Below are 72089 nucleotides of genomic sequence, written 5' to 3'. Positions count from 1 at the left end.
AACCAGGGAGGAAGGTTATAGATACATAGAGTAACAGGCCAAGTGCTGTGACTACTGCTCTGCTCCTCGAAAGGATTCATACCATCCGTACTTAAAGCAAACCTTAAGTTTCTTGCATCACTTGCAAACTCGAGGAATTCTCTATCGATTGCTCTCCACTGGGACCCATCAGCAGGGTGTCTCAACATATTGTCTACCTTACAGTCTTCTTTGTGCCATCGCAACAACTTTGCATGGTCTCTGTTTCTAAAAAGACGTTTCAAGCGTGGTATTATAGGAGCATACCACATAACCTTGGCAGGGATTTTCTTCTTGGGACGTTTGCCCTCAACATCACCAGGGTCATCTCGCCTGATCTTATACCGCGACGCGTGACATACGGGGCATGCATCCAACTTCTCGTACTCAGTGCCACGGTAGAGGATGCAGTCATTAGGACATGCATGTATCTTCTAGATTTCTAATCCTAAAGGGCAGATTGCCTGTTTTGCTTCGTACGTAGTGCTGGGCAATTCGTTATCCTTCGGAAGCATCTTCTTTTGGATTTTTAGTAACTCTGCGAATCCCTTGTCAGATACACCATTCTTTGCCTTCCATTGCAGCAGTTCCAATGTGGTACCTAACTTTTTTTTGCCCCGCATCACAAGTTGGGTATAGCAATTTCTTGTGATCCTCTAGCATGCGATCGAACTTGATCTTCTCCTTTTCACTTTCGTATTCTCTTTGTGCGTCACGAATGGCCTGACCAAGATCGTCAGTGGGCTCCTCCTCTGCCCGTACCTCTTCTTCAGCGGGCTTCTCCTCTGCCCCACCTCTTCTTCAGCGGGCTTCTCCTTTGCCCCCACCTCTTCTTCAGCTTCCCCTATTGCAGTATCATTGAAGGCACCATATTCAGCAAAAATGTCATCATCGCCCCATTGTTCTTCACCTTCTTCCATTACAACTCGGTTTCTCCGTGCTTCGTCTAACAAATATAGTTTGGCATGACACCCGACTTGAACAAGTGTGAATGAAGAGTCTTTGAGTTAGCATATTCCATCGTATTCTTACATACGGCACATGGGCAGCACATGAAACCATCGCGTTTGTTTGCCTCGGCCGCACGTAACAAAGAATGCACGCCGTCCATGAACTCTTGGGAGCGACGATCAGCATTGTACATCCAATGCCGACTCATCTGCATTACATGACATAAATACCGTATTAAAACCTAGAACATAATTAGTTAATTATACAACATGCATACCACCACAAAAGCTATAAATTTAAGAAAGCCTCGCTACAATGTAGACAATCCCAACTTCCACTAAAAACACTAAAGCTAAAATGCACTTCAGCAGCACAAGGATTTCGCGACCAATCCCAACTAAAACAGACAGATCCCCCGTTTGTTCAACATCTTTGGGCTTCTTCGGCTGGATCACTGCCTCATTAGCCGCCATATCTGCCTGTTGTGCAAGATATTTTTGCACGAGTTCAACATACTCTTCCTCCCAGTAGAAGCCTGAACATCCAGTGCCATCCCACTGAAATTAAAACAGAAAATTAGAACTTTAATCATAACCATTATGAAAATAGGTATAAACTAACCATAGTCATTAAATACGATAAAATAACTCACATTTCGATCCGGACACTTGTAGAAAATGCGACCCTTGTTGGGACCCTCCTTCTTCACTCGATACTCCATCACAATCTTCGTCTCATCACAACACTTGCCGCATGCAATGAGTGGGAGGCCTGACCTAAGTCGCTTTGGAAACCCATGAGCGGCCGAGGACCCGGAAGCAGTTGCCATCTACTCTCTATACTCATTTTTTAATATACTATAAATTTCTCATTTTATAAACAAATAAAATTAAAAAAACTCTAAAATTCTCTATATCTCTAAACAATGAAGTGTGCTATGCATGCTACAAATGAACGGTGAATACTAGTTTTTAATAGCTACTTTAACCTTCCTTCATGTAAATATGCAAGCTTGAAGTGATTTTGAGCTCAAATTGCTTACAAATGAAAAAAAACCACAATAAAGAACCATATATATATAGTGAACAAAATGAGATAAGACAATGGTAAAACATGAGAGTATGAAGTTGGTAACCTTTAGAACCGAAGAATCGACGGAGGAATCGAAGACATCGATGGAGGAATCGAAGAATGGACGGAGAAAGAGCAAGAACACTGCTTAAATTTGAACTGAAGCTCTCGGGAGGGCTCGGGGAGGAAGAAGACGACCAGCAGGATTTATAGGGGGGACCTTTAGTCCCGGTTGGTGGATCCAACCAGGACTAAAGGTCACTTTCCAGTCCCGGACCACACCACTAGCCGGGACAAGAGCTTTACTCCCGGTTGGCGCCACCAACCGGGAGTAAAGGTCGACCTTTAGTCCCAGTTGGTGGCTCCAACCGGGACTAAAGGTCCCCTGCCACAACGGCCTGGCACAGGAGCCGTTGGACAGGGACTTTTAGTCCCGGTTGGAGCCACCAACCGGGACTAAAGGTCTCTCTAGTCCCGGGCGCAATATTTTCCGGGACTAGAGCCTAGTTTAGCCCTTGGATCAAATGTCTGTTCTCTACCAGTGATAGTTATTGTTTGAATATTCAGCTAACAATTACCTAGATTATTAGCTGGATCCTTTTGAACCAAAGAAGCTAATTATTAGCAACTAACTATTAGCTCTATAAATCAAACAGATCCATAATATAATACTAACAACAACAGCTACAAAGCACACATGGTTTAGTGAGGGACAAAGCCATCTAATTCAACAATATTGTTAAATGGCATCCAATTATATATGCGAAATGCAGCCATCCGACAACGGCACATCAGGACATAGCATCACTGCATTAGTCAATGGCTCTATCAGTCACCGCGTGACACTTGTTGCTTGCCATCATCACCTTCCTGCCACTTTTTTAATCCTCGGCATGGTAGCAGCCGAGAACTTGCAATTCTTCTTTTGTTTATTTCAATTATCCTCCTTCTTTAGAAAGAAAATCAGAGTATCAATTAAGCCGCAAGCTACTGACCAATTAAGATATATATAAGCATATATACAAGGTGATTAGCGTGACAGCGAGTCATTAATCATGTGTGTTGTTTGTGAGCGAGAAAGGCGTATGGCTAATCCGTGTTCACACACATCATGTGCTTATCAACTAATGCCATCTTAATAAGATTGTAACATATTTTTCTGCGTAGAAATAATTAAGATTGCAATATCTAGGGTAGTCAATTTGTCAAACGTGACTAAATTATATATGGAATAGATAACTGCACCTTGCAGGTTAGGACTATTAGCGAGGAATATAATTAATGAGAAGTGGATTTCATGTCCTCTTTTAGTTGTGCTTTGATCTCACATCTAGTGCATACATGATATATATATTTACATAAAGTGAATACACATTTACGGTGCATTTGTTGCTATATAGCTTGTGATGATATTTACCAAAGTGTTATAGCAAATCACTTGATTGCTTTTGTAAACTATAGAGCTTGGTTGTTTGGTTGCTCGAGTGTGCAAGCCTACTGTATTGAGAGTCTGGTCTGATCCCTCTATTTTGGGGATGAAGCCAGATTTTTCTGTTATCTAAAAAAATCACTTACCAAGAGTTTAGTAATCTTGTAAATTACTATACTCATTATATGGCAACTCAAATAGGGCTGGTCATGGAGTGTATATAGGGCTGAATTGCATTACAATTTCCCTAGCTAACTTTGTTATGAACGACGTATAGGAATATGAAGTAAAGAATCAAGCCACAGAGGAGACACACGATTTAACGTGGAAAACCCCTCCGATGTGAAGGGGAAAAACCACGGGCACCAGCCAGCAACAATCTCACTATCTCAAGAGTTTTGGGTTACACGCCTATGGCGGCTTACAAGAGAATCAAGTCTCCACAAAACCCTAGCAAGGGTGTTATATACCGTACCGTACCGCGGGGGGCTCCACCCCCCGCACCCCCCGAGCACAGGGGCGAGACCTGATGGGCCGGCTTCAGACTCCGCTACGCTCCGGCCCAAACCTCCGGCGACGGGCCTCTGCTTCGCTCCGTCAGAAGCCCGGCCTATATCCTGGAGTGAATTTGGAACAACTCCAACAAACTCCACCTTGAGACAAATTCATCTTGTATCATAAATCAACCCTTCATCCTGAACATAACAAAGATAGAAAACCACTGGTGCCAACAATAGTCTCTTGGACTATCCAATTAAACCAACTAAGCTTGAGCACAGCTCAAACTTAGCAACAGGAACATGCTTTGTCATCATATCAGCAGGATTATCATGAGTACTAATCTTGCATACCTTCAGCTTACCTTCTTCAATCACATCACGCACAATATGATACTTGATATCTATGTGCTTAGTTCTCTCATGGAACATCTGATCTTTAGTGAGGTAAATTGCACTTTGACTGTCACAGTGCAAACTTATGCAAGATTCAACTCCACAAAGCTCAGCGTACAAACCTTTCAGCCAAATTAATTCTTTGCACGCTTCACAAATAGCCATATATTCTGCTTCAGTAGTAGACAAAGCAACAACTGACTGTAAAGTAGCCCTCCAACTCATAGCACAACTGCCAACAGTAAACACATAACCTGTAAGTGATCTTCGCCTGTCCAGATCAGCAGCATAATCAGAATCCACATAGCCAATAAGACCCTTATCAGTTCTTCCAAACTTTAAACAGGAATCTGCTGTGCCTCTAAGGTACCTGAAAATCCACTGAACTGTCCTCCAATGTTCTTTGCCAGGATTAGACATATATCTACTAACAAGACTCATAGCATATGACAAATTTGGACGAGAGCAAACCATGGCATACATCAAAGACCCCACAGCACTAGAATAAGGAACCCTTGACATGTATTCAATCTCTGCATCTGTACTAGGACACTGAGCAGCTGACAACTTAAAGTGAGGTGCAATAGGGGTACTAACAGCCTTAGCATTTTGCATGTTGAAACGCTGAAGAACTTTCTTGATATAATTTTGTTGACTAAGAAATAGCAAACCAGATTTTCTGTCTCTACTAATTTCCATACCAAGAATTTTCTTAGCACTACCAAGATCTTTCATATCAAAACCACTACTGAATAGCTTCTTTAACTTAGTGATTTCAATCTTACTCTTGGCAGCAATCAGCATATCATCAACATATAACAGCAAATATATAGGTGATCCATTAACATGCTTGATGTAAACACAGCTATCATACTTAGATCTTTTAAAACTGTGTGCTAACATAAATGAATCAAACCTCTTGTTCCACTGACGAGGGGACTGTTTCAAACCATACAAGGATCTCTTCAACTTGCACACATATTTTTCCTTGCCAGGCACTATGAACCCTTCTGGTTGGTCCATGTATATGTCCTCCTCAAGCTCTCCATGCAAAAACGCAGTCTTCACATCTAACTGCTCAAGATCATGTGAAGCAACAATACTAAGGAAAGTACGAATTGAACTGTGTTTTACCACTGGAGAGAACACATCATTGTAGTCAACACCCGGAATTTGACTGTAGCCTCTAGCAACTAACCTTGCCTTATACTTTGGAGGCTCGCTTGGAGATAAACCCTCCTTTCTCTTGAAGATCCATTTGCAGCTGATGGTCTTCTTATTCTTAGGCAAAGGTACAATCTCCCATGTACTGTTCTTCTCAAGAGACTGCATCTCCTCATGCATAGCAGAAATCCAATTCTCAGTATCACCACAACGAATAGCTTCTTTATAGGTTGCTGGCTCATGAATATTCTCCACCTGTTCAGCACAACTCAAAGCATAGTAAGACAAATTACACTCTTCAATAAGACGCTGAGGAGGTGCAATTGTCCTTTTTGACTTGCGTTGAGCAATAGGTAAATCCTCCTCTAACTGCAAAATAGGAGGAGTTTGCTGAACATCATCATGTGCATCATCCTCAGCAACATCATTATCATGGTCACCATGCTCATCAACAGGCTCCACCTGCACACCTGTATCATCATCAACATGCTCCACCTGCATGCGCATACGCTACAGCTCTTTTTCTGGAACATGATCTGAGGGCAAACTGTTAGTAAACATCACAGATTCATTGAAAACAACACTCCTGCTCATAAAAGTCTTTCCTGTTTTAGGATTCCACAATTTATAGCCTTTGACTCCCGAACTATAACCAAGGAAAAGACACTTAACAGCTCTAGGCTCTAATTTTCCGTTATCAACATGAGCATAAGCAGTGCATCCAAACACTTTCAACTGTGAATAATCAGCAGGCGTACCAGACCATACCTCAATAAGAGTTCTTTTATTTAGTGGAATAGAAGGCGACCTGTTTATCAAGTAACAGGCAGTATTAGCAGCTTCAGTCCAAAAATGCTTGCTCATCCTGGCATTAGACAGCATGCAACGGGCCTTGGATATGATGGTTCTGTTCATGCGTTCGGCCACACCATTCTGTTGTGGAGTATGGGGTATGGTGTGATGCCTAACAATGCCTTCCGATCTGCAATAATCATTAAATTCATGCGAACAAAATTCTCCACCATTATCAGTACGAAGCAATTTTACTTTCCTTTTAGTTTGCCTTTCTATCATTACTTTCTAGTCCTTAAAAGCAGCAAAAGTATCATCTTTCTGTTTCAGAAAATAAGGCCAAACCCTTCTAGAGTAATCATCAATAATTATAAGCATGTAACGAGCACCACCAAGTGAGGACTTACGGGAAGGACCCCATAAATCAGCATGAACATAATCAAGAGTACCTTTAGTGGTGTGAACAGAAGTGTTGAAATGTACCCTTTTATGCTTCCTGAAAATACAATGCTCACAAAACTTTATTTTACTCGAAGTGCAGCCATCCAGCAGGTTTCTCTTCATCAATTCTGCCATACCATGGTGACTCATATGTCCTAAACGCATATGCCAAAGGTTAGTTTTACTAGGTTCATCATTAGTAACAGCAGCAACAGCTGAATCAGAACCAGGTAAAGTACACCCTCTAAGGACATATAACTTTGCAGAATTAAGATCACCTTTCAAGCAAACAAGAGAACCTTTTGATACCTTCAGAACGCCATCTGAACCGGAATATTTGTAACCTTCTGCATCAAGCGTGCTCAATGAGATAAGATTTCTAGACATCCCTGGTATATACCTGACGTTTTTCAGCGTGCGTGTCATGCCATCATCAGTCTTGATCTGAACTGATCCAATCCCCACAATGTCACACGGGTTATCATCTCCCATCCACACAACATCCCCTTTCTGCACAGGCTTATACGAGCTAAACCAATTTCTGTTAGTGCAAATATGAAATGAACATGTGGAATCGAGAATCCATTCATCATGACCAGCAACACAACCAGCAAATACTACCAGACAATCTCCAGAATCATCATCAGACGCAGCAGCAGCAACAGAGACCTTACCAGCCGACTTTTGTTTCCTCTTCTCCTTATTCTGTACTTTTCTACAATCCTCAACATTATGATTTGTCAGCTTGCAATAAACACAGAACTTTTTATTACCATGCGGCTTGGACTTTGAACGGCCTCTCCTTTCGTAGTTCTTTCTACCATCATTGCCATCATTGGAGGATCTGTTTTCAGTTCTTGCTCTCACATGCAAAGCATCGCCCTTGGAGGATGACGTCCCATCATTCTGCACCATGCCTCTCATCTTCTCCCTAGACTGGAGAGCCTCATAAACTTCCTTTAGGGTTAGTTCATCACGGCTCAAAAGTATGGTGTCACGAAAATTTGCATACGAATTTGGCAAAGAACATAGCAGTAAAAGACCTAAGTCCTCATCATCATACTTCATCTCCATCGACACTAGGTCGGCGACGATCTTCTTGAATTCAGCGATGTGGCTCATCACTGAATCCTCCTCCTTCATCTTCAGGGTGAACAGCTTCATCTTCATCTGCATCTTACTGGTTAGATCCTTGGACATACAGATCGATTCCAGTTTCAGCCATAGTTCTGCAGCAGTTTTCTCTTTCAGACACTCCTGCAAAATATCATTATGAAGATGCAACTGAATTAGGGCGAGCGCCTTCTGATCCTTGCGGATCTCTTCTAGAGTCCACTCGGCCTTCCTCTTTCCGAAACTATCCAGCGCCTCATCATAGTCATGAGTCTGCGCCAGAATCCCCCGCATCTTGACTTGCCATAGCGAGAACCGCATGTCGTAGTTCAGCAGCGGAAGATCGAACTTCATCGACGTCGTCATGAACCCTAACAGCAACCAAAGCTCTGGTACCACTTGTTATGAACGACGTATAGGAATATGAAGTAAAGAATCAAGCCACAGAGGAGACACACGATTTAACGTGGAAAACCCCTCCGATGTGAAGGGGAAAAACCATGGGCACCAGCCAACAACAATCTCACTATCTCAAGAGTTTTGGGTTACATGCCTATGGCGGCTTACAAGAGAATCAAGTCTCCACAAAACCCTAGCAAGGGTGTTATATACCGTACCGTACCGCGGGGGGCTCCACCCCCCGTACCCCCCGAGCATAGGGGTGAGACTTGATGGGCCGGCTTCAGACTCCGCTATGCTCCGGCCCAAGCCTCCGGCGACGGGCCTCCGCTTCGCTCTGTCAGAAGCCCGGCCTATATCCTGGAGTGAATTTGGAACAACTCCAACAAACTCCACCTTGAGACAAATTCATCTTGTATCATAAATCAACCCTTCATCCTGAACATAACAAAGATAGAAAACCACTGGTGCCAACAATAGTCTCTTGGACTATCCAATTAAACCAACTAAGCTTGAGCACAGCTCAAACTTAGCAATAGGAACATACTTTGTCATCATATCAGTAGGATTATCATGAGTACTAATCTTGCATACCTTCAGCTTACCTTCTTCAATCACATCACGCACAAAATGATACTTGATATCTATGTGCTTAGTTCTCTCATGGAACATCTGATCTTTAGTGAGGTAAATTGCACTTTGACTATCACAGTGCAAACTTATGCAAGATTCAACTCCACAAAGCTCAGCGTACAAACCTTTCAGCCAAATTAATTCTTTGCACGCTTCACAAATAGCCATATATTCTGCTTTAGTAGTAGACAAAGCAACAACTGACTGTAAAGTAGCCCTCCAACTCACAGCACAACTGCCAACAGTAAACACATAACCTATAAGTGATCTTCGCATGTCCAGATCAGCAGCATAATCAGAATCCACATAGCCAATAAGACCCTTATCAGTTCTTCCAAACTTTAAACAGGAATCTGCTGTGCCTCTAAGGTACCTGAAAATCTACTGAACTGCCCTCCAATGTTCTTTGCCAGGATTAGACATATATCTACTAACAAGACTCATAGCATATGACAAATTTGGACAAGAGCAAACCATGACATACATCAAAGACCCCACAGCACTAGAATAAGGAACCCTTGACATGTATTCAATCTCTGCATCTGTACTAGGACACTGAGCAGCTGACAACTTAAAGTGAGGTGCAATAGGGGTACTAACAGCCTTAGCATTTTGCATGTTGAAACGCTGAAGAACTTTCTTGATATAATTTTGTTGACTAAGAAATAGCAAACCAGATTTTCTGTCTCTACTAATTTCCATACCAAGAATTTTCTTAGCACTACCAAGATCTTTCATATCAAAACCACTACTGAATAGCTTCTTTAACTTAGTGATTTCAATCTTACTCTTGGCAGCAATCAGCATATCATCAACATATAACAGCAAATATATAGGTGATCCATTAACATGCTTGATGTAAACACAGCTATCATACTTAGATCTTTTAAAACTGTGTGCTAACATAAATGAATCAAACCTCTTGTTCCACTGACGAGGGGACTGTTTCAAACCATACAAGGATCTCTTCAACTTGCACACATATTTTTCCTTGCCAGGCACTATGAACCCTTCTGGTTGGTCCATGTATATGTCCTCCTCAAGCTCTCCATGCAAAAACACAGTCTTCACATCTAACTGCTCAAGCTCAAGATCATGTGAAGCAACAATACTAAGGAAAGTACGAATTGAACTGTGTTTTACCACTGGAGAGAACACATCATTGTAGTCAACACCCGGAATTTGACTGTAGCCTCTAGCAACTAACCTTGCCTTATACTTTGGAGGCTCGCTTGGAGATAAACCCTCCTTTCTCCACAAAACCCTAGCAAGGGTGTTATATACCGTACCGTACCGTGGGGGGTGGAGCCCCCCGCACCCCCGAGCACAGGGGCGAGACCTGATGGGCCGGCTTCAGACTCCGCTATGCTCCAGCCCAAGCCTCCGGCGACGGGCCTCCGCTTCGCTCCGTCAGAAGCCCGGCCTATATCCTGGAGTGAATTTGGAACAACTCCAACAAACTTTGCTCTCTCAGTGGGCTGCAAATTAAAAGTTCTCTTTGCATTGATGCTAGTGTGCAAGCACTGCACATACTGTACGTGATTCTTTATCCCAATAGGTTAATCTATCTAATAATATGTTTGATCTAGCCTGCCTTTATTTTCATGTACGATACGATACTAGAAGAAATAGCCTGCTGATTAATATATACAGATCCTGTTTCAGATTTTCTGAACATCTAGGGGCGCCGGCCGGACTGAGTTTCTCAAGATAGGAGGTAGGAGTAGTACATTGTACATATACTAGTTAGCAGCCTCCCTTCCTTAGTTCACATGGAACAGCGGAAGCACTACCTCATCCTGCATTCTTTCTTTCTTTCGTCGCAAGATCATCTTGCATTCAGGCACGCACGACCGTTGAGTGTTGCTCTCTCTCTCTCCCTCTGCTTCGAAGTGAAAGCAACAGTATTGTATTTAACAAAATTAGCCGCAATTAGTCTTGAAAAGCTGTTAGCCCCTGGGATCTTTCACACGGGTGAGCCGACCGCTCATCGGCATTGTCGACCTCACACTATGGCTAGAGGTAGAAGAAAAGAGGAAGAACAGAGCGCGCACACACTGCACCAGCACCATTGTTGGCCGGAGCTCTATAGAAGAGATGACAAAACTGAACTCGCTCACTTTACTGAGTTGCAGTGGAAAACTATATATACAACTCTACCCATCTAATCCTAGTGCATAGACATGTCAGGCTGCCATGCTGCTACAGTGACTAGATGTGATAGCAGGTCTGACTTTAACGTCTGCCCCTGCTGTGGCTACAGTGCGGCATGTGAGCCTTTCGGCATCTGCCCCTGCCGCGCCATACAAAGGAGAGCAACAGATTACTTAACAATTCTTTCCCTAATTCTGCTGCTAACTCTAGAACCTCCACCATGTCGATCATCATCTTCAGCTCCATGAACCGAAGATGGTCGAGCAGCTTGGTGAGGACGTCCACGAGTTACCGACCAGTTTCGACAAACTCGATGACAATCTGCCCTCCATCGACACAGTCCATGAGGAAGTGGAACTTGACGTTGATGTGCTTGTTCCGGTCGTAGAGAACCAAATTCTTTGCGAGGGCGATGGCGGGCTAGTTGTCCACCATCAGTGCTGGTGGGTGAGCTTCCACACCGGTCAGCTCGCCCAGCAGCCGACGCAGCCACATAGCTTGGCATGCCGCTGTGGCCGCCGCCACGTACTCTGCCTCGTACGTGGACAACGCCACCACCTTCTATTTCAGCAACAACCATGAGATTGGAGCCAACCCGAGGAAGACGAGCACACCAGAGGTGCTCCGTCGTCCGTCGATGTCCCACGCTAGGTCTGCATCGTTGAACATAGTGAGTTGTAGCCCACTTCCACCGATCTTAGGAAAGACGATCCCCTGATCCACCGTCCCCTTGACGTAGCGCAGCAGCCGCTTCACCGTAGCTCAGTGATCCTCTTGGGGATCCTCCATGAAGCGGCTGACGTAGCCCACGGCGAACGTAATGTCTGGCCTCGTGTGGACTAGATAGCGTAGACCACCGACGATGCTCTGGTAGAGTGTTGCATCTATCTTCACCACGGTACTGGCCTTCGTCAGCTTCAGCCGCTCCTCCATCAGAGTCACGCACGGCTTGCACTCAGCCAAGCCGCTCCTCTCCAACAACTTCGAGGCGTACGCGCTCTGACCAAGCATGAGCGCCTCCTTCCCCTGTCTCACCTCGATGCCGAGGTAGTAGGAGAGCACGCTGAGATCACTCATTCGAAAACGAGCCGCCATCTCACGCTTGAAGCTGTCGATGTCCTCTACACGCGCGCCGGTGACGATCAAGTCATCCACATACACGCCGACGCGGAGCTCCTCCTTCCCCCATCGCAGCGTGTAGAGCACGTGCTGTGTTGCGCACTACGTGAACCCAAGCTCACCCAGCATGGCGTCAAGCTTGGCATTCCACGCTCGCGGGGCCTGCCGTAGCCTGTAGAGCGCCTTGCGCAGTCAGAGCACCCTGTGCTCCACTCCCTTGATGGAGAAACCTAGAGGTTGCCTAACGAAGACCGTCTCCACCAGCTCGCCATTGAGGAAGGCTGATTTTACATGTAGGTGATGGACGTGACAGTCCTTTGCTGCTGCCAAAGCCAGCAACAGTCGGATAGACTCCATGCGCGCTACCGACGCAAAGACTTCCTCGAAGTCAGTGCCCTCGCGCTGGACAAAGCCTCAGGCGACAAGGTGCGCCTTGTGCTCGACAATGGCGCCGCGCTCGTCCCGCTTGACCTTGTACACCTAGTTCAGACCGATCGGACGACATCCTGGAGGTGGATCGATGAGCTTCCAAGTCTTGTTTTCCTCGATCGCCTTCATCTACTCTAGCATCGACCATCGCCAATTTGCATCGCGCTCGCCCAGTGCAAACGTGGGTGGTTCCTCTACACTGACGAGAAGCAGCTCTGGGTCATTGAGCAGCAGACTCGCTAGGCCTGAGGACCCTATGCCACCAATGATGTTGTCTAGCCTACGGAACTGTACCTCCTCACCGTTGTGAAAGGCATCCACGAACTCAGTGATATCGCTAGGAGGTGAGGCGAACTCGATCGGTGTCGATGGAGTCCCCTGTTCCACCGGAGTGGTCGACACAACACCTAGAGTGCTCGGCACCCCATCTGTAGTGCTCGTCACTACTTCTAGACCGCTCATCACCACTCCTAGAGTGGTCGGCACCATTGCAAGACCTCTTGGCTCCGCTACGGAAGCATTCGGTACCCGTCCTAGAGTGGTCAGCACCACTGCAGGACCAGTCGGCACCACTCCTAGAGTGCTCGGCACTCCTCCCGGAGTGCTCGGCACCGCCCCAAGAGTGCTCGGCTCTATTGCTGGAGTGGTCGGCACCTCCTCTCCAGCATCTCCACCACCGTGAATGACCAAGTGCTCGACGACGAAGGTGTTGGTGAAGCCGCTAGCTTCCCCCATGCCCGGACTGTCCTAGTCCTAGGCTGCCTTCTCGTTGAACACGATATCGCGCAAGACAACCACCTTGCCTCCGCGTGGGTCATAGAGATGGTACACCTTGGTACCTTCCTCATAGCCCAGGAGCACCATCGGTGTGCTCCTGTCCTCCAGCTTGGTGAGGACTGGCTTCGTCTTCTTGACGTGGCTGATGCAGCTGAATGTCCAGAGGAAGGACACACTCGGCTTGTGCCCATACCAAGCTTCGAATGACATCTTGCCCTTCAGGGCCTTGGTGGACGCACGGTTGAGGATGAACACTGCTGTGGTCACCGCCTCATCCCAGAACCTTGCCGGCATGCTCTTGGCCTTCATCATGGATCGAGCCATGCCGACCACTGTTTGGTTTTGCCGCTCCACCATGCCATTCTGCTGTGGCAAGTACGGCACGGTGTGGTGTTGCACCATACCCTGATCCACGCAGTACGCAGCGAACTCCACCGAAGTGAATTCGTCGCCCCGATCAGTCCATAGCACGTGTAGCTTCTTGCCGCTCTTCGGCTCTGCGCGTGCCTTAAACTTCTTGATCACCTCTGTCGCCTCATCCTTGCTCACTAGGAGTTGTAGCCACATAGAGCAACTGCAATCATCCATGAACAGAAGAAAAGTACCGCCAACCACCGTTTGTGGCTGGCGTGATTGGCCCGAAGAGATCGTCGTGGACGAGCTCGAGAGCATCCACCACGCGATACTTGGCCACCTTTGAGAACGACAGCCTCCTCTACTTTCCGATGAGGCAGTTGTCACACAGCTCGCCTATGTGCGTGATGTGGGGTAGCCCTCGGACCATCTTTTTTAGCCGACCGACCGCGTCGAAGCTGAGATGGTCGAACTAGGCATGCCACAATCATAGCTCCTCTGTGTGCCGTGCTGCCAGGCACAACGGCTGCTCCACCTTCAAGTCGAGTAGGTATAGCCAGTTCTGGGACCTCTTCACCTTGGCAAGAAGGCACTGCTCTCGGTCCCTGATCCTGAGGACGCCGTCCTTGATTAGTACCTCACTGCCGCGCTCATCCAGCTGGCCAATGCTGATGATGCTTGAACATAGCTACAGGATGTAATATACATCCGTCAGCGTGTGGTGCTCGCCGTTCTGGCACCTGAAGATGATAGTGCCATGCCCTTGGGTCGCCACCCTTGAGCCATCACTAAACTTCACTGTGCCGGTCACATTACCATCGAGCTCAGAGAAGGATTCCTTAGAGCCCGTCATGTGGTTGCTGGCGTCGGAGTCTAGGTACCACCGCTGCTCCTGCTCGCCGCCCACATGTCTGAAGTGGACTTGGGCACATGGTTCGTCGAGGTGGATAGCCTTCAGAGTCTTGCCGTGCCCTTCCACCACCATCACCTCTCCCTTCTCCTTGGTCTCAATGTCGTGCAGTGCATAGAAGAAGAGGCGGTCTCCAAGTACCTCCACTCCATACCGATGAAGTACATCCAGATTACTCTCTCCATAGAGACAATGCTGAACTTGTCCACCCTCACCATTGAGGATGTGATAGGCCATCTGCGGGCGATGGACAAGCGCATGGAGCAGGCCACAACAACAACGGACAGCGGCAAGCTGCTGCTGACAGAGGAGGAGTGGGCTACCTGGAAGAAGAAGTCTAGGGAAGCCTCCTCCAGTCGCGGTGGCGATGGCAAGCGCCGCGGCAAGGCTTCTTCAGACAAGAAGAAGAAGGTCGTCCCCAATGCCTGTCGGCGCTGCGAAAAGACGTGCCATTGGACAAAGGAGTGCCCAAATCGCCATTAGGAGGGTGGCCTCATCATCGTCATCAACTTGCGCTAAATGAGCTTCAACCTTCTTCTCCTGCTTGTGATTTGGGCCCTTCTTTGCCCAATGGCCCGTCTTCCCACAGCGTCGATAGGCGTTGGTGCCGACCTTCTTCTTCTTCTCCAAAGAAGCCTTGCCGCGGCTCTTGCCATCGCCACCGCGGCTGGAGGAGGCTTCCCCGGACTTCTTGTTCTGGGCAGCCCACTCCTCCTCTGTCAGCAGCAGCTTGCCGCTGTCCGTCGTTGCTGTGGCCTGCTCCATGCGCTCGTCCACCGCCCGCAGACGGCCTGTCACATCCTCAATGGTGAGGGTGGACAAGGCCAGCATCGTCTCTATGGAGAGAGCAATCTAGATGTACTTCGCCGGCACGGAGTGGAGGTACTTGGAGACTGCCTCTTCTTCATCGATGGTGACACCGTGGCTCCTCAGCTTGCTGATGAGCGTTTATAGGCGGAGAGAGAACTCTTCCACCGACTCACCATCCTTGAACTTGAGGTTGGCGTACTCCTGCTTTAGCAGCTGGGCCATCGCATTCTTTGCACGGTCGAAACAGACGCGCATCGCCGCAATAGCCTCCCACGCCTCCTTAGCAGAGCTCTTCGCCCCCAACGGCTCCCTGTAGTCCGCTGGTATAACAACGAGGATGGCTTTCAACGCTGACATGTCGTCTTCTTTATTGTCGGTGTCCTTGTCAATGGCATTCCAGAGCCGTCGTGCTCTGAGCTTGACCTTCATGGTCACCGTCCACTCGCCATAGTTGGTGCGAGTCAGCGTCGGCCAACTGGTGCCGCTGACCTCCCACACCATGCGCACGACGACCTTCTGTCGTGCCTAGGCAGCCACATCAGCGCCGCTGCTGTCGCCTATCTCCAAATCGTCTGTCATCGCCAGTGGTTAGTCCGACGACAACGCTTGTACGGCTCTGATACCACTTGTTAGCCCCTGGATCTTCCACATGGGTGAGCCGACCGCACACCGGCATTGCCAACCACACACTATAGCTAAAGGTAGAAGAAGGGAGGAAGAACAGAGCGCACACACACAACACAAGCACCAGCGTTGGTCGGAGCTCTGCAGAAGAGATGGCAAAACTGAACTCGCTTACTTTACTCAGTTGTAGTGGGAAGCTATATATACAACTCTACCCATCTAATCATAGTGCACAGACATGTCAGGCTGCCATGCTGCTACAGTTACTAGATGTGACAGCAGGGCTGACTTTGGCGCATGCCCCTGCTGTGGCTACAGTGCGGCAGATGAGTCATTCGACGCCTGCCCTTGCAGCGGCTATAGTGCAGCAGCAGGAGAGCTCTTTTGGCGTCAGCCCCTGCCGCGCCGTACAGAGAAAAGCAGATTACTTAACAAAAGCTGGTACACACGTGCAGCTAAACAATGGAGGAGGAGCATCAAGCATGCACAGCGTGCTGCTGTTTTTCTAACCCACATTATTGCTCAGAAAACGGCCCAATCAATTAACTATGGAGATCAGCCTGATGATCTTGCCTTCTCAGGAGTTAGGTGCTGTTCGCTTTAAGGAGTTCTGCGAGCATCGGATGCTGCAGATCTCTAAAAATCCTTTAAAAATGTCAAAAAGGAAAATCAAACCGATTTCTTATTCATTCGGCTAATACATATAATGCCGTGATGATGTGTGTTTATGCAACCTCTTTGTACATTGTTCTTCCAGTAATCCAGTTTGCTACACTGCATGCATTATATATTATAATGAGTTTTATTCCCCAGCCCTAGGTAGAGACTGTCAATTATCGACTGATATGCGTGTTATCATTGTCACCACACGAATGTAGTGCAGTGCAGTGCAGTGCAATGCAATGCAAGCAGGATCCAGGCCGCACGTGAAACCCAAATCTACGACGACCGGAACTGTAGCAACTAGCAAGTGGTTGCATTGGAGCATATAATAGCACAGGAGATGCAGGTGTGTGTACATGTTTGTGGATTGGGCCCTGCATGCTGCTGAGTGCTGATAACATATAAATGCCATTAGTGTGTGGTTTGTGACTTTGTGTTGTATCAAGGACGATCCTTTCCACCTAATCTGTGATATCCCACCCACAGCACACACACACCATGCATGTCCTGTCCGATCGAGAGATCAGCAGCCAGCAGCTGATGAGTCTGATCCATGCAGGCAACCAGCGAAGCTTCTGATTCCCGAGATCGCCCAGAAGATTGAGTCTGATCCATGCAGGCAACCAGCGAAGCTTCTGATTCCCGAGATCGCCCAGAAGATTTGCTCCCCATCTCCCTCCCCTACACACATTACTAAATGAGAATCTCTTTTAGATAATCGTACATGTTGCCATAGTACTATATATCCCCCCAAACTAATCCACCATGCGCGTATCCACTTTTTTTTTTGAGGGAACATGCGCGTATCCACTTTGCTACTTTAATCGCGTCTTTTGATTTGATTTGGCAGGCATTACAATTCTGTCCCCTGTCTCTCAGTCTCGGTCCAGTTGTGTTTTTTATTTTATTTTTGAGAATATATATAAATGTCTCTCCACTTGTCTGATCATTCATTTATTCCATATCATCGTTGTTACCTTTTGTTATTATTAGTTCAGTTATTATATATTGTATCTCATCAAATTTTCACTCAGCTGCATAATATATATATATATATATATATATATATATATATATATATATATATATATATATAAAGGGGCGTACCCAGTGCAGAGAGCTCCCGCTCTGTGCGGGGTCTGGGGAAGGATGTCAGTGGCAAGCCTTATCCTCGCCTGTGCAATGCGAGGAGACCATGACTCGAACCCGGGATCTTCCGGTCACAGGCGGTAAGACTCTACCGCTTGCACCAGGCCCGCCCTTCATATATATATATATATAAAGTTGTTTTGTTGGTGAGAATGAACAAATAAAAAAGAAAGCGTCACCAGTCACCTGATGTTATGGTGAAATAAAGCCCAAAGCCCCAAACTATCATTTCAACCACGAATCGAATCCACTGGGCTACTTTCTTGACACATCAAGAATCCAAGATCACAGACCCTTTCAGTTCACTCACCGGCCAACAGAAGCATTCATTATTGAAAGGCAGCTAGCTAGGAATCGTTATTGAAAGGTGGATGCAACTACATTAACAGACAACTTATCTTTAAATTTAATGCATGCAATTGCACCTTCTTCCGATTCTGTTCTATACTCCAGCAGTTCAATAACGTAAATTTGAGGAGGATGTGAATTACAGTATCAGTGTTTCATTTCATTTAAATTTGCTGACAAAGATGCCCCAAGATCGTCTGCGAACCTATCAAAATCAAGGAGCCAATGCAAATTAAGTTGGTTTATTTCTCCTTTTTATTTTATTAGTCGTGCTGCACATGGCTGACTCTCTCTCTATCTAGGCTAGCTAGCAGTGTGAGCCCACATTGCCACTACACGGATTAAACTAACAAATCCGAAAAAAAATGGAGGAAATCGGCTGTCTCCATTTAATTAATGGGTGGTATTGCGCGTGTAGGGGGATCTCTCCCTTTCACTTTTAAGAGGCTTCTTTACACCATCCATCGTCTCTCCTCCTCTCTTTTGTAGCTAGCTTGCATTGCTCCTATTTCTTGGTCGTCTTCTTCTAGTTCTAGGTCTAGAGAGACGTGTGTGTGTGGCTACCAAGGGGCCGGCCAGCCGGGATCCATGAGTGCAAGCAATTCCGGGTCCGGGGACAGCATGGAATGGGGAAGGGGGAGGTCCAGGAAGGGCAAGAGAGGCGGCGGCGGCGGCAGCGGCTCCGACAAGCCGAGGCAGCCGCAGAGAGGGCTCGGCGTGGCGCAGCTGGAGAAGATCAGGATACAGAGCGAGATGGCCGAGTACTTGCACCGCCCTCTTGGTCACCCGCCTCCGATCCACAGAACTGGTAGCTTCAACTTGGTAATTACCGTTCGTTTGGCCATAATTTGGTTCTTCGATCTGCAATAGCCATGGCTATTAGCTAGGTCTGGAGTTCCTGATTTGCTGTGATGATTCTATTTGTAATTGATTGATTGATGGATCGATCGAGCAGGAAGACTCGCGGCTGTCTCACTCGCTACCTTCGTCTCCATCCTCCTCCGCCTTCTATGCTGCCAACATCGGTGTTTCATCGTCCTCCAACCCGATTCACCGTCCGACTCATCATCTTGCGGTACGCATCGCAAATGCCATTGCTTCACAAATAGTATATAGTTCAGCAGGTGTATACTGCTATTTACTATCAGAGATCACGCAAATTAGTTGTCTATAAAAACTCTAAAAAAAGTTAGCTCTCTATATGTAGTTGCTATTTTCTTTTTTCCCGAGAAAGTTGTTGCTATTTTCGAGCTATATCTTCTAGATTTTTTTCTCGAATACGGAAAAGATTTATGCATCATTGTAATTAAGGTAGAAGTGTAATTAAGTTATGTCTTCTAGATATTAATTTAGACATCCTATTCAGTGATTAGTAGAGGCAAATAAACATGCGTTTTTGTGTTCCTAATTCACTTGTTAATTAATATATATAGTGCACCAGCAGACTGAAATAAAATCAGAAAAGCTAGCCAAACAATTTGGTATTGCTGCACTTTTTTTAGTACATTTAATTTGCGGTGCTTTTGCAATTACTGGTGTACTACTAAATCAAGAATGCACCATATATATATTACTTTTAGGCCATGGAATGATAGATCAAAGATGAGCAAAGAATGCATAATAATTGAGCCTAACGCTAAAAGATGAACAAGAGAGTATCAGTGCAGATCAGAAGATTTTATTCTCCCATGCACGTGATGGCTTAGCCAGCTGCATGCCTGCATATCTTACAGCTGCTGCTGCTGGTGCGACCTAACCTCAATTATGTGTCTGCTGTACGTAGATGGCATATGTAGAGAGATCTGGAGACATGAGATATGGTGAATTTCAAACCAATCCCATCATCAGGTACGGTGCGTACACATGTACAAGGCGCTATATATAGTCAAGGATTCATGCATGCATGTTCACTTGCACTTGTGATCATGTATCAAATAAAGGACCTTGCCAAACACACAGATGATATATATACTGCAGTAACATGTGAGCATGCATCTCCCTTATTACCTTCAGGTCACCAAATTACCATGGCGCTATCTATGGTTCAGAAGCACATTATTCTCATCCGAGCAATGCCACCTTGCCTCTCTTCAATCCTCAGGTACTTATTTACCCCTATGTTCTAAATTATAAGGTGTTCTGATTTGTTTAGATATATACATAGCTTCTGCTATGCATCTAAATATATACTATGTCTAAATACATAGCTTTTAAAGTCAGGGCTCTAAAATGGATGCAATATGTCTGAAATAATAAAAAATATATGTGTATGTGGTTTCAGTCTCGTCGATAACTTATTGAAGCTCATGTTGCAATGTTGCCACACTTCATTTCTGCAGGAATCAATTTGCTTGAACAGACCGTACGATCTAAATCAAACGGCAGACTCGTCGAACTTAGATGATCAAGAGGTAGATCTTGAGCTCAAGCTATGATGATAAGCTGGCCCTCTACCGTACCTCTCAGTTAAGCTATATATATACCTGATTGTTGGTGCCACAAGAACTAAAGGGCTTGCAGTCTTGTGTGTAAAATGCATGCATATCATGGATCATATATATAAGAAAAAGAGGGTACACACATGTGCAAATTCTTTGAGTCACAGTGTGATGATGTGTAATTGACTTACTGAACAATCAAGTACCAGCTGGATTTATTTGGTGTGATGCTGGCTACCTAGTTATTTTGTACAATATTATTGTGTAACTTTTGGTATATAGCATAGAATTACTGGTTCTTCTCACCGTGATGCTGCAAGCATGCATGCATATGAGATACAGCATTCAATCAGCATTGCTCAATTCAGAAAAGAATATATATATATATATATATATAGAGAACTACTACTCTGTAACTGGCTATAAAATAATTTATTCTGTAGCCACTTTGAGTTACGATAATTACTATGTTAATTTATGAGATTATACTAACTCCTTACTAAGTGATTTACTATAAAGTAAATATCCTTATGTGTTATAGTAACCCAACTATCGTAAATATGTATTGACATTATCGTAAATTAGTATATAAAATTATCGTAAATAGAGATGGCTACAAAATAACTTATTTTGTAGCTGGCTACTAAATATACTCTCCATATATATATATATATATATATATATATATATATATATATATATATATATATATTATATATATATATATATATATATATATATATATATATATATATATATATATATATATATATATATGTGTGTGTGTGTGTGTGTGTGTGTGTGTATGTATATCTGGGCATGCGCTATATACTATATTTCAGAATGTTCAGGATATATAAGAGAATTAGATGAAGACAGTTGCTAGCGAGAACGATAGATGATGTTGATGAATGTTCCATGGTGTCGTCTCACTGTACCACATATTTGTTCGGCACAATGAAAATTTTGCATGCATATGCACATTTTCAGCAAACACAGTCTGCATCCATGTCAGTTACGGCTGTGTACAAGGTTTGCATGCATTCAAATTTATGTGTGTGCAACTGTGTATACCACTAGAGAAACGATTTTTCATCCACCTCGAAATTTAGCTTTAGTCCCGGTATTTTTCGCGCCTGGGACTAGAGAAACATTTAGTTCCGGTTGGTAACTTCAACCATGACTAAAGGTCCCTGTCCAACGGCTACTGCGGCAGGTTTTTGCTGCAGGGGACCTTTAGTCCCGGTTGGAGCTACCAACCGGGACTAAAGGTTAACTTTTACTCCCGGTTGGTCCCTCCAACCGGGAGTAAAAGTCTACTCCCGGATGGAGGCTCTGTCCAGGACTAGAAATAGACCTTTAGTCCCGGTTGCTGTCTCCAACCGGGACTAAAGATCCCCTTCTATATACCCCTTCTTTCTCTCCGAGCCCGAGCCACTTCGAGGTCAGTGTTCTTGTTTCATCACCGGCCTCTCTTCTTCCTCATCGCCGGTAATCACAAGATTTCTTCGATTCCTCCATCGATTCTTCGGTTCTAAAGGTTACCAACTTTATACTCTCATGTTTCATCAGTAGCATATCTCATTTTGTGGACTAGATATATGTGATTTTTTATGGTGGAATTTTTTTATTTGCAAGCCATTTAAGCTCAAAATCACTTTAAAGTTTGCATATTTGGATGAAGGAAGGTTAAAGTAGTTATTCAAAACTAGTATTCAGCTTTCATTTCTAGCATGCATAGCACACTTCATGGTTTAGAGATATAGAGAATTTTAGAGTTTTTTTTAATTTTATTTGTTTATAAAATGAGAAATTTATATTATATTAAAAATGAGTATAGAGAGTAGATGACAACTGCTTCCGGGTCCTCGGTCTCTCATCGGGTTCCAAAGTGACTGAGGCTGGACCTCCCTCTCATTGCATGCGGTAAGTGTGAGGAGAAGATTGTGATGGAGTACCAGATGAGGAAGGAGTGTCCCAACAAGGGCCGTATCTTCTACAAGTGTTCGGATCGCAATGTGAGTTATTTTATTGCATTTGATGATTATGGTTAATTTATACTTATTTTCATGATGATTGTGATTAAAGTTCTAATTTTTCGTTTTAATTTTAGTGGGATGGCACTTGATGTTCAGGCTGGTACTAGGAGGAAGAGTATGTTGAACACGTGCAAAACTCTCTTGCACAGGCGACTACGGCGGATGATGAGGCAGTGATCCTGCGGAAGAAGCCCATAGATGTTGAACAAACGCATGATCTGTCTGTTTTAGTTGGGATTGGTCGCGAAATCCTTATGCTGCTGAAGTGCATTTTAGCTTTAGTTTTTTAGTGGTAGTTGGGATTGTCTACATTATAGCGAGACTTTCATAAATTAATACCTTGTACGGTGGCATGCATGTCGTATAATTAACTAATTATGTTCTAGGTTTTAATATGGTATGTATGTCATGTAATGCAGATGAGCCGGCATTGGATGTACAATGCTGATCGCCGCTCCCAAGAGTTCATTGAGGGCATGTATTCTTTCTTACGTGTGGCCGAGGCAAACAAACGCGATGGTTTCATGTGCTGTCCATGTGCCATATGTAAGAATTTGAAGGAATATGCTAGCTCAAGGAGTCTTCATTCACACTTGTTGAAGTAGGGTTTCATGCCAAACTATATTTGCTGTACGAAGCATGGAGAAACCGGGGTTGTAATGGAAGAAGGTGAAGAAGAACAATGGGACGATGATGACATTATTGCTAAATATGGTGCCTTCAATGATATTGCAATGGGGAAAGCTAAAGAAGAGGTAGGGGCAGAAGATGAGCCCGCTGATGATCTTGGTCAGGCCATTCGTGACGCACAAAGAGAATGCAAAAGTGAAAAGGAGAAGATCAAGTTCGAGCGCATGCTAGAGGATCACAAGAAATTGCTATACCCAACTTGTGATGCGGGGTAGAAAAAGTTGGGTACCACACTAGAATTGTTGCAATGGAAGGCAAAGAATGATGTATCTGACAAGAGATTTGGGGAGTTACTGAAAATCCAAAAGAAGATGCTTCCGAAGGATAACGAATTGCCCGCCACTACGTACGAAGCAAAATAGGTAGTCTGCCCTTTGGGATTAGAAATCCAGAAGATACATGCATGTCCTAATGACTGCATCCTCTACCATGGCGAGGAGTATGAGAAGTTAGATGCATGCCCGGTATATCATGCATCGCGGTATAAGATCAGGCGAGATGACCCTGGTGATGTTGAGGGTGAACGTACCACGAAGAAAATCCCTGCCAAGATTATATGGTATGCTCCTATAATACCACGCTTGAAACGTCTGTTCAGAAACAAAGACCATGCAAAGTTGTTGCGATGGCACAAAGAAGACCATAAGGTAGACAATATGTTGAGACACCCTGCTGATGGGTCCCAGTGGAGAGCAATCGATAGAGAATTCCCAGAGTTTGCAAATGACGCAAGAAACTTAAGGTTTTCTTTAAGTACTGATGGTATGAATCCTTTCGGGGAGCAGAGCAGTAGTCATAGCACTTGGCCTATTACTCTATGTATCTACAACCTTCCTCCCTGGTTATGCATGAAGTGTAAGTTTATTATAATGCCAGTGCTCATCCAAGGCCCAAGGCAACTTGGCAACGACATCAATGTGTACCTGAGGCCACTAGTTGAAGAACTTCTACTTTTGTGAAACAGACCAGGTGTACGTGTGTGGGATGAGCATAAATAGGAGCACTTTGACCTGCGAGCATTGTTGTTCGTAACAATCAATGATTGGCCTGCTCTAAGTAATCTTTCAGGACAATCAAACAAGGGATATAATGCATGCACGCACTGTTTCAATGACATTAAAGGTATATTCTTGAAAAAATGTCGAAAGGTCATGTACCTTGGCCATCGTTGATTTCTTCCTGTGAATCACCCCCTAAGAAAGAAAGGCAAGCATTTTAAAGGTAAGGCAGATCACCAGACCAAGTCGGGCAACCGAAATGGTGAGGATGTACTCAATATGGTCAAGGATGTGAAAGTAGTATTTGGAAAGGCACATGGCAGTGAACCTGTTCCGAACGACGCCGACGGTCACGCACCCATGTGGAAGAAGAAGTCCATATTTTGGGAGCTACCCTATTAGCAAGTCCTAGAGGTCCGTAGCGCAATCGACGTGATGCACCTGATGAAGAATCTTTGTGTGAACCTGCTAGGCTTCATGGGTGTGTATGGGAAGCCTAAGGACACACTTGAAGCACGATAGGACCTACGATGTTTGAAAGAATGAGACAACCTGCATCCAGAGAAGACAGATGATGGACGCTATTACTTAAGTCCTACCAGCTACACTCTTAGCAAAGAAGAGAAGGAAAGCATGTTTAAATGCCTAGCAAGCATCAAGGTACCATCTGGATTCTCCTCGAATATAAAGGGTATAATAAATGTGCCAGAGAAGAAATTCCTAAACTTAAAGTCCCATGACTGCCACGTGCTCATGACGCAATTGCTTCCAGTTGCATTAAGAGGAATTCTACCTCCAAATGTACGTCTAGCCACCGTGAAGCTATGTGCATTCCTTAATGCAATTTCTCAGAAGACAATTGATCCAATGGATCTAGCTAAACTACAGAATGATGTGGTTCAATGTCTTGTCAGCTTTGAGTTAGTGTTCCCTCCTTCCTTCTTTAATATCATGACACACCTCCTAGTTCACCTGGTCAAGGAGATTAGCATTCTCGGTCCTATGTTCCTGCACAACATGTTCCCCTTTGAGAGGTTCATGGGAGTCCTAAAGAAATATGTTCACAACCGTGCTCGCCTAGAAGGAAGCATCGCCATGGGCTATGGAACAGAGGAGGTCCTTGAGTTTTGTGTTGACTTTATTCCCGACCTTGACCCGATTGGTGTTCCTGAATCGTGACACGAGGGGAGACTAAGTGGAAAGGGGACATGTGGGGGGTACGACCCCAGATACCCACGGCAGACCACATGAGCTGCGCCCCTAGGGGTGGCCTAGCCCACAAGATAAAGCCTTGCGGAGCATGACTCTGCTCGGCGCCACCCGCGAGACACCAGGAAGATATCCTGAAGATACTACGAGATCTGTTAGGATATGTGTGATCCCAATATTCCTATAATCAGTTATTACTTTCCGGTTATCTCTCAGATCTAACCGACTTGTAACCCTACTCCTCGGGCTATATAAGGCGGGCAGGGACCCCCTCTAAACACACGCAATATCATACGATAGCTAATACAAACCAACAGACCATAGGAGTAGGGTATTACATCATACTGACGGCCTAAACCTGTCTAACTCGTGTGTCTCTGTTGCCTTCTTGTTCTTGATCTTACGCTCCTCTGCTGATCAATCTACCTTCATGGGATACCCCTCGGAGGACTACCGATGATATTCTGTCAACAGTTGGCACGCCAGGTAGGGGTGTGCGTGCTGTTTCCTTATCGAATAAGATAGCTTTTTTTGTAGGCTCTTCGTCCCTTCCGCAGCCTAGCTAGATCTTCACGGTCGGATCCATATCGTGGGTCATCAACACTGACGGAGTCGGAGAGCTCCTCGAGTCGGTGCAGATCGGTTCTGCGTCGACCACCCCCGCACCTGCAACTGCAGATCTGATCTCAGAGTCGATTCTGAGGTCTCCTTCAGTAACAACTCGCTACCCACTTCCTCGCTACCAGAGGAGGCAGATCAACAACGATGATCTGATCGAATCCATCGATCGGGTTAGACTGAAGCTCGCTGATTGTCTCTCCATCGCTGAATCGGCTCTAGACACTCTGGTTTAGCGCTGACCACCCTCCAATCTAGATCTATTGAAGGCTACTCGAGAAACTATAGGGGTTATGGCCCTACCCTTCAGGTTCACCAACGCCGCCGCCGCTTACCAACACACCCTGAGGGGCGAACTCGCCGACCAGGTGGAATGCGCCCATCCACTCGCCGACCAGGTCACCGTCCAACTTCTGCCAGCCATCAACATGCTACACTTAGGCCGGGGCCCCGGGGTGCCCCTCTAGACCATCTTGGAAGAAACTCCGGGCTCTGAGTCTCAGGGCTCTATGGAGACCCTTGCCGAAACCTTCTCTGAGCAACTCCTCCTTCCACCCTTTCAGGGTGGTGCAATCTTCAACGTTAGCATCGACAGCCCTCCTCGGAACGGCGAAACCAAGGAGCGCGTTGCTCGGGAGAACCAGAACATCAACCGCACGCAGCGCCGAGAAAACGAGCTAGCCATTGCGAGGGCCGAGGCTGCTTGGAATAATCGACTTGATTCTCAAGGAAGACCGCTCCCGCTTCATCACGACCTCGACAAAGAATTTCTCCGCGTTGATGGCCACGACATCTTCAAGACTCCAAGCGCCAATCTAGCAGTAACCGCCAATGAGCTCACTCATTTCCCTCAAATGCCCGAGCTCACCAAGATCGCCACCATGCTTAAAGTGGCTCACTGTCAGATCAATGAGATTCACGAGGATCAGAGACCTTTGTGCTCTACAAGCATGATTCACCGATCAGCTGCGCCAAGATCCAATCGCCGCCCCAGTCAAAGTTGTTTCGCTGACCAGTCGCTACCTCTCTAGGGGGGAGCCGGGGGCCATCGCGCCGAACACCATCACCAACATGACCAGAAGGTTGAACAGGATGCTCGAGTGCACCTCAGCAACCTCCGGGATGCGTGACGGCATATCGAGCAACGTCGCTTCGGTCGCCATGAAGATGAAGTGCGTCGCCGCCAGGAGTACGAGCAGGAGTACGATAACTCGGACTTAGCCCTTGAGCCTATCCCTGACCGCAATGCCATAGACGATGGTGTCGACAACCCTGAGGGGCCTCCAGCTTTCACAAGGGCACTCCGAACACTTCGGTGGCCCCGTGGTTTTAAGATCACTGGGGTTGAGCCCTACGAAGGAAGAATGAACCCGACACAGTGGCTGCAGGCTTACGCCATTGCTGTCCGCACCGCCGGAGGAGACACCAGTGTCATGGCAAATTATCTCCCCATCATGCTCACGCCACCTGCCATGAGCTGGTTTACCAGCCTTGCGCCGGACTCCATCGGATCCTAGGAAGAGCTGAAGAAAGTCTTCACCGATAACTATATGGCCATGTGTACTCGACCCAGCACCAAGCATGATCTCAGCCGCATCAACCAAAAGCCATCCGAGCTCCTCCGTAGCTACATCCGACGTTTCTCTAAGATGAGGAACTCTATTCTCAAAATCACGGAAGCTGAGGTCATCACCGCCTTTATCCGAGGACTCCACCATTGCGAACTTCGCTCCAAATTCAACCGTAAGCCACCCACAGGTATCGGCGAGATGATCACTATGGCTAACCAGTACGCCGACGCCGAGGAAGCCAAGGTACGCTTCAACGAGGATGTAGGCACTCATTGCCCATCTCACTGCTATGACGACCGCCCCGACGACCGGCACCACATCGACCACCGCCCCAACGACCGCAGCTACCACCACGACAGCGGCCGTGATCGGACAAGAGGACACAGGCCGGGCCAAAATCACCGCCACCGGCCAGACCACATCATCGCCACCGTCGGTCAACCTCGCGCTAAGTGCAACTATGATGAACAGTACCAAAAGATCCTCGACGGCTCATGCCCTCTTCACAAGAACACCAAACACAAGATGAAGGACTGCATTGGTTTGGCTAAGGAGTTCTAGGACAAAAGGCTCGACAACGACGCCAACGATGGAGCTAGAGGTCGCTGACCACCTGGGGGCAACAACAATGCCTTTCAGGACCCCGATAAGGTGGTCACCACCATCTTCGGGGGCCTCGCCTCCACTGAGAGCAGAAGAGAGCAGAAGCTCGCCGCACGGCGGGTGCTCTCTGTCACTACAGAAGACGCCACCGCTAACCCCATCTATCGCCCATGGTTCGAGGTCCCCATCACCTTCAGTAGGGCCGGCCAGTGGGTGGATATTCCCTACATAGGGCATTTTCCCCTCGTCCTTGATGCAACCATACAAAAGGTGCTCTTCAGAAAAGTGCTCGTTGACGGTGGGAGCGCTCTGAATCTCCTCTTCGCCGGAGCCCTAAAAGAGCTGGGCCTCGGTTTGTCAGATCTCACACCTTCTGACTCCACCTTTTGGGGTGTGGTGCCAGGTAGGGCCTCCAAACCGCTTGGAGAGATTACCCTACCAGTTCAGTTTGGCACGGCAAGCAACTACCACGTTGAACATATCAACTTCTACGTCACTGACTTCGACACCACCTACCACGCCATACTTGGTTGGCTAGCTCTAGCCAAGTTCATGGCCATGCCACACTATGCCTATCTGGTGCTGAAGATGCCTTCACCTACTGGAGTCTTGGCCCTACGAGCCAACCTCACCATCGCCTACGCTTGTGAGACAAAGAGTCTCGCCCTCGCCGAAGCTACCAACCTCTTCATCCAGATGGCTAGCATGGTCACCGAAGCCAAGATAGTGCCCTCCAAAGATATGGAGATCCCAGAGCTGGAGCCTCCCCGAGCCTCCACCAAGTCAAAGGAAATCAAGGAGGTCAGCCTCAGCCTCAATGATCCCTCCAAGACCATGAAGATTGGGGCTCACCTTGACCCCAAATAGGAAAGCGCACTCGTCTCCTTCCTATGTACCAACGCCGATGTGTTTGCTTGGAAACCTATAGAGATGCCGGGGGTACCACGGGAGAAGATCGAGCACTCCTTGAATGTCTTACCGATCGCCAAACCGATCAAGCAGAAACTCCGCCGATTCGCGCCAGACAAGAAGGAGGCTATTAGGGTAGAAATAAAATGGCTCTTAGCTGCCGGATTCATAAAAGAAGTGTATCATCCAGATTGGTTAGCAAACCCTGTTCTCATTCAAAAAAAGAATAAAGAATGGAGAATGTGTGTTGATTATACTGATCTTAACAAACATTGCCCTAAAGACCCCTTCGGCCTGCCTCGGATAGACGAGGTTGTAGACTCCATCGCTAGCTACGAACTACTCTCCTTCCTTGACTGTTACTTCGGCTATCACCAGATTTCCCTAAAGGAAGAAGATCAGATCAAGACATCATTCATCACGCCCTTCGGTGCTTACTGCTACACACTATGTCCTTCGGACTCAAGAACTCCGGAGCAACCTATCAAAGGGCCATCCAGACATGCCTCGACCAACAGATCGGCCACAATGTCAAAGCCTACATCGATGATGTGGTCATCAAGACAAAGGCCACCGATAATCTTATCATCGACCTTGAGGAAACTTTCACCAACTTGAACAAATACCGATGGAAGTTGAACCCTTCAAAGTGCATCTTTGGAGTTCCATCCAGTATACTGCTGGGCTACATTATCAGTGCTTGAGGCATTGAACCTAACCCTGACAAGGTCTCCACCATCACCAACACAAAACGACTAACATGTGTCAAGGATATACAGAAGCTTACAGGCTGCATGGCCGCCTTAAGCTGCTTCATATCACGCCTCGGCAAAAAAGGGCTACCTTTCTTTAAGCTCCTCAAGGCCTCCGAGCGCTTCTCCTGGTCAGAGGAGGCAGACATAGCTTTCGAGCAACTCAAGTTGTTCTTAATAAAGCCTCCGATCATGACAGTGCCATGACCAAATGAAACTCTATTGATCTACATCGTCGCCACTTCCCGCGTTGTCAGCACAGCTATTGTCGTCGAACGTGAGGAAGTCAGGCACGCCTACAAGGTGCAACGTCTGGTGTACTTCATAAGCGAGGTACTTAATGAGCCCAAAACTTGTTATCCTTAGGTATAGAAGCTGTTATATGCAATCCTGATTACAATGCGCAAGCTCTGACACTACTTCGACTATTACAAGGTCGACGTAGTCACTGAGTTCCCTCTAGGGGACATTCTCTGCAACAAGGAGGCCAACGGCCGCATCATCGAGTGGGCCGTTGAGCTCGGTACTTACTCCATCGAATTTAGAAGCAGGCCTACCATCAAGTCATAGGCGCTCGCTGATTTCATCGCTGAGTGGATAGAGATCCAAGAGCCTATCGCTGCCACTTGCCCCAAGCATTAGGTGATGTACCTCGGCAGCGCCCTTAACATCAATGGTGTTGGAGCGGGCATTATGTTCATTATGCCGACCAAGGATAAGCTCCGATACATTCTCCGGATACACTTTCCGGCCTCCAACAACACCGCCGACTATGAAGCATGTCTCCATGGACTCCGTATAGCCATCGAGCTCGGCGTCAAACGCCTCATGGTGTACGGCAATTCTGCACTGGTCATTAACCAACTTAACAAAGACTAGTCACGCTCCAGCGAGAAGATGGACACATATTGCGCCAAAATCAGGAAGCTTGAAGGAAAATTCTACGGCTTCAAGTATCACCATGTGGTACGCGATCAAAATCAGCTCGCCGATCACTTATCCAAGTTGGGCTCTTCTCACGCCGTGATCCTACCGGGGGTCTTCATTTAGGATCTCTTGGTGCCATTCATCAAAGAAGATAAGGAAGTTCAGGAAGTTCCCCCTACCGAGCAACTAGTGCTTATAGGACCTTCGTCGGCCGCCGATTGGAGGGAACAATTCATCAAGTACCTCACTAGCGTCGAGGTACCCGCCGACAAGACTGAAACTAAATGCCTAGTTCATCGAAGCAAGCTTTACGTGCTGGTGGACAACAACTTGATGAGGAAAAGTGCCAAGGAAGGGATACTGCAGAAATGCATCACCCAAGAGGAGGGAGTAAAGCTACTTCTCGAAATTCACTCTGGTTCCTGCGGCAACCATGTGGCCTCAAGAACACTGGTTGGCAAGGCTTTCCGAGCTAGTTTTTATTGGCCCATAGCTGTCACTGATGTAGAAGACCTCGTTCGATGTTGTGAAGGATGCCAATTCTTCATTAAGCAAATACACGTGCCGACGCATGAGCTGCAAACCATCCCAACTTCCTGGCCCTTTGCATGCTGGGGACTGGACATGATCGAGCCTTTCAAACCAACACCAGGTGGTTTCCGGTACGTATATGTCGCCATCGACAAGTTCTCCAAGTGGATTGAATATAAACTGCTCGTCTCGGCTACTGCAAAGAAAGCAGTCGAGCTCTTCGAAGATATCATCCACAGATTTGGTCTACCGAACAGCATCATCACCAATCTCAGAACTACATTTACTGGCCATCACTTCTAGGACTTCTGTGAAGACCGTTGCATCTCCATCAAATATGTCTCCATTGCCCATCCAAGAGCCAACGGCCAGGTTGAACGGGCGAACGACATGATCCTAGATGCCCTCAAAAAGTGACTGTATCAGAAAGAAGAAAGCACCCGAGCAGATGGCTCAAGGAGCTTCCAGCTGTAGTTTGGGGACTACGTACTCAAGCTAGTCATAGCATCGGCGTGACTCCATACTTCTTTGGTCTATGGCTCAGAAGCCATACTACCAACAGACATTGCCTTCCGAGCACCTAGGGTGGAAAACTATGATGAAGAGCAAGCCGCAACTATTCGGTCAGAGGATGTCAATAGGGCCGAGGAAGAATGCCTAATCACCTGCATCCGCACAACTAAATATCTAGAAGGCTTGCATAGGTACTACAATCAAAACATCAAAGGTCGTTCATTTGCTGTCGGCGATCTCGTTCTCCGCAGAAAATAAAAAACTGAAGGGATGCACAAGCTCTCTTCCCCTTGGGAAGGGCCTTATGTCGTCAAAGAGGTTACCTGACCAAGGTCTTATCGCCTAGGTGACTTAGAAGGAGTCGATGTTCCCAACTCGTGGCACATCAAACACCTTATACGTTTCTATCCTTGAAACACTCTAGATATGTACTCTCCACTTTTATATTGAGTAAAGTTTTGGTCTCCATAACTTGTCTCCATTTTGTCTCTATTATGGTTTAACATCCACTCGCGGTCGCCGAGCTCTATGCTACTTCATAACGAACTCCAATATGTAATCGCCATAACTGCGCCGACCACGTTTCTCCAAATCGCCGAACACGTTTTCTCCAAATCGCCGAACACGTTTTCTCTAAAATCGCCGAATATGTTTTCTACAAATTGCCGAACACCTTTTCTCCAAAATCACCAAACATGTTTTCTCCAAAATCACCGAACATGACTCCTCTAAATCGCCAATGAATTTCGCCACGTTTTTTCTCCAAATCGCCGAACACTTTTCTCCAAGTCTCCAAGATATTTCGCTGATCGGCGAGCAACATACTTTCTTTTCTGTTCTCTTCGGAGAAGACCCAGTCTCCGATCTCTCCCTACACGTGCTATGGGCTCCACACTATCCATTATGGGTGGTCAGCTATGGTTCCTTGGTCACGCCTGTTCATCCTACACGTCTACGGGCTCCGCGCTCGATGTTATGGACTATGGGTTAGCCAAGGCCGAGAGTTTAGCATAGAATAAATTGCTCGGACGCTGCATATATTCCCTATATCTCCAAGTTCTCTTGATAACCGCTGTGCAGCACACGTCTCGTTCTTTTCTCTATGGAGAAGACCCAGTTTTTGATCTCTCCCTACACGTGCTACGGGTTTTGTGCCCTACGTTATGGGTGGTCGGCTGCGGTTCCTTGGTCACGCCTGTTCCTCTTATGCGTGCATGGGCTCGGCGCTCGACGCCATGGACTACGAGCTAGCCGAGGCCATATGAGTCAATAGCGAGCCAACTGCTCGGACTCTACTTACACTACGTGGTTAAAACTATAAATTTTTTTTTGCCGAACTACTATCTAACAGCATACACATGCACCTTATAATATTTATTGTATACATAAGTGTTTTTTACGCCTTCGCATGTTCTAACTACATTGTTCAGAAATTACAGATGATGTTTGCCAAGCAAATCATTATGCTCCGACATTGCCGTCAGTCTCGCCAAACAGGTCTATATCGCCGGCTAGTTTCTTCGCTGCATCTTCCACTTTGTCCTCCAGCTGTTGGGTCTCTGCATCGCTCAGTCCTTCGGCGAAACCACCCCCTATCGACTGAAAGACGAGGGTTGGGTAATGAGACCGAACCACCGCAAGGACATGAGTAGTGACGGTCATGATGGCGTCATGGTTGAAGCTCTTAAAGTTCTCCCACGCTACCTTGCACCTCTGGATGATGGTGTCCAAGCGTTGCCGTCTACCGTTGGGCTAAATAGCTGTGTCTAGGTCGACACAGTCAAGCACTGGCTTAATTGCGGCAACTACAGCATTGACGTTCTCCTTTTGAGTCTTGGCCTCCTGCACCAGCACGTCGAACTACGCCTTGACTTTATGATGATAGCCTGCAAACATTATAATGTTCCATCATACCAGAAAACTACTTCAATAGTAATTCCGACCAGGAGGTATTCACCTTTCAGCTCCTCGGCCAGTTTATTCCTTTCGCTTTCTCCTGTCGGATTTGCTTGACGGTCTGGCGCAGCTGGCCGAGCTCCGCATCTAACTTTGAAAGCAAAACAGTTATCACCAAAGTACAACTTTTCAGCAATTACAAAGTACATTCGCTGATATAGCATACTAGATTTTTGCTCAGATACACTTTTGAGCTGTTCACATTTCTTGTCCAACTGCTCGGAGGCTTTTTTCAGTTGCTCGAACACAGTGGCCAGTTGCTCGGATTTTTTCTGCAACTGCTCGGATGTAGCCGCCAACTTTTTGGACAAGACTCCCCTTTGATGTTCCAGGTCTCGCGAGTTGGACTCTGCAAGGTCTCGCTCATGCTGGGCTCTCTGGATGTTCTTCTCTGAAAGGTTCATCGCCTCCCTGAGTTTCTTGTTCTCCTCGGCGAGGGGCTCCATCCTCTTTATTAGTTGATGCCGATGCTCGGTAGTTTGGGTTGTCCCCTGTAGATGTACAACACTAATGATGACCTTCGATCTCCAATAACATGTACAAGCTTTCCAGTTGCAGTACTCACCTCGATTTGGTTCATTACTCTGGTGATGGCGGGTTTTAACCTCTTCATCTCCCTGGTGGTGTTTTCCTCCTCGATAACCATCACCTCGTCGCCACGTTTGTGGATAATCCGGATGGATTGCAGTTGAGGTTCGGCGCATTCGATCTCCTCCACCTTGTCCTTTTCCACCATGGTTTGAGGTACCGTCAGGGGGCTCTACGGAAGGACAGCGGGTCCGACCACCCCTAGCAATGCTTAGGCGGTACCAGTTGCTCCTCCACCGTCATCGAATTTGCTTCCTTGGGCTCTAGGGCATCGTGGGCAACTATAACTTCTGCTCCCAAAGGCTCGATGGTTCTCGCCGTCACTTCGGCCATCATCGCCGAGGCGTCTGTTGTTTGCGCTAATGGTTCCTCCGACTACCGGGTGTGTGGTCATTCCGGGACAGGAGCATCCAGCATTGCCCCCACCATGGGTTCAGGCCTCGGTGTTGCACTATGTCAGATCAGCTCGTCAGTAGCCAAGGAACTAAAGAAACCACAGAGGTACTTAAAGACAAAGATGCTTATGGCTTGGTCTGCCGGTTCAATTTCTTGAACCGGCGGTGACTGCCCGAACCCCTAGGCACAGCAACGTTTTCAACTCCAGTGTTCTAGGAGGACAGTTCCTGCTCCTCCACAACATACCTCCTCTCTGCATGCCGCTCTGGGTTCACCTCCCCTTATTGCTCGAGGACTCTGATCATTTGCACTACCGGGACTTCCATTGTCTACTGTGTAGGAACATCCCTCGTTCGCTGCTCAGGGGTTTCCTTGTCTCCCCTAGATCGATCTTCCATGCCAGCATTGTTCGGGGGCTCTGTTGTGCTCGGCAGACTAGCTGCTGAAATTTCGTCATCATCAGACCAGTCGAACACCGCGGTCCTCCGCGGTCGAGTGGTATGATCATCGCCAAGCGAGATGCCGCCTAGTTTGCGGGAAGCGGCACTCGTCGTCTTTCTTTTCTTCCGAGCTGGTTCATCTTCCGCTGCCCTCTTCCCCTAGATTTTCTCTGAAACTGGGGATGGACTCTCCGATGAGATGCTCACCACCTCTTCTGTGGGCTGTGGCGGTGGCCGAGCGTCCACCCCTTTCGGCCATTCACCCCTCGGCACGCCCAAGAAGTAGACCACCCTCTTCTATGAATGGATCTTCACATAGGTGAATTAGGTACCATGGTTGGATTCGGCGAAAGATACAAAGAAGTACAAATGTGAACTTGAGATGTTTACCTGAGGTGGCAGATTCCTGCAATTAATGGGTTTTGAATACCCCAACATCTTGAATGGGGCAAATGGAGCGAATAGCTCTGTAGCCCGCTCCTCCACAACATCTCTCGACAGCATCTCTGGCCTCTCCCGGGTACTGTCGGTTTCTCCCTTGAATTCAAAGGAGGGGTGGGCTCTCTCCTTGCAAGGTTGAACGCGGTGAGCTATGAAGCTCAATGCTACCAATCCACCATTGCTCTTCACACCCTGAATTATGCTATGGAGCTCTTTTACTTGTTCCATATCAGTGCTTCTTGGCATCTCTGACCAGCTCCTCTGGTTTTTCGGAACGTGATCGGTATCACTACGGATGGCCGGATGACTCTGCCTCATGTAAAACCACCCGGTGTTCCAATTTTTTAGTGATGTGTTGAGTGGCACAGTAAGGTACTCCCCCCCCATTCCGTTGCACAGCTAAAGGTACACTCCGCCGACCACCTTGGAACCACCTCCGTCTCTCTTCTTCAGCCAGAATAGGTAGCGAAAGAGGTTGAAGTGGGGGAGGATTCCAAGGTATGCTTCATAGAAATGGATGAAGATAGAGATGTGTAAAGTGGTATTTGGGTGGAGATTGCACAAACTGACCACCCAAAGCTCCATCAAATCCCTAAGAAATGGCTGAACAGGAAATCCAAACCCACGCCAGAAGTAATCTTTGAATACCACCTCTTCATCGGTATGAGGTGTTGGGAAGGGCTCACCAAGGGCTGGCCGCCATCTGGCGGTGGCACGATTAGGAAGAACGCTGGCTTCCACCAATTGTTCAGCTCCGTTTCTCCCGTACGCGATGGCACCCACTCTTCGTCACGCCAGGCTTCGGTTCCTGCTTTCTTCGGGCTCGTCTTCTTCGACTTGGCGCTTCCTTTCTTCAGCACCATCCCTCAGATTCGATTAGGGTTTGGCGGCGGAGGCTACTGTGGATGCAAATCTAGAAATGTGAGAGCTTTGAAGGAAGACAAAGTGGCAAAGGTGGAAGCGTAGGGTGCGGCGGCGTAGTTATAATGTAGTTTCCCCACCTCTTCGCATTCGAGGGTTTTTGGGAAACCGTTCCCACGATTGGCGCCTCTCTGAGTCCTCCACTACAGTAAGGTGGGCCGTAACATGGGCTTTTACGCAACCGCAGCTCACGTCACCCATTTATCGCCGCTGTCAGTTGCCACTCGCTGAATAATTACCGACTTCTCTGCCATTTATTGAGGCTCAGTACCGACACTATACAACCATTACTCTGGTTTTTTCTCCATGGTTTGATTTCTCTGATATCACCGCTGGCAGCTCGGGGACTGGCTGTATGCTCGGCTGGTTTTTTGACTAATTTTTTGTTTCTGACCCTGGCACCACGTGACTACATCACCTACTGTCAGGCTCGTGGACTAAGTGGGCACACTTCACCTCGCGGTGAATGTGCTTTGTCTCTTTTTGGGTCACGCCCAAGGACTGGCTGCCTGTTTGACTAGATTTCTATGTTTCTTCTATTTTCTAACCCTGACACCACATGACTACATCATCTACTGTCAGGCTCGGGGACTAAGTGGGCACACTTGGTCCACTGCGAAGGAATTTTCGATTCAGAACTTGAGCTCCTTACACCCTTATGGCAAGCCGTACTTGGGTCACACTGCTCGGCGATAGGTCACGCTGCTCGGCGACGGTTCACACTATTCAGCGACGGCTCATACTGCTCGGTGATGGTTCATGCTGCTCGGCGATGATTCACGCTGCTCGACAACTCATCACAGTGGTTGGACCATGAGTTTGACTGCTCGGCTTTATCTGCACCTGCTCGGACGAGCTCAAGACGGCATTGCACAATGGGTACAAGGCGCTCGGGGACTAGCTGTGGGGGGTACGACCCCGGATACCCACGACAGACCACATGGGCTATGCCCCCAGGGGTGGCCTAGCCCACAAGATGAAGCCTTGTGGGGCATGACTCTGCTCGGCGCCACCCACAAGACACCAGGAAGATATCCTGAAGATACTACGAGATCTGTTAGGATATGTATGATCCCAATATTTTTGTAATCAGTTATTACTTTCCGGTTATCTCTCAGATCTAACTAACTTGTAATCCTGCTCCTCTGACTATATAAGGCGGGCAGGGACCCCCTCCAAACACACGCAATATAATACGATAGCTAGTACAAACCAACAGACCACAAGAGTAGGGTATTACGTCATACTGATAGCCTAAGCCTATCTAACTCGTGTGTCTCTGGTGCCTTCTTGTTCTTGATCTCCCGCTCCTCTGCCGATCAATTTACCTTCATGGGATACCCCTTGGAGGACTGCCGATGATATTCTATCGATAGGACACTAGGGAAGAAACCATATATTGGTACGTAGGATAATTATTTTAATAAAGCACACTACACAGTTCTGCAAAACTCCTCCTTGGTGGATCCATATATCGAGACACATAAAGAGTTGCTCCGATCCGAGTTTCCAGGGAAGTCTGAAGCTTGGATTATGTGTCAGCACATGGAAACTTTCAGTGACTGGTTGCAAAAAGAATGTCAGGGTGATGAGAGTATTGATGAGCAACTATATTTGTTGGCTAGGCAGCCATCGTGGCATATCCTCACATACAAAGGGTACGAGATAAATGGGAATACATTTTACAAAGTAGCCCAAGATAAAAGGAGCACCAACCAAAACAGTGGTGTCCGCATAGATGCCACCGACCCTAATGGAAATAAGCAAACATATTATGGCCGCATAGAGGAGATATGGGAACTAAACTATGCACCTACTTTTAAGGTACCTTCATTCAAGTGCCAATGGATAAAGGCGACTAGAGGTGGGGTAGCAGTCGACAACTAGTATGGAATGACAACCGTGGACCTCAACAATATTAGGTACAAAGATGAACCGTTCATCCTTGCCAAGGATGTGAATCAGGTGTTCTATGTCAAGGACATGTCTACAAAACTGAAGAGAGGGAAAAACAACAACGACCCAATCAATGAGCCAAAGCGCCACATAGTTTTTTTAGGGAAAAGAAACATCGTCGGAATTAAAGACAAGTCAGACATATCAGAAGATTATGAAAAGGATGATCGAATTCCACCCTCCACAGTGAACAAAGACCTAAGCATCCAGCTAAATGATAAGGACACTCCATGGTTCATTGATTGGATCGTTGTTGTTTTTCTGTGTGCAATAAAACTTTAGGTCACACAATTTTCCTGTGTGTAATAAAGCAAAAGTAAATCCATATTCTTTTAAAACAATTTTATGCCTTGTATTTAATTTACTGTGCAATTAACAATACTTTAACATTTTATAGAAAGAAATATATAAAAAAACAAATGGAGCTTGAAATGGGCGGGAAGTGAAACTGCAGCCCAACTTTAGTCCCGGGTAGATCTACCACCCGGGACTAAAGGTGCGCTGCATTTTTTGTGGCCCGCCAAAATACACCTTTAGTCCCGGCTCGTAATACCAGCCGGGACTAAAGGTTACCTTTATTCCCGGCTGGTATTACCAGCCAGGACTAAAGGTCTTTTCGTCCCGGGCGTTTATAGGAGCCGGGACTAAAGGTCCCTCCCCTATATAAGGCGGTCGTTTCTTCTTCCTCCTCACTCTTAGTCTTCGTCGCCCATCGCCACTGCCGCCGCCGCCACCCTTGTCACCGTCGCCCGTGGCCACCTCATCGTCCTTGACCTCGCCGCCGCCGGACCCGGCGCTGATCTTCTCCTTCCCGACCTCCGACGTGCTCTTTGACTGCGCGTGGTCCGAGTCCCATGACTCCCTCTGCGCCGCCGCCTCCGGGGATGGTTCCGTGTGCCTCTTCGACGCCGCGCGGCTCCCGCCGCCGTAGAACCCCATGCGCCTCCTCTACGAGCACGCGCGGGAGGTGCACGGCCTCGACTGGAACCCCAACGCCGGCCACCCCACGCGCCACCGGCCCCAATGTACTGTGTATTGATATATATAAATTTGTTATATATATATATTAGAGAGTTATAAATTTGTATTGTTATATATATAATTTTGTTATATATATATATATTAGAGAGTTATAAATTTGTATTTTTATATATATAAATTTGTTATACATCTATATTAGAGAGTTATAAATTTATATTGTTATATAGCTAAATTTGTTATACATATATATTAGAGTTATAAATTTATATTTTTATATATATAAATTTGTTATACATATATATTAGAGAGTTATAAATTTATATTGTTATATATATATTTGTTATACATATTAGAGAGTTTTAAATTTATATTGTTATATATATAAATTTGTTATATATATCACTTGCCAATAAATATTTCTAGAAAATAAGAAATCAAAATTATGCTTTGGAGACTTGAATTTCGAGTGTAGTTATTTAATTAGTTTTAAGCACATGACTCGATCCATTTTATAGATATATGGTTTTTATTTTTTTATAGATATATCTAGTTTTGTAAAAGCTAGATGGCTGCTCCGAGAGACAACATGGATGAAGAAATGATGGATATTATCAACATCGGCACTCAATTTGCCGATGGTGACCAGCAGGATGTAGATGACGGGAGTCAATACCTGGCTCTTAAAAATAAGCAAGAAAATACTGGCGAGGTATATATATTTATATATATATTTGATTATTATATATATATATATATATTTGAATATCTATCATCTATTATGTGTACACATGATATTTATTTATTCTTTTTTTATACGTAGCCCTCTGGATCGACGACCACAACGGCGAAAAGCAAAAATATTCGAGGCCCGAAAAAGCCATTGGAGGGGCGCTACATAATATCGGAATTCAATATCGAGACAGGCGAACCACTTGGTCCACATGCAAGGAAATTCGTGCAACACTATGGGTACCTTGTAAGGGATAGACTTCCGATCAGTGCCCGTGAATGAAAGCAAAAGATCAATGAGTCTCATGTTAGTTTTGTCTCTGATCTTGATAAGAATTTAATTTAGGATGATATCCTTCAACATTTCATGTTGCAAGCGGATGATTATGATGATATCAACGATGATGAATTAAAGGAGCTAGTTCGAAAGTAGGCTATGAAGAAGATGGCCACACAATTCTAGACTTGGAAGAAATTCCTATACATGAAATACGTCAAGAAGAACCTAACGCCCAATTTCAATACTAGGGGCCCGCTCGCAAAGTTGAGGCACTACTGGAATGATTTTGTACAGTACAAGACATCAGAAGAGGGTGAGGAACGGGTGAGAAGGAACCAAGAGAATGCTCGATAGAAGGTATACCACCATGGCATGGGATCAGGTGGCTACGCGACTGCCATTCCCAAGTGGGAAAAATAGAAGCAGACATTCTTGCCAAGGGTATCACACCAAAATCACTCAATTGGCCCAAACGTGCGAAGAATTGGTTTTTCGCTCATGGGGGAAGACTGGACCTAGAGACCGGGAAGCTGGTTCATGGACCAAAACTCGAAAGAGCAACACAAAGATTTTCTTATGCTCTACAAGCTAAAGCTATTGGTGCGTTTAGGCCCAATAGAGAGAAGGATGAACTGACGTATGCCATCGGGACTGCTAAACACAGTGGCCGAACGAGAGGTTTAGGATGGAACATTTTTGGGAGCATGGTTTCCCTAACGACAAAGATACCTACAGAAGCTGGCAGAGAAGGAAGGATGAGGAAGCAGCGTGGATCAGCAGGTTGAAGGAATATGTTCGTGAGTCACGGGAGGTGTTGCTTCAAGCACAGGAGTGCAAAGAAGACATGCAAGCTAGAATGTAGGAGGAAATAATAAAGCAAGTGCAAATTGCAATGAGTGCCCAAAGGCAGGCATCAGATTTAGGAATTAACATTAATATTAGCCCCCCTGATCAGTTGAAAAGCAGCTGCCCTTCCATGGAGTTGCCAAATCAAGATGACACAATGCTACGTTCCCCGTGGATGACATCACTGCACCGTTTACATCATGTGAGCTGCATATTCCAAAAGGGAATGCCACAATCATGGTGGCTCTCGGTGTTTTTTTCTCCTCCAGATCCTACCAAGACACCAAGAATCCATTGGGCAATAATACCACTTGGATATGTTAGAGTCTTAGTGGATAGAGTTAATAAAGGTTTTAGTGATCTAGCTCTTGACATTCTAGGAGGTGATAGGAAGAAGACTCTAGGAGAAGCAGAGAAGACATTCATACTATGGTGCAAGCGCTACATCATTATTTTTGAGGTCTCTAGTCCACCGCCGCTTCCTCAACTGCCAGACAATAGGTGCGGACAAAAGTGAACGAAACAATTTTTTCACTAATTTTCTATTGACATGCATGATTAATAATAACAATTTCTTATACCTAATTATTCTTTTTTGTACTCACACAGCAGGGCCTCCGTCAACCTAAGTCCAATTATTCAATCTTCAGATCATCATAGTGCTCTGGGCAATGATTGTGCAACGCCGCCACCACCGCCACCTCCAAGGAGGTCTCCAACGCCTCTAAGGAGGTCTCGAGCGGCTACCCCGCCTCCCTTGATGACCAAGAAGTAGCCAGCTCCTAAGAGGTCCATCCCGCAAATGAAGCCGTTGGCCCACCAGCTGGCAAAGAAGAAAGCCTTCTCTAATCCAGTTATTCCCCAAAAACTGTCTTACGAGAAAAGTGAAAATGAATTTAATGCTGCAGTACAAAAAGATATGAGCAGTTTCTTCAAAAAAGTAAGAAAGCAACGAGAAGCGAGGGAGAACCCAGAGAAACCGTACTTTTACCTACCTCCAGATCTTCTAAGAAAGAAGGTGGACCAGAAAAAACGGGAATCTCAAAAGACCCTGCCAAAATCGGACTACGACCGCTCTCTCACCAAGTCATTTGAGGCGGCGTAGAAAAAGACTAGAGCAGGAAAAGGTGTTGCATAACTCGGACAATAATCGCAACAATCAGTCCCCCCTCTTCTCGTTCGTATGAATATGGTTCAAACTTAGACTTATTGGACGTCGATTTTGAGGACCTGGTTCGGTTTTACGAGGATACTGGTTTGGACCTTGCCCAAGTGCTCATTGAAGGACCATCTGCTCCGAAAGTAGATCCTTAGAAGAAATTTGAACATGGAAAGAGTCTATACAACCTTAAGGTCTTAGGTGAACTGGGTACACAAATGTACCTGCTAAATAAGTAGTACATGACGGCGTGTGAACGGGGAGAGACCTTTGTTTCTGTTAGAGTTAGAAACCAACATTACTTCCGTGGCGATGACGTTATATATGTCGAGTTTTTAGAATTACACCAACTATGTCACCTGGACTCTCTCGACAAAAGTCTCATTAGCTGCTATTGTCTGTAAGTGTGATTATTTTCTACTATTAAAGTGTATATATATAAAGCTACATGTATATATATAAATTATATATCCTCACACTATATTTTTATATATGTAGATATGAGATGACAGAACTCAGAAAGAGAAAGGATAATGATGTTGGTTCCGTTGATCCAAATGTCTTATTCAAACACCCTAATTCCCCGCCTGAATGGAAAGCTGAACTCGAGAAAAATCTCATGAGGTTCTTAGTGAACCAACAAAACAAAGACATACTCTTCCCCTACAACTTCAAGTGAGTGTTAAATAATTAATGTCGATCATATGAACATTTGTTCAATTATTTGCTTACTAGCTAAGCTATCTCCCATATATATATATATATGTTGACTCTAGTTAATGTCGATCATATTTGTGTATAAAAACATATGCAGCAATCACTAGATATTGATGGTCATCGATATGGCCAATAGTCGGTTGAGCATCTTAGACTCGTTAAGAAAAGAGCAAACAGAGTACCAAGACATGATAGATATTATCCAAGGGTAATTTGGTCTCTCTAGCAACTATATATACCCCGATCTCTTAATTGCAACAATTATTAAAGGCCAAATTATTTTTTTATTTTACTGGGCGTAGTGTTTGGAAAAGTTTCATTGAGGAACACCACATGAAACATTGCAAATCGCCACTGGATGTAATCGCACACAAAGTAAGTACTAGCTATATTTATATATATATATAATTCAATTAACACCATGCATACTTTTAATTCACCGGATCTTTTTCTCGTAAAAGTGGGTTCTGAGGTAAGAACAGGGAACCAACTACTGCGGATACTATATTTGCGAGTTCATCATGGCGTACTCAAAAAGAACTCCTGAAGAGATCCTCAAAGTACGTTATATAAATATATTCATATATTCACAATTTCTTTTATTGCTCATATATATAAGTAATCACGTGACCAACACACACACATATATATATATATATATATATATATTAATACTTTTCCTTTAACTTTTATTGAAAACTCTATGGTTGAAGGAAAAAATCATACGACATGACCAACTGAAAGCAATTCAAGAGACCATAGCAGGATTTCTTAATGACCAGGTCTTAAACCCCACCGGCGAGTTCTACAATGACATGAACGAAATATGGAAGCCAAACCAGATGGAGTGAATTTGTTATCCCAAGGATATGATAGAATATACAATGCAAGCTTTAATTGTAATATATATATATATATATATATATATATATATATATATATATATATATATATATATATATATATATTATATGTACATAAAATAACGTACAATATATGTATATGCATGTAATATATACGTTAGTTTCATACTTTAGTTTGTACAAAATGTTCAAACATTATAAGCGTGTAGAATACGTATATTATTAGCAGCGTAGAATGCGTATTCCAAAACCTATTCGAAAACCAAAACGAATCATCAATTGAAAATAGAAAAAAAAGAAAAAAAAAGAAAACATTTAGTCCGGGACTAAAGGAGGGGCCCTTTAGTCCCGGATTCGTGCTCCCGGTTGGAAAACCGGGACTGAAGGGGTTTCCCAACTGAGAGTACAATTTGTTTGTGTACTAGTGTACCTTTTGATAAGTCGTATCTGTATTCTATGCGCATTTGGTGGATGTTAGCCTATGTGGTGTGGGTCTTGTTAAACGGTTATACTCATTCACTCAGTGAATTTTGGAGACCGAAATATTATTATTTCTTTAAAAAAATATATATGCAGTGCACATCGATGGCTTAATGCATGGGAACAGAGTCTTTTATATACATGCAAGGTGGCATTTCTGCTAGATCGAGGTTCAGAAAATTCATGTGCTCTCCCTCTCACACACACAAACATGAATTACATTATAATTAATTATCACATGTGTGAACTTAATCACTCTTAAATTTAGTTCACCCCTAGCATATGGAGTCTATGTACAGACATGCATATTCATAGAACCTTGCACTTTGTGCATGTACCGTGCAGTGCATGGGTGACCATAAGGGTGTCCCCAGCGATAGACCAGTTGAATTCAAATCGGTAGCAACAAGAAGAGGGAAAGGAAGTTAAAATATTGAAGAAAACAATACCTACGCGTGATAGATGAGAAGAGACCTGAGGGTCAGAGAAAGCGAGCCTTTTGGATCCGTGCGAGCTAGCTTCTTAAGGACTCGCTAGTGAGTGCATTTTTCGTGTTCTCTCTCATCCAAGTGGTATAAAATATAGTAGATGCCGGAGATTTCGACTCGTGTTTGGGATGCTCTAAGTTTTACTCTTTAAATTTGTAAGTCGTTTTAATTTTTTTAGGCACATAACTTTTTCTACGCACATAACTATATCTAAGATAGATAATAAAAACTACGCATCTAGAAAAGCTAAAAGAACTTATTGTAATTTGGAATGGAGATGTAGTACTATATATAGATGTCTAATGTATTAGAATTTATAGATGTAACTGCGGAATGTCTATCAACCTCTACATGTTATCAACATTTTCAATCTATGATAGTAGAAAACTTCACAAATAACTATGATATATAGTATCCTTTTCTTTTTACATTCCTCTGTTGAATTGGAGTATTGCCCATAGTTCATTTTTCTTGGGCGTTTTGAAACTCACTTGGTGTAAAAATGTCATCAAAATATATGGTAAATTACGCAATTATACTTGTTTTCTTCATAATACAAACTCACTTGTATAGTTGTGTCAACCATCCAAGCCATTTGGTAAATAACTGCCTCGCTCCTAAGTGATTTAATAAGCATTGATCTCTTGGTTATATGTTATAGTGCAGTCGTGCAAAATAGGCTGTAAGAAGGTAGTATGAAGGTGCCATTTAATATGTCAGTGCAGTCCACACGTACCCACACAGACCAACAATTCTATATAGAGGTGTAATTTTTTTCTTTCTAAATTTCGTTCCTCTAGTTGACTAATATATATATATATATATATATATATAATATGAACATAGTAGTGCATTCATGGATTATATTGATATAAGTTAACACATGGACGCCACTTTCAGCTTTCTCCAGGAAAAAAAACTGCAGATCACAAAATCATGGCGATCAATTATACTACTAGTAGATAGTAATCTGGCACTCTTATCTATATCAGGATATCGTCCTTCATGCCTGGCCTTTCTTGTACACGATCCATAGGTAGCGGAAAAAAAGGCAATATCTTATTGATTGGGGCTACGCAGCATGTCAGTCTTCAGTCGTATATCTGAATGTAATCCGAACTCCGAAGGCTAACAATCCAACGTACGGTAGTACACGTGCGATGACAGAAGCTAATAAGCTTTCTGTGTGCTGTGTACCCGGAAATCTCAATCTGCAGCCTTAGGGTGTGTTTGGTTGAGCTGTGACTGTAGAAAAAAAATTACTATGGGCTGTGGGCTGTGGGAAAGTTGCTCTGGCTGTAAACTATAAAAAAACCTGAAAGCTGTATGATTAAACAAGTATAAAATATACCTTCTATCTTTATCTCTCTTGAAACAACTATGGAAGAGCTTTTTATTCCACCAATTTCGAAAAGCAGAAAACCAAAAGTCAAAAGCAAAGTCAAAAGCAGAGTCAAACCAGCTTTCAAAAATATACTACGGAAAAACAGCTGCTTCTGAAAAAGCAGCCTCCAAAAGCAGCCCCTTTGATTGGGCTTTTGGCTTTTAGGGTCAAAAGTCAAAGCCAAAAGCCCAACCAAACGGACCCTTAAACTAGCTAATAACCATCAAAGTAATCATCGCGTGCATGCATATGCATGTTTTGCTAAGTGCTTGTTTAGTTCCTAAAAACTTTCCCAAAAAATGCTACAGTGCTATCATATCGAATCTTACGATACGTGCATGGAGCATTAAATGTAGATGAAAAAAACTAATTGCACAGTTTGGTTAGAAATTGCGAGACGAACGTTTTGGACCTAATTAGTCCATAATTGAACAATAATTAACAAATAAAAACGAAAGTGCTACAGTAACTAAATTCCCAAAATTCGCGAACTAAACACAGCCTAACTACTACTGAGAGTTGAAAAGGTCTCCTTCTTAATAATAAAGTTTAAGAACAACTTGGTATATATCTGATGAAAACTGCAGGACGTGTAGCAGCAATATGCATATACTCCATGTTTATACGCCGTTAATAAGGCGCTAATCATGCACTACTAGCTAGTTGTGAAGATCGAGTTTGGAGACTGCGCTGACCCACATGCATGCTGAATAATGGTGCCAGAATGGCAGTTTGCCAATGTATATATATGTCTGCTTGTTGCAGTTGCAGCAGGCAAGTTGCTAAGCTACTTGCGCAAGCAGGACTGCAGTAGTCCTCGTGCACAAGTGGAGAGAGAGGACCCGGCCGGACCATCGATCGAGAGTCTTTTCCAACTGATCGATATCAGCTGGAATCTTTGCCGGCCGTGCCATCTTTTACAACGGCCGACCGCCGGATCGGATCTGCAGCGACGGGGCCTGAAATTATTCCAACCGCGGGCGGGCCAAGCTGCTTGGCGGCTCATCTACGCGCTTCCGATCTGCCGGACTGGACTGCCCAAAGGCCACGCGGATACGCTCGCTCGAGCCGGTCAAAATTGCGCTCCCACTACACGCCGTGCTGGAAGAACTGGAAGTTCTTTTAATTTTTCGGCTTGACTGACACAAGCCAGGAGGAGTTCAATTTTTGAAGGCACTGTCGTCACAAGCTAGAAGTCGCGTTACAGGTTACATACACCCTAGCGCGGATAGTGTGAATTTCTTTTCTTTTCTTTTCTTTTCTTTTCTTTTCTTTGAGAGTAGACCCCGCATTTTATTGGCGTATTGAGGGTTCACTCAGACCACCTCCATGAATTTTGTAAAACGACTCCGTATTTTAAATTTGGTTGGTTAAAAATAGTTCAGGGTTCTAAATCGGAAGCTAATATAGAAAACTATTGAAAAGAAAAAAAAAGTTGAGGTTGCTACTTATTTTGTTAATGTTAACCCGCTAAACTTATTCGTTTAGCAAGTTAACTATATATAGGAAACACTTATAGTTGCTCTTAAATTATGAGCCAGCAAGCATTATACAAACTGTGAGAGGGGATCAATTCAAATATGAGATTGATCTAGGTACAAATTCAAATCAACATGAGCAAGTTCACATGCACACCCATTATAAGATCGTGTGTTTACACCAAAATTTGGGAAGAAGAACGTGTGGACTCGATGCTTACAGGATTGTGTCATCAAGGAATCGATTAGATGTGAATCGGTATCAGTTGATTTAGATGCGATGTCAGAATCAGCTATTTTATATATGACGTCAGCAGGCGACGTCAATGTGCTATGCTTGAATGGCACCAGGAAGATGTATCGGACTCTCCAAATAAGGAAAATTAGGGTCAAGTTATTATTAAGTTAGAAAGTTTTCTTTTATTCCAAGAATTGTAATGAGTCGTATTTAATAGGATTCGTGTTTAGGTTCTGGGTATAAATATTAGACCCTAGTTATTACAAAAAACGAACACTCAATCAATACAATCTTTCCGACTTTCGCCATCGCATTAGGAGTAGGAGTACTGTATATCTCGACGAGTTCTTCAGCAAACATGGCTGCATCGACTGATCGACCTCCAGCTTGATTGTGAGTACCGTCACGACTTGTATTGTGCTTATAAAGCTGCATCAGTTGATTGATCTTTTATGAGCCATAATATAAGTTAGTTATCGATCTGTATCGTAGTTTGTAAGACTGCATCAGCTGATTGATCTTTTACGAATCATAATATAGATCAAAGTTATCGATCTTGTATTAAATAACTTGTTTAATACAATATCACCAGTTATCGAATCTGCTAAGATTAGTAAGATTTTCCTTGCTATTTTTGGTTGATTCACTAGTTATCGATCTTGTTATAATTAATGTTTTATTAATTATAACAAAATCACCCGATTGAGATAGAGATAGATCGACATCATATGATCTTAATTGGTCATCCTTCGATCTGGTCCACGCTTTAAATCTTATAATTGATGGCTTAATTCCGCTAAATTGACTGTTTTATCTTTATTCTAATCAAACATAGTATGCATCTAAAGACATGTTTCAATCTTGAATAAACTCACTAGTTAATGAGATCAAATCTAATGACACTACCATAGCTGCATCGATCCGGTCGAACCTCACTGGTAAGACTTTAGATTAGAAATTATCGATTAATGGTCTTGTTCATGATCAAGATATGTACTATGTTCGTTTGTTATGACTGCATCGGCTATTTTAGCTTCTTTACCTATACTCTCGTGCATATAGCATGTTTTCATGAATCTGTCAACACATAGATGATTTTATAGATTCTTTGACTTTGGTTTGTTATTATTATCATAGCTGTATCGATCCGATCGAACCTCACTATTGATGATGATAGATTAGATTTAAACTGTTTGTAAATTTATTTATATTAGACAGTCGATTTGTTCGCATGTTATACTCTTTTCTAGCAAACTTATCGGCTCGACACTTTATATCGATCATGTTCCATTTAGCCGATGATGCTTTCTTATATCGCTTCCTATGGATACGCCGAATATCGACTATTTAGTCGATAGCCTTATTGAATCGGCTATCGAAGCCGTACATTTGGAACTATCTAGTGCGACACCAATATGTTTCACCTTACATTACTTATAAGATTTTCTCTCCTTGTTAATTGCAGGTCAAATTAACTAGCACATCGTTGGATTTTCAGAATCGGATGGTTCTGTGTTGAAGCCAAGCAGATCTTTGGTCTCATTCCACTCAGATCATCCGGCTTGCTGTCTGTTGATCACATCACCACATTTTTGTGTCAATACACTTTTGGAGTTTCAAAACAAGTGCTTGTTGTTATACACCAAAACACATGACAATAAAGTTGTTCAGAAATATCCACTGTCGAGAGTTTTGATGCATGGACAGTCAGATACAGACAAAGCTGATGATATGCGTTTCTTTGTAGAAGTTGTTAATAAATCTGTTCATGATACAATGCTGAATCATAATATAGCTTTCTTGAATGTATTCCACAATACCATGAAGGAGATGTTTAATGGATTTCCACTTGATCAGGTTGGACCGGCTTATTACAATATTCCGCATCCGTCAACTCAGAGGACTAATCAAGCCGGTACTAGCCATCAAAAAGCAGCGCTAGCTAAGAGTAATGATGCCCATGCAATTCAAAATTCATTTGAGCAAATTTAGGGTGCTTGTCGACGGAATATCGTCAGCAGTCCTCCAAGGGGTATCCCCCGAAGATAGATTGATCGATAGAGGTGCGCATATTCAAGAACAAGAAGGCAACAGAGACACAAGAGTTAGACAAGTTCGAGCCGTCTATACGACGTAATACTCTACTCCTGTGGTCTGTTGGTTTGTATTGGCTATCGTATGATATTGCGTGTGTTTTGAGGGGGTCCCCTATCCGCCTTATATAGCTAGGGGTAGGGTTATAAGTCGGTTAGATCTAAGAGATAACCGGTATATAATAATAGATTACAAGAATCACGGGATCGAGCATATCCTAACAGATCTTGTAGCATCTTCAGGATATCACCCTTGATGTCTTACGATACACGCCGAGCAATACCGTGCACCATAATTCTTCATCTTGTGGGCTGGACCACCCCTGGCGGCATAGCCCATGTAGTATGTTGTGGGTATCTGGGGTCGTACCCCCCACAGCTAGTCCCTGAGCGTCTTGTATCCACTGTGCAACGTCGTCTTGAGCTTATCCGAGCAGGTGTAAACAAAGCTGAGCAGTTAGACTCATAGTTCGACCACCCTAATGAGTCATCGAGCAGTTGTGGACCAGTAACTGACCAGCTTAACTAGTCCGGACCGAGCCCAGGCTTACCCAAGTAAGGCTTGCCTAGAAGTATGTAAGGAGCTAAAGTTCAAAATTGAAAATTTCTTCGCATGTGAACCAAGTGTGCCCACTTAGAGTCCGAACCATGAGAAAGGGAGATAATATTCTTCAACTTCAGAAGGCACAGAGTCTTCCAATGAACAGATTAAAGAAAACACACTCAACGCAAGGTGAAGTGTGCCCACTTAGTCCCCTGAGCCTGATAGTAGATGACTTGGTCACAGTGGTGCCAGGGCCAGAAACAACAGTAACCAGAAAAAAATTCCCCTAGTATGGTGAGAAACTGAATCATAATGATGACGTAGTCCCTGAGCCACAAGTGAAGATCTCGGATAAATCAAGAAGTGCCGATTACTCAAATCGTGGAGAAAAAACCAGAGTAATGACTGTACAATAGAAATTACTGAGCCTTGATGGTATTGTGGAGAGGTCAGCGAATATTCGGTGTGCAGTACCGAGTTGCGTTGAAAAATGGGCGATATGGGCCGTAGTTGCGTGGAAGCCCAGATAACGGCCCAGCACGCCGCTTTGGGGAATTCAGAATGGCACAAATCAGCATGGTGCGGTTTCCCAAAAACCCTTGAATGCGAAAAGTCGGGAGGGTGTCTTTATAACTGCGTCGTCGTACTTCGCTCTCCCACATTTGCCACTCTGTCACTTTGTCTTCCTCCTCGCCCTCGCGCTCCCCCATTCACATTCACACGTGCTCCACCGCTAGGGCTAAAAAGCTTGCGTAAAGGAACTAGTTTTGATCCAGATCTGAGGGATGGCGTCGAAGAGGGGAGGTGGTAACGTGAAGAAGGCGGCCATCGGGCCGAGCCGTGACAAGGAATGGGTACCGTCACTCATGGGGGAGACGGAGGTCAACGAGATGGTGGAGGTGGGCGTTCTTCCTGATTGTGTCACTGCCGGATGGCATCCGGCCGACGGTGAACCCTATCCGATGCCACACACCAACGAACTCATTGTATTCGAAGATTACTTCTAGTGTGGATTAGGGCTTCCGGTACATCCTTTCTTGCGGGATTTGTTGGAGTATTGGGGAGTGAGCTTATGTAATCTTCATCTGAACACTATTTTGCACATTTATGTGTTTATCCACTTCTGTGAGGTTTATCTTGGCATTCTTCCCCATTTCAATCTCTTCCGACACTTTTTCTGGCTGAAGAAGAAAGGAGGGGGCAGTTCCAAAGTTTTTAGCGGTGTGTATCTACAGCTCTATGATGGGATGGTGAGCGAATACATTCATGTGCCACTGAATACCTCGCTGAAGGGGTGGAATACCAGATGGTTCTATATGAAGCAAAGTGATCCTACCGTCCAATGCGATGTTGACCAGATTCCAGAGAATCAAAGGAGCTGGTCGGAGAAATCGACCAGTGCCGATATGGATCAGGTGAAGGAGCTCCTTGAGCTAATGAGGGGCATGAAGACGAGCGGAGTGGTGGTGACGGTGAACTTCATACTACGCCATGTCCAGCCCTACAAGGAGAGGGCTCATCTGGGCTTTGACTTCAAAGGAGACACCGACAACACTCGGGAGAGGATGAAGAACCTGATGAAGGAGGCTGTGCTACACCGAGCCGCTGAACTATTCGCTCTAAACATGTCGTACACCGTGCTGGGGCAGCCAAAAGCCTTCAACTACATGAACTCACCTCCTCAGGTAAAAATCTTGACTGTTGTTTCTGGTGCTTTTTATCCCATGCCGGCGCTGAGTAGTGGACTAATTTGCTTGTGGAAAGATCCATTGGCAGGAACATGCGGCGTACTTCTTGGGCGTGCCGAGGAGCGATTGGCTAGAGGTAGTGGACGCCAGGTCGACCACTCAACCAAAGGAAGGTGCCGTCAGCACCTCATCCGAATCTGGAGGCAAAGGTAATAGTCAAAGGGAGTGTCCCCCTAGTATCGGAGAAAGTTTGGGGGAAAAGGGCGGCGAAAGATGAGCCGGCCCAAAAGAAAACAAGAACGGTGGATGTAGCTCCCCGCAAGCCGGTCGACATCTCATTTGGTGGCGGTCAGACAGCTCGGACGTAGAATGCGGCGATATCTGAGTGGTCAGACCACGACGAGGCTCCAGTAGCTCCCCCTCCGAGCACTAAAGCGTCATCGTGTAGTACGCACGTGGAGGTGCAATCAAATGGTGGGGAAGGAGTCTCCGAGCAGCAGGCGGAGAATACACCAACGGCGGGTGCCGCAAGTTCTCCAGCCTAGGACACGCAGGTTGACCCTAGAGTAGTGCCTAGGAGCTCGGGGAGGTAGCGCTAGTTCAGAACCGTTCATCAGGAAGCTGATGTGTAAGTATCTTTGCCTTGGGATCGGTAGCTATTCGATTTTTATAGTTGCGGTGATCGATGAGCTAATCTGATGTAGAATGGGGCACGTGGAGGATCTGAATCCTTTAGGCTAGACTAGAGAGCTACTGGGGGCTGGTCACAACATGGAGACATCGTGGACAGACTCTGTCCCAGAGTCCCCAAGCGCTCATCGGTTTGCAGGGGATTCGACCATCGCTGCCGATAGAGTTGGAGGTGGAGAGCGGTCGGCGACAACGATGGGCGATTCGACAGAGACACTAGGAGCAACGACAAGAGCTACTGATGTCATGCTAGAATCTAGGGCGCAGAGGCCGGCAACATCAAAGGAGCAAGCGGCGCACCCAGAGATGCTGTAGGGCGAGGTTGGTCGCTCTGTGCAGCCACCGTGCCCCAAGGAGCGCCACCAGCTATGGAGGAAGAGGACGAGGTCGAGGAGATTGAGTGTGAAGGATCATGACATCAAATCGTCTACATCTTCCGCAAGCGAGGGGAGGAAATTGTGGTCGTAGAAGAGGAGGACACCACCAGGGAGGTGAAGAGGCTACTGTCCACCCTTTGCATGTCTATGAAGCAAATTGAGGTTAGTGTTGCATCAGCGGTGTCCGTCTTTGTCTTTGGAGACTATGGTCTTTTATAATCTTGTTGCTTTGCAGGGCATAGCACGGACTGCTGAACAACGACAACAGTTGATCAAAAGGATGGAGCCCCTCACCGAGGAGAATGAGAAACTAAGGGAGGTGATGAAACTGATGGAGAAGAACATCTAGAGGGCCAGCGCAAAAGGGATCTTGCTGAATCAAACACCAAGGACATGGAGTACCAAAAGTGCACCTTATCCAAGTAGTTGAAGATCATCTTCGAGCAGCTAGAGCGCACCTCCAAGTAGCTAAAAAGCATCCCCGAACAGAAGAAAGGTATTGCAGATCGGTGAATTTGTTCTTCGTTGCTGAACAGTCTTGATGTTGTTGTTGACTGCTACGTTTGTAGAGCAAGATTTGGAGTTCGGCCAGTGGCGTCAAGTCATCGGTCAACTCCAAGAGGAGAAGGAAAAAGCATCAGGGTGCAAGCGAAGAAACTAGCTGAGGATCTAGGAAGGTGAGTCATTCATGGTTGGGGGTGTTGCTGATATGATTTCTTTGTTTGACGAATCCTTTTGGTGTCTGCAGAATACTATCGAAAAACCAAGGCGCAGTTCGACAGTGCTAGGAGCTGGAGGCAAAAATCTAGAGGGGAAAATTTGACACCAGTGGTGGCTAGAGTTAGGTCGGTGCTCGACTATATCGATATGGAGGTAGCTCCTTAGCCCGACGACAAGGCCACCCCAGTCCGGACGCCATCATTGATAGGTGCAAGGCGGCGTGGGAGAACTTCAAAGGCTTCAACCGAGATGCCACTATCTCTGTCAGTGATGAATGCCCTGATAGTGGTCTAGTCTCACTACCCTGTAATCAATCTTCGAGCGATAGGAGCCAGATTTGCTATAGGGATGAGTGCGATGAAGGAGGAGGAGCTGAAAAAGTGAGGTGGAGGACACGACAAAGAAGCTGGCCGACGATGTTGATCTGTTCGGTGAGTGAGACGGTGATGGCTAAGCTCAATAGCCTGAGTGGGGAGGAACCTATATGGAACAACTAGAAAGGGGAGTTAGATGCACGAGGGCCTAAGCAAATATTTATGTATTTGTATAAATATTGTAAGTAGACATCGTATGCATGTTTAGGTGGCTTGCTAGCGTTTGCGATGAAAAATAGATGTGTTGTTAACCCTAACGCGTTTATATGTGGTATAAGTAGCGTCCGAGCAGTTAGTTCGTTACTGGGCTCTTGGCCTTGGCTAGCCCATATTCCATAACATCGAGCGCGAGAGCCCGTGCACGTGTAGGAGAAATAGACGTGACCGAGGAACCACAACCGACCACCCATAACGTAGAGCACTGGAGCCCATACCATGTGTAGGGAGAGATCAGAGACATGGTTTTCTCCAAAGAACACAGAGTGGAACATTTGCTGCTTGATGGTTGGCGGAATATGTTAAAGATATTTTAGTATGGAGAAATGGGGCGAACATTTATGGGGATCACGTATAATTGTCGGAGTTTGTTAAAGAGTAGCTTGGAGCTGGTAATCGTAAATGGAGATTAAACTAGAGTGGAGAAATAATGGAGACAAATTATGACGACAAAAACTTTATTCCTTATGGAGTGAAGAGTACATATCTAGAGCATTTCAAGGATAGAAACGTATAAGGTGCTCGATATGCCATAAATTGGGGATATCGATTCCCTCCATGTCACATAGCCGGTAAGACCCTGGTCGGGTAACCTCATTGACCATGTAAGGCCCTTCCTAGGGGAGAGGGGAGCTTGTGCATCCCTTCAGTTTTTTGCTTTCTACGGAGAACGAGGTCACCGACCGTAAATAAATGACCTTTGATATTATGATTGTAGTATCTTTGCAGGCCTTCTAGGTATTTGGCTATGTGGATGCAAGTGATTAGGCGTTCTTCTTTGGCTCTATCGACGTCCTCTGTCCAAATAGCCATGGCTTGCTCTTCATTATAATGCTCCACCCTAGGTGCTCGGAAGGCAATGTTCGTAGGATGTATGGCTTCTGAGCCGTAGACCAAAAAATATGGAGATACGCTGGTGTTGCGACTAGCTTGAGTTCGCAGCCCCCAGACCAAAGCTGGAAGCTCTTTGAACCATCTGCCCAGATGCTTTTTCTCTTTCTGGTATAGTCTCTTTTTAGGGCATCGAGGATCATGCCGTTCGCCCATTCGACCTGGGCATTGGCTCTAGGATGGGCAACAGAGACGTATTTAACAGAGATGCATCGATCTTCGTAGAAATCCCAAAAATGATGACTAGTGAATGTAGTTCCGAGGTCAGTGATGATGGTGTTTGGTAGACCGAATCTATGGATGATATCTTCGAAGAGCTTGGCTGCCTTCTTTGTAGTAGCCGAAACAAGCGGCTTGTATTTGATCCACTTGGAGAACTTGTCAATGGCGATGTATACGTATCGAAAACCACCTGGCGTAGGCTTGAAAGGCCCGATCATGTCGAGTCCCCAGCATACAAAAGGCCAATATGCTAGGATGGTCTGCAATTCCTATGCCGACACGTGTATTTGCTTGGTGAAAAACTGACATCCTTCACAATGTCGGACGAGGTCTTCTGCATCAAAGATGGCCGTGGGATAGTAAAAACCAGCTTAGAAAGCTTTGCCAACCAGGTTTCTAGAGGCCGCGTGATTGCCACAAGAGCCAGAGTGAATTTCTAGAAGTAATTTCACTCCCTCTTCTTGGGTGATGCATTTCTGCAGTATCCCTTCCTTGGCACTTTTCCTCATCAACTTCCCGTCTTCTAGCACGTAATGCATGCTGTGACGGATGAGATGTTTAGTTTTGGTCTTGTTGGTGGGTATGTCAGCGCTGGTTAGGTACTTGATGAACTGTTCCCTCCAATCTATGGTCGACGAAGGTACTGCAAGTACTAGCTGCTCAGCGGGGGGAATTTCTTGAACTTCCTTCTCTTCCTTAAGAGGCGGCGTAAAGAGGTCTTGAACAAAGACCCTAGGCAAAATCACGATGTGAGAATAGCATATCTTAGATAGGTGGTCGGTGAGCTGATTTTGGTCTCGTACCACGTGGTGGTACTTGATACCGTAAAACTTTCCTTCGAGTTTCCTGATCTTGGCATAGTATGCATCCATCTTCTCACTAGAATAGGACCAATCTTTGTTGACTTGGTTGATGACCAGCATGGAGTCTTCGTATTCCATGAGGCATTTGATGCTGAGCTCGATGGCTATACGAAGTCCATGGAGACATGCTTCATATTCTGCGGCGTTGTTGGAAGCTAGAAAATGAATTCAGAGGATGTATTGGAGCTTGTCGAGTAGGAAGGTCCCTGATCCTAGCGGATCTCGTTGACCTGGCGGTGCATAGCTTTAAGCATTACAACGATCTTGGTGACTTCTGGCATTTGCTCGAGCCGAGCGAGCTCATTAGCAGCCATGGCCAAGTTGGCGCTTGGGGTCTTGTAGACATTGTGGCCATCGACATGGATGAATTCATCATCAAGGTTGTGGTGGAGTGGGCATGGCCTTCCTTGCGAGTCGAGTTGTTCTCCATTGTGAGAAGCCTCAACTAGCACAATGGTGGCCTCATTCGCTTGGCGCTGCACATGGTTGGCATTTCTATTGACATGAGCTGCGCGGTCCTCATCGATTTCTCCATCCCGTGGAGGGCTATCGATGCTGACATTAAAAATCCCACCTCCATGGAAGGGTGGAAAAGGAGGTTGGTTGGTGGTGGTTTTGGCGACAATCTCCATAGAGCCCTGGGGCTCAGAGTCTAGATTTTCCTCTAGAAAGGTGTGGAGGGATTCTTCAGGATGTTGGCCGACTTGCAGCATGTTGATAGTCGGCGAGAGCTGATCAGCGATTGGGTCGGTGATAGGATAGATGTCTCCAATCTGGTCGGTGAATTTGTCCCTTAGGGCATCCTGATGGATGGTGGTTATAACCCCTAGAGTTTCCCGATCGGCCTTCGATAGATCGGAACCAGAGGGTGGTCGACGCCAAACCGGAGTGATCAGAGCTGATTCCACGAGGGAGAGGCAGTCAGCAGGTTTCTGGCTGACCTGATCAATGGATGCGATCAGATCGTCATTGCCGACCTGCTTCCTCGAGTAGCAGGGTAGCAAGCAATGAGTTGTTGGTGAAAACGACCTCGAAGGTGGTTCCGAGATCGGATCTACCATTGCAGGTGTTGGTGTGGTTGGCGCAGAATCGATCTGCAATAGCTTGATGATCTCTCCGTCTTCATCAGCATTGATGACCCAGGACATCGATCCGACCTTAAAGATCTGGCTAGGCTTTGGAGAGGATGAAGGAGATCGATCTGACCTTAAAGATCTGGCCGAGCTTTGGAGAGGACGAAGAGCCTAAAAAGTGTACCATCTTGTTTATCATGGAAACTACACGCACACCCCTACCTGGCGCACCAAATATGGACGGAATATCATCGGCAGTCCTCTAAGGGGTATCCCAAGAAGGTAGATTGATCGGCAGAGGTGCGCGTAATCAAGAACAAGAAGGCAACAGAGACACAAGAGTTAGACAGGTTCGGGCCGTCTGCATGACTTAATACCCTACTCTTATGGTCTATTGGTTTGTATTGGCTATCATATGATATTGTGTGTGTTTTGTGGGGGTCCCCTACCCGCCTTATATAGCCGGGGGGGTTGGGTTACAAGTTGGTTAGATCTAGGAGATAACCGGTATATAATAACAGATTACATGAATCACAGGATCGAGCATTTCCTAACAGATCTTGTAGCATCTTCAGGATATCACCCTTGATGTCTTGCGGTACATGCCGAGCAGTACCATGCACCAAAAGTCTTCATCTTGTAGGCTGGACCACCCCTGCCGGTGCAGCCCATATAGTCTGCCATGGGTATCTAGGGTCGTACCCCCCATAGTGCTATTATTAATCAAATGCAATATAACCCTGGATCATCAGTGTGCAGCATGTGCAATAGCCGACAGGGCAAGTTTAAATTTATATGGTTAATTTGGTACATCAGGCCAAATACCACCGTCGGCTCAGAAAATAGCACCATCAGTTCAAAGGATTCGTAGAGATACATATCCTAATGTTTTCAATTAGAGATTTCAACCAGTAAATCAGCAAGGGGCCCGATAGATAGATATTCCACCAGGATATCATTATGGTTCAGATTATAATACCCTCAATATGATTCTAAATCCAGGATATTAAGGCACTCATAATTTTAATCTACAGATGGGTCAGCAATTGCCAATAAATCTAAACTCAAATGCTGATGAATTATTGCTCAGAGTAACCGAAATGATACAAAATTAGTTTAGTTTAAAACCAAAAGGGCATACCTTTTTGTACAAACGTCCATATCCTGAGTGGTATGATTTGGTAGCCCTTCCTACAAACTACAGGCTTCCAAAATTTGCTAAGTTCACTAGTCAAGATAGCACAAGTACAATAGAACATGTTAGTCAATATCTTACTCAGTTGGGTGAAGCCTCTGTTGAAGAAGCGCATCATGTTCGTTTCTTCTCTTTGTCCCTATTAGGACCAGCGTTCACTTGGTTTTCATCACTAGCGGTTACTTCTATTGCCAATTGGAGCGATCTTGAAAAGAGATTTCATATATATTTCTACACTAGGACAGGGGAAAGAAAGATCATAGATTTGACAACTATGAAGCAAAGAGCTAATGAATCGGGTACTGAGTTCTTCAAAGGTTCGGAGAAACAAGGAACTTATGCTTTTCGTTGAATTTGACTGATGATCAGCTAGCTGCGTTGACCATTCAAGGAATGTTGCCAACATAGAGAGAAAAGCTATTTGGGCAAGAATTTAATAATTTAGGTCAATTGGCTCAATGAGTGACAGCACTTAATAGCCAGTTCTAGAATATACGCAGAGATACTCGATTCCAGAAAAATGCTGCAATCGCTGAAGCTTATAATCCGTATTCAGTCGATGATGATGAAGAAGAAGAGGAAATTACTATAGCTGAATGGAATTGGGGTAAAAAGATAGTAATGGTTCTAAATCCTTAGGGAAAAGAAGTTGAAGAAAGTTATGATTTTGATGTTACAAAAGTAGATAAACTTTTTGATTTCTTGCTTGAGAAGGGACAAATTAAACTGCCTGCCAATCATGTTATATTATCTCCCGATCAGTTGAAGAATAAGAAGTTCTACAAGTACCATAACACTACTTCTCATACTACTAATGACTGTAGGATTTTTCGGCAGCATATTTAGAGGGCCATTCAACAAGGGAAGCTTAAATTTGATACAACTTGGAAAATGAAAGTTGATGATAATCCTTTCCTAAACTATCAGAACATAGTTGATGCTAAGTTATTCAAAGGGAAAACTAAAGTTTTGACATTAGCTAGGGCAAGAGAAACTGGAACAGTTGATCCAGAGATACAAATATCAGTTGATGAATATAGAGAAATTAAAAGGTGTTGTGACCAACAAAAGAGCCAATATGAGCAGGGAGAAACATCAAGAGATAGTGCGATGAGACCACGTGTTGCATCTTGAATTCTATTGAATAAATGACAATAGCAGAAGGAGAAAGATTATCAACGCTGGTTAGAAGAGAAGGAATATCAACGTCAACAAGAAGAAGAGAGATATGAAAGAGAACAAGCTGAGTCATATTGGAATTGCCTTTTCTTCATACATTATTGCAATGAAGGTTTGAGACTGCCTACTAGAAATCATTGTCCAAAATATAGTGAACAATATTGGGAGTTTAGGCAATCTTAAGTCAACCATTGGTCTATCCATGATCGAATTGAATATAAACATAATGATGTGGATCGGCGCTTAAAAATAGCAGCATTCATGATTGGCTTGGAAAGCGAGTTGTTGATCAGAACTGGGCCAATTATGAAGAAGAAGATGATGGAGAGTATGTTTGGTAGGAAGGACAGTGGTGTCTAGGAGGTTTAACAAGAAGTCAGAAGAGAAGAGTACAATGCCTAAGGAGTAGAGAATTAGAACAGGCTCAGGAATCTGGTAAACCGCAAGTATGGCGTGCTAAACAAATAGCCGATAAGGGTCAATCATCGTCTAATATTCAAATGGCTTTTCTTTTACCATCTGAATTTAAATCTCTAGCATATCAAGAAGTCTATTCGGATTTTGATGAATCAGAGTATGAAGAGATGGCAGCCTAGTTGACATTGATACAACAAGCTATATTTGATAAACCAGTTAAGCATCGGCATTTGAAGGCTTTATATGTAAAATGTTTTGTCGATGGGAAACCGATGAGTAAAATGTTGGTTCATGGAGGTGCCTCTGTTAATCTGATGCCTTATACAACTTTTTGCAAGCTTGGTAAAGGACTAGAAGATCTGATTGAGACTGACATGATGCTTAAGGATTTAGGGGGTAATGCGTCCAAGACCAGGGGACAATAAATGTTGAATTAACAATTGGAAGCAAGACTTTGCTCACTACATTCTTTGTCATTGATGGAAAGGGTTCATTCAGTTTACTCCTTGGTCGTGATTGGATTCATGCCAATTGTTGTGTACCATTGACTATGCATCAATGCTTGATTTAGTGGCATGGAGACAATGTTGAGCTTGTTCATGCTGATGATTCTATAAGTATAGCAACAGCTGATCCAATGTATTAGGAACTAGAAGATTTTGACTATTTTTCTGGCAAGTGATGGGAAGAATGCTTCATTAGAATCAATGATGAAGGCCAATAGCCGATCCGAGCAGTCGGCTCTAAAAGTTTGTTTTAATGGATAATCCAGTAGATGGTACAGATGGTAAACTAGAACATGGCTTTACATCGGCCGATGAGTTAGAAGAAATAGATATTGGTCCTAGAGATAGGCCTAGGCCGACGTATGTAAGTGCTAAATTGGAGCTTGAGTATAAACAAGAATTGATAGATTTGTTAAAAGAATTTAAAGATTGTTTTGTTTGGGAATATTATGAAATGCCTGACTTAGATCGATCAATTGTTGAACATCGGTTGCCAATCAAACCTAGATATTGTCCATTTAAACAAGCTTCAAGGAGATTTAATCCAAATGTTCTTAATGATATTAAGGAGACTGAAAGACTACTAGAAGCAAAATTTATCCAACCTTGCCGATATGCAGAGTGGATATCGAGTGTAGTTCCTGTGTATAAGAAAAATGGGAAAGTGAGAGTCTGTATTGATTTCAGAGATTTGAACAGGGCTACACCAATGGATGGTTATCTAATGCCAATAGCTGATATGTTGGTAGATATAGCAACCATGTACAAGGTAATTAGTTTTATGGATAGTAATGTAGGTTATAATCAATTTTTTATGGCTAAAGAAGATATAGCAAAAACAACCTTTAGGTGCTCCGGCGCAATCAGCTTATTTGAATGGGTTGTGATGACTTTTGGATTGAAGAATGTTGGTGCAACTTATCATAGGGCAATGAATTATATTTTTCATAAGTTGATCGGCAGGATTGTTGAAATCTATATTGATTATGTGGTGGTGAAATCCAAAGGGTACAAATAACATCTGGCTAATCTACGAGAGACTTTGGGGTGCACAAGAAAATATGGTTTAAAGATGAATCCTAATAAGTGTGTGCCTTTGGAGTGTCAGCTGGACAATTTTTATATTTTATGGTCCACGAGAGAGGAATTGAGATTGGTCAGAAAAGTATAAAAGCAATTGATGAGACAGTACCTCCAACTAATAAGATAGAATTACAATCTCTGCTTGGTAACATTAATTTTATTAGAAGGTTTATTTCAAATAAGTCAGAAAGGGTTCTGTCGTTTTCTCCTTTGTTAAAGTTGAAAAATGATCAAGGATTTAAATAGGGTGACGTACAACAAAAAATGTGTGAGGAGATAAAAGAGTATATGAAATCTCCACATGTGCTGTTTGCTCCTCAGCAAGGTAAGCCTTTTAAGTTGTACGTGTCGGCCGATAGCCAAATGATTGGATCAGCCTTGATGCAAGAGTTTGAAGGAAAGGAACGGGTTGTTTTCTATTTAAGTAGAAGACTTTTGGATCTAGAAAAAAGATATTCTCCTATTGAAAAGTTATTCTTATGCTTATATTTCTCCTGCACTAAATTACGACATTATTTATTATCGGTTGAGTGTACAGTTGTGTCTAAGGCCGATGTGATTAAACACATGTTATCAATGCCGATATTAAATGGGAGAATGGGAAAGTGGATTCTTGCATTATCAGAATTTGACTTGAGGTATAAATCAACTAAAGTAGTCAAAGGGCAAGTGATGGCCAATTTTATTACTCAACACCATAAACCAAGCATCGGCTATGTGGAACCTATGCCTTGAACATTGTTTATCGATGGATCATCATGCAAGCAAGGTGCTGGCATTGGTATTGCTATTATTTTGCCTCAGGGGGAAAGTTTTGAGTTTGCCTTTCAAACCAAACCAATGACCACCAATAATCAAGCAGAATACGAAGCTATTCTTAAGGGACTTCAACTTCTTCAGGAAGTAAAGGCCGAGTCAATTGAAATATTTGGAGATTCATAGCTAGTTATTAATCAGTTGATCGGCTTATATGAATGTAAAGATGATATTCTGAAGGGATACCATGATGAATGTCAAAAGCTACTTGAGAAGTTTCCCCTTACTTCTCTTCAGCATATTCTAAGAGCATAGAATCATGAGGCCAATCGGTTAGCTCAGAATGCGTCAGACTATCGAGTGTTCCAAGAAATCTTAAGTAGTGATACCTTGGCTAATGATTGGAGAGTTGAAATAGCCAATTATCTCAAGAATCCATCACAGAAGGTTATCAGAAAATTGAGATATAAATCGACTAAGTATGTTTTGTTAGATGATCAGTTGTATTATAAAACAATCGATGGAGTTTTGCTTAAATGTTTAAGTCAAGAAGAAGCAAGAGTATTGATGGGAGAAGTACATGAAGGAATATGTGGAGCTCATCAATCGACTTATAAAATAAAATGGGTTATTCGCAGGTCTGGATATTTTTGGCCAACAATATTAGAAGATTGTTTTGAATATTACAAGGGGTGTCAGGATTGTCAGCATTTTGGTAATGTTTAGAAATCGCCAGCATCGGCTATGAACCCAATAATTAAGCCATGGCCATTTCGAGGCTGGGGAATTGATTTAATTGGCTAGATTTTTTCACCTTCAAGTAGAGAGCACAAGTTTATATTGGTAGCAACAAATTATTTTACCAAGTGGGTTAAGGCGATTCCTTTGAAAACAGTAACTTCAAAGAATATGGTTGATTTTATCAGGGAGCATATTGTTTATCATTTTGGGATTCCTCAAATCATTACTACTGATCAAGGGACAATGTTCACATTAGAGGAATTCAGAGATTTTGCTGCTAGTATGGGAATTAAATTACTAAATTCTTATTATTATTATGCTCAAGCTAATGGCTAGGCAGAGGCATCCAATCAAATTTTGATTAAGTTAATTAAGAAGAAAATTGAAGAGCAACCAAGGAAGTGGTACCTGACACTTAATGAAGCATTATGGGCATATAGGATGGCTTGCCATGGATCGATTAAATCATCACCTTATGAGTTAGTATATGGGCATAATGTAGTTCTTCCTTGGGAGATTTAGATTGGATCAAGACATGTTACATTGCAAAATGATTTGACAACCAAAGTCTATAAAAACCTTATGATGGATGATTTGGAGGACTTAAGTTGTCATCAGCTGCGTGCTCTTGAAAATATTGAGGCCAATAAATTAAGGCTTGCAAGGCATTATAATAAAAAGGTCAAGAACAAACAGTTTTGTGAAGGAGAGTTAGTTTGGAAAGTAAGATTGCCGATTGGGTCTAAAGACAGCAGGTTTGGCAAATGGTCGCCTAATTGAGAAGGTCCTTATCGAATTAAACGTTGTGCGTCTGGCAATGCTTATATTTTGAAAATGCTAGGAGGGGAAGAGGAGTTTGATAGAGCAATCAATGGAAAATTTCTAAAGAAGTATTATCCTAGCATTTGGATTAATACTTGATAGCCGATTTGTTTAGTCATCGGCTCTAATAGCCGGTACCAGGAGGGTATCGCCTTTAGTTTAAAAAAATAAATCGAAGGGGTAAAAGCCGATACGACATGTATCGCCTATAGAGCAAAAACACACAAGGACAATCATGATTCATATTATGGCAGTTTCAGAGATGAATTCATTAGGAAAAGGCAAACACTTTATTCATTCATCGTTTGCTCCTATTACAAACTAATCAAACACCTTGTTCACAACATCTTGGGCTAGTGTGATATCCACAATGGCCGCCGCGGCATCGTCGAAGTCCTCAATTAGCTCCTAGTGCATGACAGGGTCATTTGCCATTGGGAAGCCTAGCTCTATGGTGCGGAGGTCAAGCCTGGTCTAGACTTATGCCGTGGCCAGAGCCACCGATGCGCCGTGATGAACATCGTGGAGGGCAATCTCCTAAGCGCACACCGAGATGTCATGCAGACAGTTGATGAGTAGAGGGCCCTAGGCGTTGACGACCATTGTAGCTATGTTCATCGCCAGTTAGAGGTTTTCCAACTGTACCGTCAAGGCTAGCAATCAAAGAGGCAAGAAAATTGTCAAGAAAGGGGCAATGAAGATAAGAATGAGGGTTTTCTTGGAACTAGGCTTACCCTAAAAGCTCTAGTTTGGTTTTGGTGAATTGATGAAACCCTTAGTGCTAACCTAGTTTATCAAAGTGATCATGAGATAGGTAGCACTACTCCAAGTGATGAAGCAAATGAAGATCATGACATGATGATGATCAAGTGCTTGGACTTAGAAAAGAAGAAAGAAAAACAAAAAGCTCAAGGCAAAGGTGAAATTGATAGGAGCTTTTTGGTTTAGTGATCAAGACACTTAGAGAGTGTGATCACATTTAGAATCGATAGCCATACTATTAAGAGAGGTGAAACTCATATCGAAATACAGTTATCAAAGTGCCACTAGATGCTCTAACTCATTGCGTATGCATTTAGAATCTAGTGGAGTGCTAACACCCTTGAAAATGTTTGTGAAAATATGCTAACACACATGCACAAAGGTGATACACATTGTGTATAGCACTTGGGAGCGATGGTTCGAAACTTCACCAGTGGAGTGTTCGACGGTGCCACCGGCGCCCTGTACAGAAAAGATAGGGTTTTACATAGTGCACCAGACGCTGGTCATGTGGTGACCGGACTCTAGGGAGCAGCGTCCGGTCAATTATAAAAGAAGATGGTACTCTAGGCCTGTGACCGGACGTAGGCGACCGAACTCTGACTAAACACTATTTAGCATCTAGTCATGCTGATGTGGCGGCGCAATAGAGAAGAGAGAGTGATCGGATGCTAGGCGCGTCCGGTCAGGCATGACCGGACGCGTCCGGTCACAACTGGTACCTTACTGGAAGTGACCGAACACTGGTCACTGTGTGTCTAGTCCTACACTATAGTGTGTCCGGTCATAACTTAAATGTACTAATGACCGTTGAGATCAGGCGATCAGCATTTGAAGCAGGGGCCATGTGGCATGCATTGCGTGACCGGACGCTAGGGTCCTACATCTGGTCAATCTAACTAGTGTGTCCGGTCGCCCTGACTTTTTAGAGAACAAAGAGCCAATGGCTCTATTCATAGGGGCTCTCTATTTAAGCCCTATGATCAACTCAAGCCCACTCTCTTGACCATTTGCATTGACATAGCAACCTTGTGAGCATAGCCAAAGCCCTCCCACTCATCTCCATTATTGATTCATCATCTTTGTGATATTGGGAGAGAATCCAAGTGCATTGCTTGAGTGATTACATCTAGAGGCAGTTGTGTTCGTGTTTCGCTATGAGATTCGCTTGTTGCTCTTGGTGGTTGCCACCACCTAGACGGTTTGGTGTAGCGGAGGAGGATTGGCATGAGTTGGTGATTGTTCGAGGCCATCTCCGATGATTGTGAGGGGACTTGTGCCTTCCCCGACGAAACACCGAAAGGTAACCCTAGTGGATTGCTCGTGTCATTGAGTAACCTCACTTATGGGTAGGTTCTTGTAGTGTCTAATTGTGTGGACGAGGTTCATGCAACACCTCTTAGCCCCTGAACCACCAAGTGTTGGTCGACACAATGGGGATGCAGCGTGTTGGCAAGCACGTGAACCTCAAGAGAAAATTGGTTGTCTCTTGCCCTTTGGTATTCTCCTGGTGATTAAGTTAGTATTCATCTTGTGATTGGTTCACTCCTCTATGCGGTGGTATAATCACCTTACTTACTCATTTACATACCCGCAAACTAGTTGTAGTAAGCTCTTTAGTGTAGCTAGAATTGAGAGCTTGCTATGTAGCTTAAGTTCATCTAGTGGATCTCTTTAGTGTAACAAGTGTGAGAGCTCTTAGTGAGTAGTGACTTAGTAAATTGTGTGTCTAGTGATCATAGTAACTTGAATTATTGGATAGGTGGCTTGCAACCCTTGTAGAGCTAGAGCAAGTTTGCTTTTCGCTATTTGTCATACTAATCAAATTACTCTAGTTGGTTTGTAGATTTTTAAATAGGCTATTCACCCCCCCCCCTCTAGCCATATTAGGACTTTTCATACCCGCCACCATGGTGTCGGACTCGGCCAACCTCGCTCGAGCGGCGTTGGCTTCCTCCTCTATGACAAGGAGGGTGGCCTGGGAGGCCTCTAGACGGATCTAAAGCTAACCGTTTTCCCAAGTTGCCTCAGAATAACGGTCCTTGGTGGCCCTCCACTCCTAGAGGAAGTGTCAGGCATCATCGCCGGTGTATGAGTCAGAAGAGTCCGATGATGAGTCTGGTGTGGGGGTGGTGGTAGGTGCAGCATTTGAGGGCCCATCGGCCCTGGGAGGAAGAGGTTGGAGTCTATCATTCAGGACAAACCTATAGATAAGTTAGAAGACGATTCATTGTCATGAATAGAAGGTGTTTGATCTTACCTCATGCGGCGGAGGCACTGGCTCATCGGCATGTTCTCCTCCAGGACCTCCTCCGCCGTATGCTTATCGTGGTTGTCTTCGCTAGCCATGGGTTTCGGTTTGGATCTTGAGAGGGGAAGAAGAAGAAACCGCTATGGGGATCTTGAAGGTAGAAAGACGTGACAGAATGAGAAACGGTTTCAGATATAGATGTGTTTGAGGCCAAGGTCCTTGGCTGGTATTTATAGCCATGAAGGCAAGATGGTAGATATCTTGGAACATGTGAAAGCAACCCCAATTAATGGAAGGGGAAGCATCACTTTGCTAATAATGAGGGGAACGAGGCGTTGATGACTGAGAAGGAATTTGAAGGGTTTTTGCAATAAGGTTCGTTTTCAGATTCAGTTAAGTCAGAGCAAAGTCAGAATCGGGAATCAGCTAATTTAAATCGGCTATTCTAGCCGAACCAAGAAGTACAGTAGACCAACAGGAAGAGTACAGCTATCATTAGGTTTACGTAGAATATATACTATAGATGCTAGAACATGAATTACAAGTTAAGAGCATCATGAATTGCTCTTAGTGCTTTCAGTCGAATAGCATCAACTTCTGCAATTTGTTGTTTGTCTTCTTTGGCTGATCTGGGAATGCTCGCAAGACTGTTGCGAATAGCTTTGCCTTCCTTAACCTTGGTCAGCATCTCTTGTTTCTTCTCTTTGATGGCATTGGGGATCTAAGTCAAGTTAGACTCATGATGGTCAATGGCGGCTTTCACACTTTCCAGTTTCTGTTCATGCTCAGCATGCCTAATTCTCAGCTAAGTTAGTTCTGGTTCAATTTTGGAAGAAGAATTCTTCAGATTGTCGATCAATTGTGCTAATTCTTTGGCTTCTTGCTTGTTAGAGTTCTTAGCCATCAAAGCTTCATGGTCAGTTAGGTTTCTTTGAGCCTTATTCACCTTGGGAGCTTGATCTTCGATGTTGGACAGAGGTATCAAAGCTTCAACAAGATTTGGGGGCAGATTATCCTTAATGTCTATGTAGATTCTTCTCATTGGATCTACATCCTGGACCAAATCAGCTATGTCCCTCTCGAGCATTGGCAGCTTGTCTTTAGACTGATTTTTGGTCTCGTCTGATAAGATTTCTAGAGAAGAAATGGCTGATTGAGCTTGTCTCAATTTCATCTATATATTCCTCAAAGTTGAAAGAATAGCTCAAAGCTAGAGAGTTAAGTGCCTATATGTGAACAAAAGGAATTTGATTAGAAATGGCAAATGGGTTGACAATGAGATGAATGGTGAGGGGAACACCGTACCTTTTCTGAAAGAGACTCTAGGTTAAGGAAAAGGAACAATCGATGATGTGCCAACATCTTTTTCAACATTTGGTTGAATCAGCTCTGGACTTTTGATGCTAGTGTCTGCAAGCATCAAGAAGGTTTTTTGGTTTGTATTTGTTATAGAAGGATAAGAATGAGCATATGAATTTCTTAGCCATCGACTGTTTATTGAGTTGGAGAATCAATAATTTGTGTATCAGCATCAACATGATCATCTTCAACTAGTGGATTGTTAGACCTTTGCTCTTGTGCAGATGTTTTCTCAGGTGGTGTCTAATAAAGGAAAATGATCAGAGAAGAGTGAGGATTACATAAGATTAAAAGGCTTGAGGAGATACCTTGGTAGCATCAGGAGGTGAAGTAGAGAGGTTCTCATCTTCTACCATTTTGGGACTATCAGAAGCATCAGTTATTTTAATTGTAATTGGCTCCTTAGGGGGATTAGCCGATGAGAGGTTGGTAGATGCCTGATTCAAGTGCCTAGGACAACAATTCGGCACCCAAGGCAGATTGAGATGCAATAGTCGATGACTGCAAGAAAGGAATTGAATTAGAAGGTTGAATATCATTTTAAAAGGGAAGATAAGTTAATTTACCTAAGCAACTGATGACTTTGTTTTGCAAAGTCTCTTCCCTAGTGGTGGTTTTCTAAGTTACACCTTTGGTTGCCTTGCATTTTGAAGACTAATATGTGAGTATTGTTGAGGCAGCTAGGGGTTTTCATTAATTTTTTAGAGTGGGTGCAGTTGATCCCATTCTTGAGGCTGGACATGGTTGATAATATTCTATGGGATGCCCTTTCCTATCCACACTTGGCAGATCAAATTTGGTATCCTACAAAAGAATTTGTTAGATGAATTGATAGGAGAACTTGTTAGATAATCCTTCTAAAAGAAAAAGTAGTAAGTTACCTCACTATCAGAAATAAATTCTTCATCCAGGGCCAAATAGTTGGGATGAATTGGACTATAGAAGAGGTGAGAGTGCCATTCTTGTCACCAGAAATCAAATAGATTTGAGGAGAAGGTAGCTCTTGTCCATTCATGCAGGCAAAGAGAAGGAAGATCTGATCCTAGTTGAAAAAACTCTAGAAGCTTCCATCATCTCACTGATACCTTCTCTTGACTTCAGAGTGTTCCTAAAGAATAGCCAAGGAGGTAGTTGACCAAGACCGAATTGATAGGCCACAAAAGAAGGATTATAGAATTCATAAGTTTGGAGATTATTTAGGAGAAAATAACCAGTAGCCATTTTCCTATGGCCATGGCAAAATTTGCCTGGCAGTACATAGGGTTTGATAATACAACTAAAAATTGCAGCAGCTGTTTCATGTGAGCAACCTGATTCAAACCAAAATTTGACTAGTAGAACAAGTTCATTGTCTTCATCTTCATTATAAGGCAGCCAAGTCAAGATGTTTGCATCAAACCCTTTTGTAAAAATTCTTAAAAAGGTGGCCTACATCAACAACAATTGTTATGGCTGATGTAGCTTCACTATAATTCATACACTGTCGAGTTCTTCCTTATTTTCCTTTATAATCTTCAGCAAATTTGGAAGAAGGGAAGCTCAGATTCCTAAGATCGGGTCTTACAATCTTATGCATGTATAGATTCAACCACAATTATATTAACCACCAAGGGCCACTGATGGTATGCACTGGTTCATTTTTCAGTAATTAGATAGATACTTGGTGCATCAGATGATAAACAGACCCAACAGTTTTTTCCAAGGGGTATCTTATTGCCGGCTTGCTAGATGCTCTGCCATGTATTTATGATTATAAGTTAGTCCACAAGATGACCCACAAAAGATGAATTTTTCTAGCCACATATTTAAGAAAGCTACATGCTCTCTTTCATCAATAATCGATCCATCCCCAATATGGTTCAGAATATAGCTTGCTCATCCTGTGCAGTCTGATATTTTCGCTAATTTCTTGGACCCAGCACTTAAGAAATCATAGGGTTGCATTGATACTGTTATTCTAAGGCCAGTCAACATGTAAAAATCGGCCAATGTGATGGTCATTGGACCATGACTAAAAACAAAAGCATTCAAAGTATTGGACCAAAAGTAAGATGCAGAAATCAGAAGTGAGTCATTCCTCTCCATTCTAGACAGTGAGAGTGTCAGGCATTGATTCAAGTCATAAATTTTCCAATCTCCAGCCTTTTTCTCTGATACCCTACGGAACCAATCCCTCCATCCCTTAGGCATTTTGGGTCAGTTTCTAAATGGAGTTTTGGTGTTCTAGGAAGATAAATCTACTACATATTGTTTGAAGGGGATTCAGTTGGTTTCTTGATTGATAAAATCAGATGGATCAGGGTCACCCATGGGTCCAAGATAATAGGCATTAGGAACAATAGCTGATGGAATCAAAATTTTGTTCCTCATTTCCTAGAAACCAGTTGGGATGAATTTAAGAAGAAAAGAAAATATAGAGTAGCAGCTAATACTTAAAAGATAGAAATCTAAAGGCATACCTCAGGAACGTGATTGTTGGTTGCCACTGTAGCTAAAATGGATCTGAATCTGAGGAAGGTTGTAGAAAGGTGGCTTGAACAACAGTTTGGCAGAGTAGAAGATCGGCTAGGGTTAAGGGTTTGGTGGCAGTGGTTTTGACTGTTGAAGCTTGCTTAAGAGAAATGGGGAAAGTAAGAAGGCCGAGCAAGTTGAAAATGATACTGTTAGGGTATTATATAGAATTCGGCCTGAGAAATCAGGAGTCGCGTGTATATTTCGAAATGAGCAATCGCAACACGGTGAGCAGATAAATAGAAATTTTTGGAATAAAATCATTTTTATCCCAAAATTGGGGGGGCATGTGATTACACCAAAATTTGAAAAGAAGAACGCAGGAACTTGAAGCTTCCAGGATTGTGTCATCAAGGAATCAATTAGATGTGAATCG

General features: G+C 44.4%; 2 protein-coding genes across 2 annotated transcripts; one reads left to right on the top strand and one right to left on the bottom strand.

Moving 5' to 3' along the window:
- The first annotated feature begins 18736 nt into the window (after nt 1–18736).
- On the top strand, nt 18737–20882 carry LOC136519126 (protein SPEAR3-like). Its single transcript, XM_066512779.1, has 5 exons — nt 18737–19063; nt 19197–19316; nt 20025–20089; nt 20255–20342; nt 20581–20882. The coding sequence occupies exons 1-5, from the start codon at nt 18830–18832 to the stop codon at nt 20674–20676; spliced, it is 603 nt and encodes a 200-aa protein (XP_066368876.1). The 5' UTR covers nt 18737–18829; the 3' UTR covers nt 20677–20882.
- A 13117-nt stretch (nt 20883–33999) lies between these two features.
- LOC136516069 (uncharacterized) lies at nt 34000–34731 on the bottom strand. Its single transcript, XM_066509472.1, has 3 exons — nt 34561–34731; nt 34181–34486; nt 34000–34086 (listed from the first exon to the last, which is right to left on the bottom strand). The coding sequence occupies exons 1-3, from the start codon at nt 34729–34731 to the stop codon at nt 34000–34002; spliced, it is 564 nt and encodes a 187-aa protein (XP_066365569.1).
- Between the last annotated feature and the right edge of the window lie 37358 nt (nt 34732–72089).

Source organism: Miscanthus floridulus, chromosome 17, assembly GCF_019320115.1.
Source record: "Miscanthus floridulus cultivar M001 chromosome 17, ASM1932011v1, whole genome shotgun sequence".
NCBI classification, from domain to species: Eukaryota; Viridiplantae; Streptophyta; class Magnoliopsida; order Poales; family Poaceae; genus Miscanthus; species Miscanthus floridulus.
The sequence above is the reverse complement of the archived record's forward strand: the minus strand, read 5'-3'. Positions and strand labels throughout refer to the sequence as shown.

What these genes read in the sequence shown, in the direction of transcription:
- LOC136519126 (XM_066512779.1), top strand. Translation starts at nt 18,830, where the DNA reads ATGAGTGCAAGCAATTCCGGGTCCGGGGACAGCATGGAATGGGGAAGG. An exon ending in GAACTGGTAGCTTCAACTTG is followed by an intron (nt 19,064 to 19,196) that starts GTAATTACCGTT and finishes TCGATCGAGCAG; the next exon opens with GAAGACTCGCGGCTGTCTCA. An exon ending in CAAACCAATCCCATCATCAG is followed by an intron (nt 20,090 to 20,254) that starts GTACGGTGCGTA and finishes TATTACCTTCAG; the next exon opens with GTCACCAAATTACCATGGCG.
- LOC136516069 (XM_066509472.1), bottom strand. Translation starts at nt 34,731, where the DNA reads ATGGTGGAAAAGGACAAGGTGGAGGAGATCGAATGCGCCGAACCTCAA. An exon ending in GAGTAATGAACCAAATCGAG is followed by an intron (nt 34,487 to 34,560) that starts GTGAGTACTGCA and finishes GTACATCTACAG; the next exon opens with GGGACAACCCAAACTACCGA. An exon ending in AATGTGAACAGCTCAAAAGT is followed by an intron (nt 34,087 to 34,180) that starts GTATCTGAGCAA and finishes TTGCTTTCAAAG; the next exon opens with TTAGATGCGGAGCTCGGCCA.